The 62541-nt window shown below is 48.1% G+C and overlaps 1 protein-coding gene and 1 long non-coding RNA gene across 3 annotated transcripts; one reads left to right on the forward strand and one right to left on the reverse strand.

Annotated features, from left to right (window-relative positions):
• Nucleotides 1-1268: 1268 nt before the first annotated feature.
• LOC135425773 (uncharacterized) lies at nucleotides 1269-44108 on the reverse strand. The gene is made up of 3 exons (XR_010435753.1): nucleotides 43998-44108; nucleotides 2792-2986; nucleotides 1269-1486 (listed from the first exon to the last, which is right to left on the reverse strand). It is a non-coding gene; the product is annotated as an uncharacterized LOC135425773 (long non-coding RNA).
• TTC34 (tetratricopeptide repeat domain 34) lies at nucleotides 43876-55991 on the forward strand. Of its 2 annotated transcripts, XM_064678377.1 has the most exons (8): nucleotides 43876-44080; nucleotides 44764-46340; nucleotides 46442-46667; nucleotides 48362-48554; nucleotides 49977-50143; nucleotides 50571-50838; nucleotides 51090-51304; nucleotides 55403-55991. In XM_064678377.1, exons 2-8 carry the CDS (start codon nucleotides 44812-44814, stop codon nucleotides 55919-55921), a joined length of 3117 nt encoding a protein of 1038 aa, XP_064534447.1. In that variant the 5' UTR covers nucleotides 43876-44080; nucleotides 44764-44811; the 3' UTR covers nucleotides 55922-55991. The 2 variants fall into 2 exon arrangements, with proteins under 2 accessions (XP_064534447.1, XP_064534449.1); XM_064678379.1 differs by lacking the exon at nucleotides 43876-44080 and having other exon boundaries at nucleotides 44431-46340.
• The last annotated feature ends 6550 nt before the right edge of the window (nucleotides 55992-62541 follow it).

Raw genomic sequence — 62541 nt, forward strand, 5'->3', positions numbered from 1 at the left:
CCAGACTGAGAAAATGAGTCCCCCGGGCTGTAATAATTGTAACTGTCAGGGAAAAAAAGTCAAGGTCTTAGATAGCAGTGGTCTGCTCTGACTTCTGACCATGGAGAAATATATATGAAAACTATTGCCTGGGGCACTCGGGGAAGAAACCAAGAGGTTTTAACTCGTGGTGGCTTGTGTTTATGAATTGGAAAACTCGTTTTGCACCTTGGTGGTTTGTATCTTTATGATTATTTTCATTTGCAGTATAAATGAAGCTCGAGGTGCTCCTTTTTCTTATGCCCGAATTTGTGGTGCAGTGAACACCCACTGCCAGGCTGGCTTTATCACAGCACGAGGTTTATCACTGATCTTTTAGCAGTGGTTATTCACAAGGAAAGGCAAAATCTCGTTATCTCTTGCAGTGCACTCACCATTTATCCGAGGGGTCCAGAGCTGCCTGCGATGGATTAATACAGAATTACACACAGGAAACTTCACTGGCTGCAACAAAAATGTTCCAGGTATAAAAGCAGTGCAAGTGAGATGTTGAAGAATTTAAAAGATTAAACCTTGCAAAGTGGAGGGGGAGGAGGGAAGAGCCCACAAACCTTGTTTCTTCTTATTATTTTTTTATTATACAGCCAAGGACTAGTGGCTGACTGGATGATCTTTGTGAATCATCAATTTGCCCCTTTATTTAGGGCAGATTGGAAGCTCTACTGACAATTTGCTAAAAACCTGAGCCCAAAGAGTAACACTTGGCTGTCTGCTGCACAATATCAGGGGCTGTTCCCTACTTCAGCTGGGAGGGAGGGAAGAATTCAGCCCAGACACTTCTCCTGGCAGGGTCATCTGAGCACAAAAGCAGCTGCAAAGCAATCCTGTGACACAGCACTGCAAGGTTTGGGGACCTTGGACTTGTTTGTATTTGCAGGGGGTGAAAACAAAATCATCTGAGCAGTGACAAAATTCACTTGTGTCTGGTCACCTGTTCCCCAAGTGTGTCCCTTTGTCTTTGGCTGAAGAAAACACTCTGGTGCCCAGAAGCTTCCTCATCAAACCCCATGTCCTTCTGCAAAATGTTCTGGCTTCGATTAAACGTTATTTTTATCATTCTTTGTTCAAACATCCCAGCTGCTCTGAGAGCTTTCTAATATTAATTAATTAGTAAATGTAATTCCTTTGAAAAGAATTAATAAGGGGAATTGGAAATAATATTTATATACCTGGTGAGACCCAAATAAACTACACAAACATCAAGCAGCAATCAATCCCAGTTTGAGGGTGACAACAGCAGGTAAGGTTTTGCTGGTAAACAAGGATAATTGTTGCTGGAATGTGATTTACTTGCTGAAAGTCACTGCAACAGTGAACTGGATAACTTTTATGGGCCCCAGCTGTACTTTACTCACCTTCCTTATGGTCTGCCTGGGTCTTGTGAAGACAGTAGAGCACATGCAATGGAGAAAGAGAGGGCAGTGACAGCAGCAGTGAGGGACAAGTGCTGTGGAGCAAAGAGGCACATGTGAGAAAAAACACCACTGGTACTTGTGTTCCATCCTCACACAGAGAGCTCCCCTGCTTTGTCTCCCAGTAGTCCCAAACTGCAGTAATTCACATTTCAGTGCTCATTTCTCTTTGTAGAGGGGCAGCAGAAACAAGAGACAGAACTTGTGACACTGCTTTGGGACCCTCTCTGAGGCTGCTCTGCCTCTGGAGCCAGGCAGTGCTGAGAAGAGCAGAGACTCAAAACCCAAAGAGAAACACCAGCTCCTCTGGGCTGAGGAGAACAGCAGAGCCCAGGCACTTCCCCTCTCACCCTGCACTAAACCTGGCCAGTTCTGCTGGGAAAAGGATGTGGCATCCAGTCTCACTCCAGAGATTGCAGGCACAGAAAACCTGCCCTTTCTATTTGTTAGTTGTTCCAGCAGCTGAGGATGTCCAGTGAGAACAATTTGAATTTGAACAATTTGAATTTGCCTTCTCACCCATGATGTTTCTGTTCTGCTCATGTCAGGACTTCTGCAGGGCTTTGTCTTCTCCACCTGTGAAGGTACTGACCCATGGTATCAGTATTGCCCCCAGACCATTGTTTTAGCATTAAATATTGGTTCACATGGGCCCATCCCAAAGTCCTGGAATGAGGAATGTGGTCACTGGGCAAGCAAACCTAAACCTTCCTGCTCTGACAACAGGGTAGGAAGCCAGGGTGGAGATCTCAGCTCTAAGGGACTTCCATGATTTTGAATCTCTCTGAGCCTTCATTTACCAGCGAGCTCAGCCTGGAGCCAGGCCCAGGAACCCACAGGGCTCCTCTCCTCTCCTCCCAGCTTTTCTGGAATGCCACCTGGCTGCAGGAAGGAGGCAGAGGTGTAGCTGTCCCTGCCCAGCACAGGGGTCACAGCAGTTACCTGGGGCTCACTAATGCAGCCTCTGCAGCAAACAGCCCTGCCCCAAATTTGCTGTTTTAAGGTGAAGGTGGAACAGGCAAAGATCTCAATGTCACTCCAGAGCTGGGAGGGAGGGCTGCGAGGAGGAGGAAGGCAGAAACCTTCACAACTAATGTCAATTTTCTGCATCAAATATTTTGATAATTAAACAAAGCTGATCAAGAGAGGAAAACAGCAGGTCTCCAGAGCTCCGGAAGCAGAGGCCCATTAAATAGAAGAGTCAGAAAGTGCCAGAGGCGGCAGCCTCAGATTAATGGCACTCCAGTAATAGATTTTCCCAGGCACAGTCACACAGGAGACAACTACTGTGCAGCCAGAGCAGCGATGAGGCCGTTAAAGCAACAGTAACATTAAATCACCTGGTTCCAGGGGGCGAGGGGATGGATGTGGGAGAGCATCGGCTGCGGCAGCGCCGAGGGCAGAGCTGGGTCTGCTCCCGGGCACGGGGGCTGCATCCCGGCACTCACCCACGGCAGGGCAGGTGGCAGCTTGGGTGGAGGGGGAATGTAAAAACAGACAAGCAGCAGTTCCAGAAGGAGCACAGTTATCCCTCCCTGAAATGGAGAAATGGGCATTAAACATCTCAGAGTTTGCATTTGCCGGGACCGACCGCAATTATCGAGTACAGATTTTGTCTCTAGTGTTTGTCCCCTGACTTTCAGGGTGTTAAAACACCATTTTGCATTTGTTCAGATGCAGCTAAAGTCGAGGAAGGGAATGGGAGGGATGGCAGCAGGGTGGGAAAGCAGCCCTGTGATCTTATTCAAGCCAGTTTTATCTCAGCAGTGCTTGAACTGATCTTCCTTGAAATGTCCATCCTGTCTAAAGCATTTCTATCCATTCTATAATACAATAATAACAGAAACAAGGGTTTCTTCCAAGCCAGGCTGGCATGGATTAGAGTCCACCACGAGAGTACCTCGCTCCCAGCTGGGATGGATGGAAACCAGATGAAGTGGCTGAAAATCGGAAACAACTTTGAGACGTACTTGAATCCTGATACCATCACATCACAGGGATGGGTTAAATTTATGATCTTATCTAGGATTTTTGTTTGTAATCAATCCCAGACCTACTGGCTATCACTCACTATAAGCTTATGATTTCCTGGTGCTAACAAGGAAAAGTTGGGACATCAAACCATGAGGGAGTGAAGCCAAGCTATGATACAGCAGATAGGATCAGAACTGGAATGCAGCAACAACAAAAAAACCCCAGAAAACAAAACCCACACTACAAAAGTGCCAGCCTCCTGCAGCCTCTGCATTTCAGCCTTTGTCTCTTTTGGCCTGTGCTCCACACAGAAAGTGTGGTGTGTGTGCAGAAACCTCGGGTTCCAGGCAGAAAGGTTTGGGGATAAATGCTACCAGAACAGGAATTAAAAAGGGATACCCTGAGACCAAAGCACAGCTTCAGTGTGAAGTACAGTTGCCATCCTTAACTGTGTATATGCAGAGGGAAATGCAGCAAAATGCACTGATTTCCTAAGTCTTCTCTGATTGAATATGCATTAGGAAATTACAGGTATTTGTGCATATTTCTTTGCATCTTCTTCCATTTCAATTCAAACAGAGGCCTGTTTGGACAAAATAGTGGGTCCAGTCTAAGTCAGGGAGGAGAACTGCTCTTCCCTGATTTCTGCCTGTTTTCCAGGTTGATCAGTGTTGAACAAGGTACTACAAAGGATTGGGCCTCTTGCATATTTACCCACAGCACAGCAAACTTTGGGGGCTTCAGCTGTGACAAAGACACTGGAACTTGGACATTTCAGTCTAATTCTGTCACCAGACCTGGCTGGAATAGGAGCACTCAGCTGGTGCCATGGCAGGGCACAGGGAGCACAGTCCCAGGTGCATGTGCAGTGTTCAACTGCTTGGTTCCCTTTCTCAGACTTCCAGATCCATCCACAGCCCTTTCCATGCCTTTTCCTGGGGATCCTGCCATCAGTGGCCCACTGTGGAACTCCATTTATCTGTGCTGGGTTGAACAGGGACAGATTTAAATGTACAACAGTTGTCTTCTATGAGATGCAGCAGATCTCCCTCACAAGTGACTTCCAGGTGCAAATCAGCATCTTGGAGTTTGGGAGGCATTGGGAACAGCCCTGCTCTGCATCCTGAACAGCCCTTCACCCAGTGAAGGAGCTCCCAAATCCACACTGAGTTGCTTTCTTCCCAACTTTGCATGGATTAGCTGAGACTAAGAGTGTGACAAATCTGTTAATGTTCCAACAGGCCAGCCCTAATTTCGTACATACCCTTCAGTCATTTTCCAGATGGAAACAGAAACTTCTTTTTTTTTCCCCCCACAAACAGGCTGTTAATATTTTCAATATAGGCATGAAAAGATTGTTCAAAGTGAATAAGTTTCAACGGGAGGCATTCAGAGGGTTTCAAAAACCAAAATTCCTGAGCAGCACCTATGGGTTTTGTAGGAAAACAAGGTACCTGTGGTGTAAGTGGAATAGATAAGCTTAGAGGAGAGGTTTAGCAGCTTGCCCAGGATCACTGCAGCTGGAATTCAACCTCTGAATCCCAAGCTCCAAACCCAATCCAAAGGGTCTTTCCCATAACTAGTAAAGCATATTCAGACCTGCATTTGGTTCAGGAGCTCATAGTCAGCCCTATCCAAGCTGCAGGACAATTAATCCCCCAAAGCAAACAGAATTGGACCAGGGAAATAGGCAGGGCCAGGGGCTTTACTCAGCTCTGTAAATCAGGAGGGACTCAGCTGAAGTCACTGCTGTTGGTCTCCTCTGGAAGGAATGGATCAGAACCCGGTCCCAGCATTTTCACACAGTTCTGAGAATCAACATCTGTAACTGTATCAGTAGCCTGGAATTTCCCCTAATTGGCACCAAATGTTCACCAGCTCATTACCTGGGCAAGGCCAACAACAGGGGAGAGGTGGCAGAGGCTGAATGGAAAGCACAAGGAGAAACATGAAGAGCAAACGAGTTCCACACACAGATAGGAACTGGGCTGTAACAGGCATTAAATAATAGCCATAAACTTTTCTTCAAGTACATGAATTACAGTATTATTTCTTCCCAACTGATGCCCACAGTAAAGGTGTGTGATGTTTTTCACTCTTGGTGATGTAAAAACGGCTCCTAAAATTAGCACGTAGCAGCATTTGTGTTGTGTGAATATCCTGCAAATTTGGGCTGGTGTGTGTTGGTGACACAGATTTATGTGCCCTTAGAATCTCTTGAACCTACTTGACTGCAGGGGCTTAAAGACCTGCTGGAGGAATATTGTGTAACCCCTGAGCTTGGGGACTCCCAGTACAGGGACACACTTTGGGACTGATGCCCCTTGTGCCACCTAAAAGAGATGTAGGTTGGGGTCTCTGAAGGGAGAAAGACACCCATCACATGCTGAAACCACAGTGTCAGGAAACCAGACTCCTTGTTAATCTTCAGAGAAGAAAGTGCTTGAGGATTCTGAGGTTTATTCAAGCAAACAAACTTAATAAATCCTGTTAAAGTGTTACTAAGAGTTTTGCTGCTCTACTTGAGATTCGTACCCTCAAGTTCTAATGCAGACTGAGGGAAGGAAGTGCCATTAACTAATGCAGAAAATAAATCCTGCTTTATTCCCAACAAATGCAGCTTCTTGACACTCCCAGCAACAACAAACCATAAGTTTGAATGATGCCACAACAACAGGGCCAACACAGAGACATTGGATTTGATGATTCTCAAGAATCCAGCTCGGGATATTCAGGATATTCCACATCACCTTCTACTCACAAAATGCTTTGGATTGGGCTCATTATTAAAAGCAGCAATTAAATGGTAATAACTGCCTGTACACATCCTCCTTTTGGAATTAACCCAGGGGCTTTGGAAAAGCACATCCTGAGATTAATTACACGTGTCATTAATGTGCAACTGGCACAGGTTGCCCAGAGGAGCTGTGGCTGCCCCAGCCCTGGGAGTGTCCCAGGCCAGGCTGGACGGGGCTTGGAGCAACCTGGGCTAGTGGAAGGTGTCCCTGCCCATGGCAGGGGGTGGCACTGGATGAGCTTTAAGGTCTCTTCCACCCCAAACCAATCTGTGATCCTGTGATCCAGACATTAGTGCCTCTATCCCTTTTGGGAATTTGACCCCAGGTGGGCTCATGCCACCTTTGTGCCATGGCCACTGCTCAGCTTTGTCCACAGGGTCTGGATGTGCCCCACAGCTCCTCTGGGCAACCTGTGCCAGGTCCTCACCACCCTCACAGGGAAGAATTTCTTCCTTATACCCAAATGTCCCCTCTTTCAGTTTGGACCCATCACTCTCTGTCCTGTCACTCCAGTTCCTGATGAGCAGCCCCTCTCTGGCTTCTTTCAGATCCTGGCAGGTGCTGGGATTTCTCCACACAACCTTCCCTTCCCCACAAAACAAAAAAAGCTGTTCAGGCACAGGGTGTCACCTGGATTACATCTTTCCCCAGTTTCAGCAGCGAGTCAGGAACTCATTTCTTGAGGAAATTCTTAGTCCACAACACACCCTGAGCCTGCAAAGCTGCTGTGCTGAAGGATGGAGGTTCTCACCCCCTCGGGGAGCAGGGCACAGCCTGGGCACAGCCTGGGCACAGCTGGCCCCCTCCCTCCCCTCCTCTGTGCCCTGGCAGGAATTTGAGCTGCCACACAAAACCACAGGCTGTCCCTTCCCCTCTCCTGCCTCTCTGAGCCTCTGTTTCCACACGGGTGGGAGGGACCTGCCATCCCCTCCCAGGGCAGCAGCTCCCACACCTGAGTGACCCCATGGAGTCACCTCCCTGCTCTCAGGAAGGGAGCTGCTGGAGCTCCAGCTGCTGTGCTTATCCCTCAGGATCTGATGGCTGGAGCTGTGCCAGGGCAGGGTCAGGTTGGATCTCAGCAAAAGGTTCTTCCCCAGAGGGTGGTTGGGCACTGCCCAGGCTCCCCAGGGCAGTGGGCACAGCCCCAAGGCTGCCAGAGCTCCAGGAGGGTTTGGACAATGCTCTGAGGGACAGGGTGGGATTGTTGGGGTGTCTGTGCAGGGCCAGGGTTGGGACTGGATGATCCTTGGGGGTCCCTTCCAGCTCAGGATATTCCATGATCCCATATACCCAGGCAGGAGCTGTGCCCATGTAGAACCACTCCTTGAAGGGAGGGAAATCCTCCAAGTGCATTTTGCCTTTGGAGATGGGCAGCTCTGCTTCGAGGGGAAAACTACTGTGTGAATTGGCCCTAAAATTTAATTTTCTCTTTAAAACAAATCCCTGCTTTGGCATTTGCAGCAATGATTTACAACACGGAGTGACATTTCCAAAAAAAAGATAATGTGGGTAATGAATTATTTGCTGATCCAAAGGAACAATTGGACATACCTACTTTTGGTGGATTTAATCCCTGCCGAGGTGTTGGCTGGCAGGCATGAAATAGCCCTTTGCAGGGCATTGTGGTGCATTTGTGCCGGGTACAGTTACAGGAGGCAGCTCTGGGACACATCCACGAGGCCCAGGGTGCTGCAGTGTAACACAGCCACAGTAATACGAGCTTTTAAATGCAACATGATGGCAAAAATCCATCTCAGATCCGACCTTCGCTTCGGTTCAGATGCCAACTGTCATAATTCACAGGGAGCCAAGTCCTTCTGCCCTTGCTACCAGAGCCAGTGGGATGTTCCCTCATCAGGGAGGAAGCATCGCTCAAACAGGGGGGGAAACAACTGAATCAGCTGCATTTTTGAACACATCCTTTAAACTGGACCCAAAGGGCTGGAGATGCAGTGCAGTTCACCCAGGGTTCCACACTGCCCATTCCAAGGGCACAGCACTCCTGACATCCATTTTCCTGGCCGGCAGTTTGCTCCTCTGCCGTGTTTTGCCTGCCCAGAGGAGGCAGTTGGGATGCTCTGACCTTCCCTGATCCAGTGCTGCTCAACAAGCTCATCAGGGAGGATTTTATCCCCCCCTGATAACGAGCAGCACACGATAACACATTTCTGTGCCCTGGGTTTGGGTGGGAATGGTCAGAGCCAGCCCAGGCTGGGCTGGGGGAGCTGAGCTGCTCCCTTCTCCTGTCTCCCTGCGTTTGTTGTTCCTCGGGGAGGGCTTTGAGCTCTGCACTCCTGCACCACCCTGCCAGGGTCGGACAGTAGACACAAAAGTGTCCGTTTCAATTTTGATTCTGATCCTGGGATATTTCTAACTCTCTCCATATCCTTGATAGATAATGGTTTAATAAGCGATCTGTTTTTTATTTAAGGGGTCGGTAGTAAAACCCAGATCACGTTTCTCACTTGGTGGGTTAAAAAACCGCTTACGCTCATTTCTGCAATGTAAAACGACACTATATCAAATCAAACATTTCCAGATGTGGCCAGCTTGGGGATGGGAGGGCGAGGGGAGCGACGGCTCACGGCCGAGCTTTCCCAGGTCTGTTTAACAGGATTGGAACCCCACCTGCTGGCAAAGAGTGTTATAGTGATGGCGAGACAAGAACCCGGACAGTTTTGCTTGACTGAAATCTGCGTGCCCCCAGCGATGTCCTAAATATTTAGTCTGATTTCCATGCAGGCTGAGCATCACTGAAGTTAATAAGGGCGCCTCAGTGCTTGAAACTTATAAAAATCATATGGTTAAGGGTGCCCTAAATGTCAGTCGCACTGGCAGACACGAGGAAAAGCACAAATGTCACTTAAGAGCTGATTTGTGTTTCCAGCACTTATGGGACTTCAGAAAAATTCAGCTTTAGTCAAGTAATCTCGGTCTTAATTTGGATAATCTAGGTCAAATCAGCCTTAGACAGATCTAGTCTAGTTAATGATCCCAAAAGTCTGAAGTTTTATGTTCTGGTAAGGCAGAAGGATGAAATCAGTGATATCCTTCTCTGTTATCCCTCTTATGGCAGATCAAAAATTAAGACAGAAAATAGAAGGATGGAAAGATCTCATTCTGAATGCCCATGCCTGAATTAGACAACTTTGAAAGGAAAACTTTATATATTTCACTCAGAATTCACTAAACACCAGCCCATCACTTCCTGAATTACAGCTTTCCATAAAAACAAAAATGAAGAAATCCATCTTGGAGACCATTTATGCCACCTTAGGTCTTGTTAAAATAGCCCAATTAGCAGCATAAAAATTTGCATTTTTAACACATTTCAAAGCCAGGTAAGTTTAAAAAACACAAGAAATTCACAGAAAGCAATTTTCTAGCACGAGAGATCAATGTTTCAGCATTCCCAAATGAGATACTTTCCACTTGCAGCCAGAACAGAGCCCATTCCAAAGCCAGAAAACCTGCACCTCGTGTTGCTCCATCACTGCTTGTTTATGAGCACCAGCCCTGAATGTCCCAGGTCTGATTTCAGCACAGAACAAAGTGTTGCAACGTGTTTTCTCAGGAGACCACGAGCATAGGCTGAGGAGAGAGCAAGAAGAGGGTGATACAGAAAAAAAAATCACCCATTTCCAAAGGGACTCACAGAAAAAACCACTCTGGCTCAGCAGCCACTGGGCACCATCAGACTATTCCACTTTTTTTGGGGGTGCAGCACAGTAAAAAGGTTCTAAGAGCTATCCTTGGAATGGGCTTAAGTCTCTAAAGAAGGAGTTCCTGTAATGTTTGCCCCTAAATCCCCACTGCAAACACGAGAAGGTGTCCAGCTCTGGACAGGCCACGAAGTGGGAGCAGCTCCCTGAGGGTTTGTTCTGTTAATCTTTCCCCTCATGGTGAAGGGAATCCAGGTCAAAAACTGCCCCTGGAACAACCCAAAAAAAAAACCCTAATGAAGAAGAGAGGTTGGGCTGTTTGTGGCATCCTGGCATGAGCACCAGGCATGGCCAAATGTGAGGAAAAGGACAAAGCACTGAGATAGAAGAGAGGCTTCCAAAATGCCAATCAGACAGTCCTGGAAGGATTTTCCTGGATGAACTAATGACAGAGGGACAAGTTAAAGCACCAGGTGAGTTGTTTGGATAAGGCTGAGGTAGAGACACACTCCCCCTCCATGGGTAAGGAAACAAGGTGAGCAAGCTCAGAGGGAAGGTGTCAGCTCTGGAGAGTTTCTGCTGCATGGGGGGGAAATAACTCTTTTAAAAATTGCATTTCCAGCACACTTGGACACTGGCATGAAACGGAAAACAGGGAATAGGTTGTACCTGGCCAGAAAGAAGACTCAGCAGGTACCATCTGCCATGGGGGTGCTGTACCAGCCCTCCCTGCCCCTCCTGGCAGCCCAAACAGCTGGACTGGGCTCACACAGAGGGGGTTCTGAATAAAAAAGGAGTTTGCACCAGCACTGGGCCTGCTTGTCCTGCTATCTGCTGTGATCAAAGCATGGCAACAGCTGCACGTCTCAGCTCACTGGCAATGACCCCTGCAGTGGATCTGCTGGGTCCTCACCCCACAGCTCCAGGGAAAGTGGATTTAAAGAGGAAAAAGGCAGCGAACACCCAAGCTGTGTTTAGCCACACTCTGCATCCTCCTAACCTGCAATCTCTTAAGTGCCACTTACTCAATTAATCCGAGCTCTTCTACTTTAAAAGCAAAGCTGTAACATATTTAAACAGCTCAGAAACCCTCCCCACCAAGCCCTGCTCACTATCTGATCCACCAGCAGTGACTGTGCATTAACTAAGAGAGCCTATGGTTTGATTAACACTTCCACTGCCACTTTGCTGCTGCTGCTGCTCATTTCTGCTGAAATTCTGCTAGAGCTGAAGTTTCTCAGCTTTTTTTAGTAGGGTGGATCTCATCTCAGTGGGGACTGTCTTTTGGAGCAGCTCCTAGAACATCCTTGCAGCAGCTATAGTAACTATTTTTATAGGCAAGTTTTATTAGGAAAGTATTTTAAATGGCCTTTGAATGCAATTTAGCAGCTGGAAATAAGGCAGTGTGCCAGCATCATGTGAGCAGACAATCTGTGGAGCACCAACAAGTGCTACCAGAGATCCTCAGTGCTCTCCAGGCTGTGCATGAAAACCCAGGACAGAACCCACTGTGCAACGAGCCAGAAGGTGCCCTGAAACCACAAATGCCTGGAAGGTTGAGCTGTGCTCTTCCTGGGTCTCTCCTTAGAAAAGACCCTACTTTCAGAGACCTAAAGGACATATTTAGAGCTAAAATAGGTCTGGAAAGGGTGGTTTTATTACTCAGTGGATGTCAACTCACCATAAATACGTGTAAGGACGTGAGCAGCTCCCCTGGCACTGCTGGGGCCACTGGTGAGAGGGGAAAGGAGTGAGAGTTCAATACTGAAGGGCTTGGTCCTAAACAAATGATCCAGGGTATAAAACTAAGTGGCCCAAACACACGGGGCCTGACACATTCATCTGCTGCCCCAGGAAGCAGGAAAAGCTCTGGATTTGGGAGCAGACACGAGGCCCTGTGGCTCAGCCAGGCTCTCGGGCCAGGAACCAGATTGGCATCACTGGGAGCCATCAGATGACTGAGGAAGTGAAAACAAAGCTGGAAATAGCTGAAGACCCGGTTCTAATCTCAAGCCATGCTGGCACAGTCATGTGTGGAGTTACTGTGGTTTCAGCTCATGCAAATAAGAGTGGAAACTGGCCTCCAGTACGAGAACACACTGAGGGAAAAGGCAGCTTTGCTTTTAGACATGACTCCAGTTGTTCAGTCTGAGAGTCAATTAAGTTTTGCTTTCTCGACATCTCCTTCCCAATAAAGGCTCAGTTTGTGTGCTAGGCATTTTTTTTTTAAATAAAATAAAACAAAATCATACATTTGGCAGGACCTGGACATTCCTGCTACTAAATTGTTCTGTACTTTATGCAAAATTTCAGGGTATTAAAGAGAAGGGGAGTAGCCCCTTTGACCAGTGTCCAACTGTTTAGAACTGTCAAAGGGGAGGGTTTGCCCATGTGTACATGTGGGATGGAACACAGCCATCCTACCACAAAATGTTCCCAAAGCAAACATCCAAAACCTGGCTGCTGGCAAGGGACACCAGCAGCCTCTGCTGAAACCAGTCATTCACACAATGCCAAACCAACAGATCCCCACTGGTGACAAGCAGGTTATTTTCTTCCCTCCTGAGAGAGGGCCATTGCAAGGGACAGGAAACAGGGACTGGTGAAGCAGATGTGGGCTCAGGGGCTTCATCTGCAGGGAGGAGGAAGGTGGGTTACTGCAGATGTGCAGAAAAGGGACCATGAGCATAGTAAAGGTCACACCTGGAGGGACCACCTGAACCAGAGGGTACAGACCCTGCTAAGTCAAGACTGGCTAAGCAAGAGAATCATTGGTTTGGGTTGGAAGGGACCTTAAAGCTCATCCAGTGGCTTCTAGAGAATCCACTTTGTTTCAGGCAGTGCTGAGAGACCAAAACTTTCTCCAGCCCTGCGTCAGCCCCCATGCAGTGCCAGCTCTGCCCTGTTTCACAAAACAAGGTTGTGGCCATGTCCTTCCCCTGGAAGCCACAGTCCCACTCCAGCCTCGTTCCCCTCTTGCCCTGCTGCTCTCCCACCCCAGGGCTGTGCCACTGCCAACCAACCAACCAATAACCCATTTCACCACCATGTTCTCCTTCCTCCCTCGTGTTAACACCTCCCCACCAGCTGAGTGATCCCTGCACGGCCCAGACTCCTGTTATTGTTCTGCCTCTGCTTTGACACCTTGTTGGAGGAGCTGTGTTGATGGGTTGCAGGTGCCCCTGGCTATGGAACCGGCCAACAACCCACTCACAAATTTGCTCCACTTGTTAATATTAAAATCATATGGCCAATGCCTCCCTAAATTGGTTCAGGCTTGAGGTACTGCTGCTTCACAGTAGGAAGGGTGTTACAACAAGGCTTTCTGCAGGCCCTGCTATTTATGGTAAACACTCCACACTGTTGAAATAACATAAAATTTTGAGATAAACCCATTCTAGCAAAGGAAATGTTAAAGTGCCACCGACTCTGCTTTACAGCTCCACACCAAATTGTGCTGCAGCTGCCTCAGAGGGTCCCTGATTTAACACAGGGCTGAGCTCCACACATGCTGTGCTTGTGGGTACAGAGAACACAAGGAGATTCCTTTATTTTCTACCTTTGTCTGGTCACAAAGTTGTCCAGACAATGTCAGGGAGGGCTCTGTCCCTGATGTTTGTGGCACTGGGAGCTCTGTGGGTCTGAGACTGCAAAGAGTGGTGGACATTTTACAAGGTAAAGATCACATTAGGTTCTGAAGATTCTCTGCTTACCAAGCCTGAGAGGGCAGATGAGAATATCTGCTGGTGCTCCTTCATTTATTAAGCAGAAGAGAGAGGAAAAACTCTATTTAAACTCTAAGCTTGGGCTGATTTTTTATGTGGATTGTCTAAAGAAAGGGTGAAGCTGGTTTTCACCTTCCCACACAACTTATTTCATTCAGAATTTGATTACAGGTGCTAATATGATCCCTCGGGAGTTCATCCACCATCAGAATAAAATCAAAGACAACATATTATCCCAAATATTCCTGATGTGCATGTACTCCTTACACACTTCGTTGTCTGCAAAATATTTTAGCAGGTGGACTGGTGGTGATGTCTGCAGCAATTGGAACCCAGAACTTTACAGGTATTTCAAGAGATAAGCACCAAGCTGGGCTTTGTTCCCCTGCAGTGACACAGAGGGCTGGAGTTGTTGTAGAGACTCACTTGCCAGAGACCCAGGCAGGAAACATGGTCCCTGCACGAGCCAGAGCATCCAGCCAGACCTGAGGAATTTGCCTGTTTTCTGCCAACTCCTCCCATGGAACAGAAACACAAAGTAGCCTGAAACATGTCCTCGGTGCTGGCACAGCCCTAGCAAGGAGCCCTTGCCAGCCAAAGCTGTTTCCTTCCTTTAAAAAGTGACCACCCTGGTTTTTTATCATTAAAATATTTACCTTTGCCATACAGACCGATCTGCAGGTTCTTGGCCATCCCAGTTGTGCTCATATGGTGGGTGAAGCAAATAAAAACGGTGCAATTACCCCTGTTTTCAGACACCAGCAATCCCAAGGAGCCAGGTCCAGGCAAATAACCTGTGCAGAAGTGCTCAGCTGGCCAGAGAACACCATTTCTGACCTGCCATGACTCCTGGAAATCCAACTAGAGTCATTTTATGGTTGTGAGTGCCAGTGAAAGATATCAAAGTCTACAAGTTTCCTGGAAATCCTATTTATGTCTCAAAATCAAGAAAAGCTAGGAAGCAGTGTGTGATTCTGTGACCAACAGTTACTTTAAGAAGAGAAGTTTACATGCCACCTTTATATGTTTATTACATTAATTCCAAGGAATGAGTGACACTGCCTGTTCCAGGATATCCTGTTAATCCTTCACAGGAAAACCTGTGGCTTCTCTCCACGGGTACAGTCTGCAAAGACTGAGATTCCTTCTTTTATCCATTCAGTTTGGGAGCACATGCATTCCAGAGTTCTGAATTTACTCTTTGCTATAACCAGAGCTGGGGGTCTCATTTAGGATGAATTCAGACCTGGATTCAGACAGTTATTTGAACTTCAGATGCCAGACAGAAGAGCAAAGGGAGAGTTTGAGGAGCTGTGCAGACACAGAATCATTATCAGAACAAATCAGTCCAATGCTGAGAGCTGCTACCAACGTCCTAAAACAATTGTGTGCATCTTCCAGGGGGCTTTTCCCAGAATTATTGCATGCTCTGGCCTCCAGAAGGCCACCCCAGAGGTTGCTGGTTTACGGTAGTTGAAGTGGGATTAGCCTTCATGAAAGACTCAGGAATACTTTTTCTCAGTGAAAGTTTACAATAATATTTTAAAGACTCTCAACCAACACCCACACTTAAGCTTTGAAAACAGATAATGCATTTTTAATGGGGTTGCACATCTGACAAGGAATTTGACTAATTCCTCTGATAGCAGACAGCTTCCTCCCCATAATTCATCTCAAAAGGATCAAGAATCAAAACACTCCCTGCCATCTTTGGAATGGCCCCTCCGCCCAGGCCGCCTGCAAAGGCTCAGCTCAGCTCCAGCACTCAGTGGCAGGAGAACAGAGCACAGATACCTGACCCCCCCGGGCTGTCCCACCAAAACAGGGGCTGCAGTCGGGGAGGGAAGCAGGGAAAAGCCTCCAGGACAGGGGCTGCTGACACTGAGCCCATTGTTTCCCCACCAGTGGTTCAGCTCTCCCAGTGTCAGTGGAGCCACCAAGACCCTCAAAGGTGCTCGAATCACATCATGTCTTTGTTCTGCTGAACTAACAACTGGCAGTTGCCTGAATTTGAGGGGGTTTAAAAGGGAAAGCAGGAGAGCATTCTTTAGCTTTCTTATTATTTGCCCTAATGAGGATTTCCCCCTCATAACTGGGGGTTCTGCCATACACTAAAGCCCTTCTCCAGAGGAGGAGACAGGTCAGTGCTGCCCACAATCACATGGCTGTGCCTTCTGCACCACTCACAGCATAATCCCTTGTAGATGCTCCACAGCACAAAACCCAGCAAGGTCTGTCAAGGCATTTTTAGCATTTGTTCTGTTAAAAAACAAGAAAAAAACCCTGAGGTATTAGGGTGCACTAATCTTTAGAAAGGTTAATTTATTCATAGGGATTTTGACAGAGATGTATGGCTAGGCTGGAGTCCCAGGCACTTCTTCCCAAGGGGAACTGCTAGTGCAGAGCCTGCTTTCCTGACACGAGGAGAGAGAGGCTTCAAAACAGACCCAAACTGCATTAAGTGGGACTCCCAAGCATTCAGGGCACTTGCACTTGCTCCAAACTCAGGTGCCTGTTGATGCAGCAGAGAGGAGCAAACAGAGCTCACTGCAAGCCCAGCTCAGAGTGGTATGAGCTGGTGTCAGCATGGGATGGACAGCACACGGTGCTGCCTTGGTGAAAAGCAGATCTTCTCTCACCCATGTCCCTCTGGGCTGTTCACACCCTGCCTGGTTCTCCACAATAATGGTTTGGATTTCCAGACAACACCTTGGGTACTTGTTCCCAGGCTGGTGTTTAGCAAAACCAAATGGAATCTATTTTTCTGGGTATTTTGGAATCCCTTTTTCAAAATGCCAGAAAATAAATCCACGGCTGCTTCAATGGGAGGAATCTGCTAAAATAAACTGTATCCTTGAAATAAACACATTAGAAAGGAAGGGGGGCATGATTTTAAGATATCTGATCATGTCCTGTTTTTTCCACTGGGAACAGAGTCTACTCCATAACTGCACAACGATTAGAATCTCTTTACCCTTCTAAACTCAGGCAGAGAGGATGTGGCCTCTGGGACCTGTCAGGACACTGCAGGAACCCAGCCTAGTAACTGATTTGGTTGCTTCTTTTTAATTTGCTTGGGTTCTGTGCAATTAAAACTAAACTTTCCACGGGCTGTGGAAGGACAGAGCTAATTTGTGACTGCCCTCCCCTTCCTGCAGCAATTCTTCACTGTCAGGAACACCTGAGCTGTTCCTTTCAAGCTCTTGACCCACAAAGCAACTTAATCCTGCTGGTGGGTGGGTGACCCACATCCCAGGGTGTGCAGTAAGGATGCACCAGCACGGCCAGGAAAATGAGCCTTTCCCTCTATTCCCTCAGCAGGTTGGAACAGAGGATCTCCAGAGATCCATTCCAACCAGTGCTCTGTAATTCCACGATTTCTTTTAGGGGGGTCTCTGGACACACAAAATGCCTCCCCACACAGAGCCAAGCACAGCTGGGAGTTCTCCATATTTTTCTTGTGCTGCAGCAAAGCAACCACTTTTTCCCACAAAAAAAAGAGGGTTTTGCCTGAGCTGCACAAGGATCCCAAACTACCAGAGCCCAAACCACACCGGAATGAGGAGCTCACCCCAGAGAACCACCTCCCTCCTCTCACAGCCATCCCCACACAGCCTTGCTTTTCCAGCAGTATCTTAATTCCACTCCAAACATTTCCCAGCGTCTCCCCCAGTGCTAAAATCAGAAATGGCTCCTCTGCAGCTCCCCTGGGTTGCTCTCCTTGTTTCCACCTGCACTGTGAGAGAGCAGCTCAGCCCACCCCAGCCAAAAGCAATAAGGCTCTGCTGACCAGAGCTAGTTAACTGCTAGTTTAGATTATTAACCTCTTGCACTTAATGAGAGTCCTGAGGCTGCTTAAGCCACAAGACTAAATTTCTCCTAACCACAAACATGGAATCCTCATTAATATGAATCTGAAACACTTTCCCAGGAAGAAATAATTTGTAGAATGTAGAATCTACCCAGAAGCAAATGATGCTGGATTTAGAGGTATGTTTGAAACTTCTGCAGTTCAGTTTAATTTTTCCCCAAGGAGAGGGAGGAAGGTCTGGATGAAGAAATGGATTTTTATTTTTAATTGCCAGGTGTCACCAGACCTTAACAAGAAAGTTTTCTGACGTTTTCCCCAACACCCCCAAATACTTGTAATTATTTTCTGGGGAATTTTACCTGAAAAATGATCTATTTCTAACTGAATTTAAGCCTGTGTTATGCAAACAGTAAACCAGCTTGTTTGAAAGTAATCCCTACCCAAGGGCCAGCGGAGGAATAAAAATAAATAAAGTATGAGAGGTTTTACAAAACCACAGACACCACCGGGGTTCCCAGGTCTGAGGGAAGAAAACCTGGCCATGCAGGCTCCCGTTCACATCCTGGCCAGGGGAACGTTTTGGGATGTGGAATGTTTTGGGATGTGGAATGTTTTGGGATGTGGAATGGTTTGGGATGTGGAATGGTTTGGGATGCCTTACAGGTTGCCGTGGGTCGGGTTTCACAGCCATCGGCACCTGCTCCCTGTGAGGGGAACGTGGCCGTGTCCAGCAGCACAGCCAAACCAGGGAGCACAGCCAGCTGGATCCATGGCATGGGTTTGGAACTGCAGCAGGGCAGGGCCTGGCAGCACAGGAGCACTGGCTCTGAGCCCAGCCCTTGGTGCTGAGCCCCGGGACTCCCTCGGTGGCCACCAGTGATCAGAGCTGCTCTGTTCACCCAGGTCCCCAGAGAGACCCACCCTGCACCCAGCTCTGGGTGTGCTCCCTCAGCTGAGAACTGTAGAATCATAGAATCACAGAATCAGGTGGGTTGGAAATGAGCTCCCAGATCATCAATCCAACCCTTGATCCAACCCCGCTGTGGTTCCCAGCCCATGGCACTGATGCCACATCCAGTCTCAGCTTAAAAACCTCCAGGGATGGAGAATCCACCCCTTCCCTGGGCAGCCCATTCCAATGGCTGAGCACCCTCTCTGCAAAGAAATTCTTCCTGATCTCCAACCTAACCCTCCCCTGGCACAGCTGAAGACCCAGCCCTCTTGTCCTACTGATAGTTGTCTGGGAGAAGAGACCAACCCCCACCTGGCTCCCCCCTCCTGTCAGGGAGTTGCAGAGAGTGAGGAGGTCTCCCCTGAGCCTCCTCTTCTCCAGGCTGAGCCCCCCCAGCTCCCTCAGCCTCTCCTCACAGCACTTGTGCTCCAGTCCCTTCCCCAGCCTCGTTGCTCTTCTCTGGACCTGCTCCAGCCCCTCCATGTCCTTCCTGAGCTGAGGGCCCAGAACTGGACCCAGCACTCCAGGGGTGGCCTCCTCAGTGCCCCTCCACTGGTCCCCTCTGCAGTGGTGCTGCCCCGGGGGTGGCACAGCCCTGCCGGGCGCTTTCATCTCCGCGGGTGTCCCAACGGGCACCAGCTTTGAAGTGAGGAGTGAGCCTTCCTGGGGGTGGGATCAGGTGCTAACAGGAACAGGGGGTCTCTTTCCCAATTGTTCAGCCCCTTGTCTGAAACCCAAGCCCCCTCCACGCTCAGAGGTGCTGGTGAAACCTGAGGAAGGGCGGGAAGGTGCAGGCATCCCTCTGAACCTCGGAGTGCCAGGGGAACACCCTGTGGGAAACTGTGCTTCAGAAGCACAGTTTCCTTGGGTGGAAACAGCCCCCAACTGCCAGGGAATGCACGTCCTGGAAAGCATCAGTGTGTAATGCATTATCCCCTGGTGTCTGAGCTACTGTGCTGGCAAAAGCTTTTCCTAATGACAATCACATCCCACCGCCCCCCTCACGCACACTGGTTTGCATTACAGAAAACATGGAACAACACAAAGCCAATTTCTCTGGGCTGCAACTGGGTTTGGATTTGTTCCAAGCAGTCACTATCTAACAATCTCCTTCCAGGAGTTCCCACTCGTTTCTGCTGCATCAATCGATTTTTATGTTGGTATCTTGTTTTAATCTTTTCTGTCACATGGGTGCAAGTGCAGCAGCAAGAGCAGATGGGGCTCATTTATGTGTATCACAAAGCTTGGTCTTAATGCATTTAAAGAGTTTTCTCAGGTATGTTTGGCCTCTCTGACATATACACAGTGTTTTTCATTAGATCTATTCCTGGAAGGTTTTGTTGAAATTTGAAGGATCAGTGGGGCAATTTTGCCTCTCTCTGATTTAACAAGCTTTTTTTTTGGCAGATTTAGTAGCAAAGAGATACCAATCAGATATCCAGATATTTTTGCCCAAAACAGGCATTTTAATTTTGATTTGCAAAGTGATTGTTTTACTATCACTTTGTTGGAATTCCTAAAAATATATAGGAACACTAAATTTCTTCCAGCTCTGCCCACAGGGTGTGCTCTCCTGGATAGAGCAGAGATGACCCTGCCAGGTCAGAGCTGAGCCAAGGAAGGCCCAGAGGCAGCATTTTACTGCCATCCCCACTGTACAGCCTGTTCTGTGCATATAAATACATATTATTCCATAGTCTGTTGATAAGGATCATTCCACTCACATGAAGTTCATGTCAAACCACACATTGTGCAGCACTGAACTCAAACAAGAACCCACAACACAATAATGGACTCTGCAGGTTTCATTCCTGATGGTCATCACTAGCTCAAGTGACAAATAAATTCCTTAGGCTCCCACCTCTTCCTGAAATCCAAGAGCTCTCAGGGATCAGCGAGGATCAAGACAAGCCAGGGAGTGCTGCCCAGGCATCCCAGCAATGGGAGCTGCTCAGCTTTCCCTCCCTGCTGGGGACCAGGGAGTGTTGTCACCCTGACAGCCAGTTCCCTCCTGCACACTGCTGCTGGGCTTCCACGTGTCCCTTTGGTGTGAGTCAGCCTCTCAGAGTGGAGTTATGCCAGACTTCCCCTCATTTACTGGATGGCAAAAACTTCATAGCATCATTTAAAATAAGCAGTTTTCACCAGCAAGGTGTAAAACCCCCTTAGTGCTGTTCAGAGTCCAGGAGTGGCCTCCTATGCAAATAATCACAATAATCACAAACCCTTCTCTGACTGTTCTGTTAACACTGAGCCCAAAACCTGATTTTTACAGAATTTTTCCTTCCTTTTAACCTTTTTCTGCTGATGCATCTGGTCAGTTCCACCAGGAAAAAACTGTCTTTATTGCCTCATAAACAATTCCCTTTTATGAGCATGAAACAACCATTTCCTCCACAGGTTCCTCTACCTGTGCACAGCACTCACAGAATCAGAGAACATCCTGAGTTGGAAGGGGCCCACAAGGATCACCAAAGTCCAGCTCCTGGCCCTGCACAGGACACCCCAAGAACCCCACCCTGTGCCTGAGAGCATTGTCCAAACACTTCTTGACCAGCCACAACCCCAAGCACTGAATAAATTCCCCTGAGTAAATTCCCCTGAACACACCATTGCCTCATGCCCAGGGCCTTGGGCTCTCACACCACAGCTCTGAAACCTCCTTCTGATCTTGTTTCTTCTCTGAATGCTGCAGACAACGATGCTGGAAGCTCATTTTGCCACGTGTGTCTGAACACAACTCTGATACCTCTATGATTTTTGCTAGCTTTTCTTTCTTTTTTTTCTTTTTTCTTTTTTTTTGACATTTTACACAGGACAGATGTTGTCACCGTGGCTGCTCTTGTAAACAAGATATGGAGATGGTCTGGATTGGGTTACCTTGCTAAAATAGCTTAAAATAAATAAAAGGATGGTTGGTCTCTCTCGGATGAATTAGCTTGATTGGAACTGTCAGATTAAAAAGGCCTAAATAAACAGAGTTGGGCATCTACCCCTAATGGAGCCAAGGGCCCAGGACAAGCAGTAAAGATACTCCAAATGAAAGGCTGGATCACAGAATTATCCCTGCACAGACACAGCTGAGACCTACGGAAGCATCTCCTAAACCCCGGGCTAAAGAGGGCCTTGGATTTCCAGAGCCCATGGATTTGGCTAAAAGCTGTGCTGGTTCTCCCCCCCTGCTGATAAATAACTTCACAGAAACATAAAGCCAAGGGCTCCTAGAGATGCCAGAGACCATCACTGCCTCTGTCCCTTCAGAGCTGCTGGGCCAGGGGAAGATGGGACGTTCCTCCACAAACCAGGCTTTGAACCGGTTAAGTCCTTAAAAATCAAATTTATTACACTAATGTCTCCTTCCACAGGATTACCCATGGTTTTGGCTGTTTACAGTCTTCTTGTTGGGGCTCTCCCTTCCACTTCTACGCCATAAAAAAATTCTCCACTGCCTGCTCTGAACTGCTGAGCCATTTTTGATATCAGATGGCAAACAATCCACTGTCCTCCAGCTCCTATTAGTCCATTTAAAAGCCCCATATAACCACGCTCCTGTGGTGCAACAGCAAAACACTGATAATTAAAGACTCTGACTCTTTTTACAGCAGTGCCCTTTTACATTTAACACCTTGACCTGTTCAGGCTGAAATTTTCAAAGTCTGTCTCAGACCAAGTTTCTTCGCCCCCCCAAAAAAAAATAAATCAAAAATAGCTCATCTGTGGGCTGGTTGGTTTGTACACAAATAAAGCTAAAGAAAAGCATTTTGTTTTGCCATGCTAACTGTCTTCTGTGAGTGGCATGGCCTGAGACATCGAGTTGTTAGAAATTCCTGGATCCTGTGACTCCCCCCCGGTCAAACAGCTCTGAATCCAGCCCAGAAACCCAGCTCACCTACACAAAGAATTTGGCCCACAGCAGACACACATTATTGTAGAGCCGCCCAGAAAATAGATGCCGCTCAGACCAGAAATCACCTTAAATGACTGTCGGGTTGACTGGGTTACAATATTTTTAAGGATCATAAAAATAAATACAGGCAGGCAGAGAGCGGGGGCAGCGGGCTGCCAAGGCAAACAGGCCGTGTGGAGGGTGCTCACCCCGGGCAGCACCGGGCTGCTGCAGCCTCCAAAGGCCGGGCTGAAGGAGCCTTTGTTGGGGCTGTGTGTGTTTAAGGCCCGGCGAGCGCCCCGCGTATCAATCACCGCTGTCACCCCGCACAAGTGCAGATCTGTTACACTCAAAGGCCTGTCAAACCAGACATGATTTAATTTGTCATTTCTCTCTCCCTCTCTCCCCGGCGCGGGGTGCACGTGCTCTTCATTACTCTTCATCATCAGCAAAATGAATACATTTTTTGTATGATTTTTTTTTTCTTCCCCCCCCTCTCTCCGAGAGGGTGGGGGGACGGTTGTTTACCAGTGACCCAGCACTTGTGAAGAGATCATAAGCAGCTGTTCCCTACATGCCCTCACGATCCGAGAATTTCGCTGGAGCCGTGGGAGGAGTGGGAGAGCAGAAGGGGCTGTTTGGGCCATTTTTTCAATAGACAAAGGCCCAAGTCCCACACAGAGTCCCCGGAGCTTGTCCTGCCTTCTATTTCTTCACTAAATTGTCCTCTTCAAGCTCCTCTAATGGGTTGAGTCCTTAATAATCAAATTTCTTACACTAATGTCTCCTTCCACAGGATTACCCATGGTTTTGGCTGTTCACAGTCCTCTTGTTGAGGCTCTCCCTTCCACTTCTGTGCCATAAAAAATTCTCCACTGCCTGCTCTGAACTGCTGAGCCATTTTTGATATCAGATGGCAAACAATCTGTTATCCTCCAGCTCCTATTAGCCCATTTAAAAGCCCCATATAACATGGTATCTTCACATTATGTTTTTTGGGAGCACAACTATCAGGGAGTTTTGTTCACTTCAGGACTGCCAGATTTAATTTAAAAACTGTCTGATTTCTATAACTCCGTGAGTGTGGTGGATTTCATTCTTGAGAGAAGCTTTACCTGCTGTCGTAATAAGTAAAGCAGATACAAGAAATAGCAGCATGTTGTGAGAAAAGATTAACTCCTTTCTTTCACAGTTTGTGTGGGATTCTCTCTCTTTAAGATAGAAAGAATGAATGATAAAGGAGAAAAGAAACAATCTAAGCAGAAGTATATTAAGGTAGGAGAAAGAAATATTATCTATTGATAAGTATACTTTTGAAATTGGTGGGAAACATGAAGCTAGATGCCCCAAAAACCTGTAAGTGCAGTTACTCTTTTCCTTCAAAAACAAGTCTAAACTAATAAAAAAAGCTCTTAACTCTGGGCAAAATGCCAAATAATCCTTCAGCCAGATAAATCCCCGCTGCTCTCAGTGGGAAACGATGTCCCAGAATTGTCCAAGGATGCCACAGTTTGGAATAACATTATTTTGGCATAATATTAATACTTTCATGGTATAAAGCTTTATTTTATCCGAAGTTGAGACCCTTCTAAAGAGCACTCAGCAGAGCCAAGGCTGTGGAGTTTGTCTCCAGCACTTCATAGAGAGGGGTGTTTCCTCTGTTTACAGATGGGAAAACTAGAACATCTCTAGAAGGAGTGAATGTTTAGTCTTTAATGTGGACTAAAGCTCTGGAACAACACTGCCAGAGAAATGAATCTGCTCCAAAGGGGACTAGAAGCCCCTGATCCTGGGTCACAGTCACTGTGTGTGCTGGCACTGCAGGAGTTCAGGTGCCTCCTTCCACCAACATTTCATTCTCTGCAGGAAGTCGGATAAGAAAGTCTGAAAACCAGGTCTTCCCACTTTTAATGACATCTCTCTCTGCCACAAACAAGCTGCCTGCCCTCTGCAAACCCACCTCCCGTGCAGGAAACCCAGGCACAGCTGCCCCCTGCACGCCCCCAAAGAGCAGGGAGTTCACCTGGTGACAGTCACCAGGGAAGTGTCACCAACCCACGGGGGAGGACAAGAACCAAACACAAGGGCCAGTCCCTCAGCTGCAGCCCTGGCTCTGGCCTGGAGCCCCTTTCCAAGCATCCCATCTGCAGGAGAGCAGATCCACAGCTCCACCAACCAACAACCTCATCAAGCACCCCAGGATTGATGTTCCTGGGGCAGCCAACAGCAGCCATGGGGAGCCCCAAGGACAGGGAGCCTCCTGCACATGCTCCACGGGTTTTCTGAACCCAGTCCCAAATCCTGCTTTACCTATTAATGTGAATGGCCCTATTGAATTCACTTGGACTGCTTATGGGAGTATGGACAGAAAACTTTGGCTCTGCTTTGGTAAACTAAACTTCAGGAAGTCTGGGTGTACCATAACAAAGCCCCTAAAGCCAGCAAGCATCATGAAAGGAGCTTATTTCATTACTAAATCAATTTATGAGTATAAACACGGAGTTATCTGACTAAAATATGGATATTGCCCATTTGAAATACTGCACCTCAACCCCACTAAATGTCACCAACAGGCATCCCTGAAGGAAGCAGGCAGCATGCTGCCTTTGGATGCCCCAACTATAAATCAAGAGATTTCCTGAAGTCTGCCTGGAATAGTGGAGAGTAGCCAAAATTACATGAAGTGCTATTTGTGTGCTATTAGTTGTGGGGTGGGAGCAGGGAGGGGTGTGGGAAGGAAAAAAGGGGAAGAAGGAAAACCACTTTCTTAATAGTTCCTACAACGTTTGGAAAACATTCATTCACAGCATCCATTTATCAGCCTTCCATGTAATAACTCCAGGCCAAAAAGGAAAAAAAAAAAAGGCTGAAGGGAGGTAGGTGGGGAGAGGAAAACAGGGATACCAGGTTTTAACAGGGAAAAACTGGAATGTTGTCAATGTTTCCATGTAAAAGACATCTTGCAGCCACAAAGCACTGCTTGTGTCCAGGTGCCATTCGAGGGTAGCAGATGATGTCAGTTGGTTCTGCTCACTGCTTTTATTTATAGCTGAACAATAGCCCAGTCTTAGAAACTCTTAGATTTTGCATTCAGGCAACTGCACCTCTCGCACCGCAGGTAGGTTCAAATCCACCCAAAAAGCATCCACAGTGTCATTTGGATAGCTGGAAAAACCTGGCAGACACAAAGGCCAGGTCCTGGCACGGCCGAGCACGGGACCCTCAGAGACCCCCTGAGCCACAGCTGGAGTGTTCCAGGTTCTCTGCTAGGGAAGGGATGCCAAGACACGTTGAGGTGATGTAAAAATGTAAATGGATGTTAAAAAAGGGCTATTTAGGAAAGCAAACAGTCCCCACTGCACACACAGGGCTCCACACCGAGTGCCACCCCTGCAGCTTGTCCTGCATCCCGTGGCCAGGTGGGATCCTGCAGGGCAGGGTTTGCCTTTCCCAACATGGAAATGAAAAGGTGCTGAGCAATCAGGCCCTGGTGTCTCATTGCATCCCCAACCCGAAAAATGCAGCAGGATCCAAGGCATGGAAACCAAAAAACATGCATGTGTGGGGCTGAAGACAAGGGATGGGAGCAAAGGGTGATGTTGGGAGGGCCCTCCCTGCCGAGCCTGAGATCAGCTGGAACCCAAAAATCAACCGTCTGTCTGGGAGAAAGACAGATCTGGGCAGCCAGAGCTCACATTCTTTTCCTCATATTTTAGCTGAACACACTCAGGGTTGTCTTTTGATGTTTCTAGCCGAGAGAACATTTTCATAAAGCACAACAAAACACAAACCCTCTCTGGGAATCCCTGTCGGGGCGATGTTTCTGATTAGTGCTAATGTTTTTCTGGCCGGCTGTGAAAATGCATTTAACTCTAATTGACTAGGCATTGTAATTCCAAAGCTTTCTGCAGCAAAAATCCTCAGAGTGACAATCTGATACAGAAATCTGGCAAAAGATGATGTCTCCTGCCCCTCAGAGACGAGTTTAATGGAATAAAAATATTGATCTAATATAGAAAGATTGGATATACATTTTCCTATAACTCTCAGTATTGTCAAGGGGGCAGGGGAGAAAATTCTTAACATGGAAACCTTTTCATATTTGGAATAGTTTCCTCTTAAAGGAAATGGTGTAATTGTAATTTCAGCACTAGGAACCAGACAAAGCACTGAGGGCTGTACCAGAGACAGGAGCTCTGCACTAGCTGACGACACCAGCCCATCTTCCCCACTCCCAGTTTCTGTTATTCCATTATTTCCTTTTCCACTGAAACTGGAAGTAACGAGGAGAGAGGCAGGAGGAGAAAAAAACCCCAGAATTTCCTCCCTAGGATCCCAATTACACCAGTGCTGGATCCAGCCTGGCAGAGACGGACTAAAACACCGTTTCCCATTTCCTGAAGAGCTCCTTTCTGCGGGAGCCATAAGGAAACCATCTGTTTGCTGTACTCAACCTCAGAACTGGAAAACACAAGCCTGGGTGATTCCCATACTGTACATTTCAGAGAGGACTTTTCAATAACGCCCTAAATTGGATCTTCTTGCGGGAAAAACAGATCTGTCAAGAGCACAGGCTTTTTAATTTGTGAAACCAGGCTCTCAGCTGTGCAGCAGCAACAATGACACCACCAATTTGGTTCTAAGAGCTGATACTAAACCGGAGGGGGATCAGGGAGATGGAACACAGCACTGCCTGGATGGCACCAGGCAACTGCCCTCTGCTTCACTTCTAGGAATGGGGCACCCACAACTTCTCTTTATTTTAACCACATTTCATTTTAAAAACAGGAAAAGTCGGGGGGTGGTTTTGAAAGAGAAAGGAAAAAAAAAAAAAGACACAAAAAAAAGAACAACCCACGAGAAGACCACGGATAAAGAAAAGAATCGCAGCATCGAATCAATTAATGCGAGCTCTTCCGAACTTCCATGCAAGCTTTGCCTTCAATTAGCATGATCTCACTGAACCCTCTTGTGCAGGCCTGGAGCAAAAGCAATGGAAACTTTCTCCCTTCTTGTTTTAATCTTTCACCAAGTCCTGACTTTCGCCTCCAGCCCGTCTAATTGAAACTAATCTTCGCGGGCGAGGCCTGTCTCTTTGCCTTAATCCCTCTCTAAGGAAGCTCACATGGTCCCAATTACAGCCACACCGGCCCCTTTTATTCCCCTCCTCGGCTCCTTCTGCCAGTTTCATTTTTTGAAAGTTTGCATTATTAACTCCATGCTTGCGAGTTCCTGTCTGTCACGGGGGCCTCGAGATGTTATCGCCGGTCCCCGCAGTCTAAGGTTACCATGAAAGCATTTTCTGGATTACATTTTGCGAGGAGGCGATAGAGGGCACGATAGCCAGCACAGAGCTGGGCTGCTCCCTGCAATAAGTGAGGGGCCAGGGCACTGTTTGTCTTGGAGCTCGGGGTGTACCTGCCCAGGGATCCGCAGGCACGGGCAGGGACCGCTCAGAGGGCAGCGCTGGCCGTCCCTGCCAGGGGATCCCGGGGGTGTTTGGGAGATGGGCTCCTGCCCAGGGAGGAAGGCACGAGGACACACGGCCCAGGAGCCCTGCTGGAGAATGTGTTTAACATTATGGAGTTAATGAGGTTATGTGGAGGCAGAGACAGTGCTCCCTGGTTCCCAAGCTGGCTCCTGATCCCAGGGCAAAGCCAGGCTGATACTGGTGCTGAAACCATGTATTAAAAATAGACAATTTCCCTTCTCTTCCTTGTTTTGTTTTTGTTTTGTTTGTTTGTTTGTTTTAATACTTCCTTCTCATGACTTGCAGGGTCCCAGGCAATGGCTTCTGTGTTCCCCCAGAACAGTGATTTATTCCTTGCTTGGGTCAAAGCTGGGGGCATAAATGAGTTGTGGCATTGCTCCCCTGCACACATTCATTGGAACTCCTCTGTAAGCCCTGAGAACAACTGCCCAGCACCACCACAGTGACCTCCCTCCTTTTCATCCCCAAAGGTCACTCTGGATTTCTTGGAGCACCGGCACAACCCCCCCAAGAATGAGCCTCCCATCCTCCCTTTCCTTTCTAAACAGAACAGAAGAGAGTTTTCCCCCCTAGCAGAGCAGATCCATCAGCACTGAGCTACCTGATGAGGGGAAGTCAGGGGAGATCACACTGCCTCCTTAATCACCAGCAGTTCTACAATTTGGGCTACAAGCACCAAAACCACCAAGCACTGCAGTAACCAGAAGCTGGAACAGATTTTCACATCACCAAAACAAACACAGCTCAACTCTGGAACCACAAACCTGCCCCTTTCTCATTCTAGGTGGATGGCAATGGAAGTCTCACCTTTCTCTAGCCAAAGAATGCAGCACCACAACCAGCAAGGATGTTTAGAACTGAAAACTCACCACACAACACACACACTTTGTGCACAGCCAGAACAGGTCATTCTTTTCCTTTGCCTGTGATATTTATGAGGACTTGGAGAATGATTAACTGAGAGGGTTGGTGGAAATGAATCCTTCTGAACAGGGAAGCTTTGGATTCTCCAACCAAAGGAATGGCTTTTGTTCCAGATTTATGATCTTCTCACAGCCTGGCTGGGATGAGTAATAACCTATCTTCATACTACTAAAGAATTTATTAGGACTATTTATCACCAAAGTAATGTGACAAGGTTTGAAGAGGTTCAGAAGGATGGGAGGAGAGCAGCCAACATCGTTCACTTGCCCAAATACTGACAGTGGGGGTGGCAAAGGGCACCTGCTCAGAGGGGAAAGGGTTATGGGAGAGTGGCTGGGTGGGACAAAGTCCAGAGGTGTGCGGGTTAACAAGGGAATTCCCAATGGAGAATGAACTCCTGTAACAGCTGTGTAACTCAGACCCTGCAGATGCCCCATCCCTGGAAGTGTCCAAGGGGCTTGGAGCAACCTGGACTGGTGGGAGGTGTCCCTGCCCATGGCAGGGGATGAAAAAAGATGAGCTTTAAGGTCCCTTCCAACCCAAACCATTCCATGGTTCCATTTGCCCACAGCAGGAAGAACTCTTAGAAAACAAACAGTGACACCAAGTGACCAGCGAGGCCCCTGGATTTGAGGGATGCTCCTCGAGGGTGTCCTGGGAGCCTCACAATATTCCACATACCACTGACTTGGATTTCTCCAGTTACCAGTTGTGAAACTATCAGAATTACAGCTGCCTTTGAGACTTCTCAGGTTGGTAACTCAGTGTGACCCCATCACAAGGAGACTAAAAAAGGAGGTGCTCTGAGCTGAGCACTGACACCCCCAGTGCTCCGTGTCGGCTCCCACAAAGTCTCCTAGAGGGGCTTCAAAATTCACTCCATCACACGAGCTGAAACCATCACTCCTGAAAGAAACACCCCCATCTCCTTACGAGAGACCACAGCCCCTCCTCTTGGAGGAGCTTTCCTCCTTGCAGAGGTCACGTTCTGGTGGCAGCTCTGCCCATGGAATCGGGAGCAATCATGGATTGGCTCCAGAGCCCCCGCGCGTAACCGAGACCAGCCCGTTCCACTTTGGCAGCAGGCTGTCAGTAAATGTCGTGTTTTATTTTGCTTCTGAAAGGCAAATATGGCAACACACACTCTGCTAGCAGGCCAAAAGAATTATAACTGCATTTTGCTGAAAGCAATGTTGATTTGGATTTAGCCTAACACTGCCTGTAAAACTGAATTACACTGAATTGGTTCTAAACAGCTGCGACATTAAGATCTTTACACACACACTCTCTTTCTGCTGGCTGTAGTAAAACTGCAATTGATGCTCAGGGGAAAGGCAGCTCCTCTCAAAAGCACAGGAAGCCTCTATCCACCTTATCCAGGCCTCAGGAGCCAGTGAAGTAAGTGAGAAGAAAAGAAAATCCTTGGAGAGTCTGGCTTTTAGACAGTCATCCAATACCAGGTCAGGCACAGAGACAGGGAACAGAACCTACATGGATACCTGGAATCTCAGTCAGTCTCCAACCAACACACCCCAGAATCAAAATTTCACATGGAGTTTTGTAACACTTCCACTGCCCTGGCACAAGAACTCCCCAGACAAACCATGGGCAATGAGCCTGTCAGAGGGTGCAAAGCCCAAAGGCAGTGGGCACCTCTGCAGCACTGCAGTAGTTGGAATTTAAAGAGCAAATCAGCAGGGTTGGGTTGAACTCACACCTCTGACACAGACCCTGCAGAAGATTCCAGTGGCTCAAGGCTTCCATGTTTTCCCAGGGAATTGGGGCTGGGCAGAACTCCAGGAGGCCAAGGCAAGAGGAGCAAGGCCACCAACTCCACCTGACCTGTCCTGCTGTGCCCAGGCCTTCCAACACTCTGCAGGGACCTGGCACCTTGTGGGAGAGGAATGGGAGGATCCCCTGAGCAGAGGGAATCCTCATGGAATTCCTTCCTCATGGGCAGGACAGGATGAGGAATGACCCCTGTGCTCCCTAGATCTCCAGGTTGTGGTGCACTGCCTCCCTCCACAGGGAGCTCTGCCACAGAGACAGGGGTGGGTTGTGATTTTAGAGCTCAGTTCAAAGGCTGCTGATAGCTCAAGACATTCTGCTGGAGTTTAAGTCAGGTCTAACATCTCTGAGGCAGTGGCTCCTCTCTTTCCACATAAAGTATTTTTGTTCCATAATCCAGAGACTTCCAGGAAATTTCACGGGGTCATGCCCGAGTTTGAGCCAGAGTCTACTTCCAGAACAGGATCCCAACCCTGCCAGCTGTGGGCTCCCTCACTTGTGGTGTCTCACTAAACTGCTGTGTTGACCTCTGATACCTTTTCCCTCAGGAAGAACTAGTTACCAGTTACTGGGCAGAGTCTACTTGTGCCAGCTAGTTCTAGTTTGACCATGAGGGTGGACGAGAGGGGTCACTAATAAAACAGTGACGGTTTCTGTGTTCCCAGAACACAATCTCAAACCCAATGCACCAATGCCAGGCTCCAAGTTCCCAAACCCCATCTGCAGCAATCATTAAATAAACCCTGAACTGTGTCTTCTGTAGCTTTTAATAGACTGGAGTACTTACACTGTCAGTTTTTACTGGGCAAGATGTAATTTTCCAATAAACACGACCTCTTCCAAAAAGCAGCACTTTCTGAACTTTTTCCAGAATCCAAAGGTTTTGGCTGCAGCTGCAGCAATGGGAATCAAATTAGAAAAACAAAATCCCTCCTTTCACTCCACGCTTTCAAATGTTTTTCCAGGGCTGAAACAAGAGGCGAACTCACTATTTGTTTCTGCTTCTGTTGGCTTTTAAAAGCACGAGAGGGTGAAGGAGCTGGATGGCTGGAACTTTCACAGCTTGCTTGTGTACACAGAGCCATAACCTTTGTGTCTCACTGAGAGCAGCTGCTCTGCAATTGTATTCCTGTGCCTGACTGTAAACTGTGTGCTAATATGTGCAGCACATTGTGAGTGATGGTGACTAATTGGAGAACATCTTGCAGGACACTCTAAACGTGTGTAAAATGTCATCCAGCTGGAAGCTCTGTCACCATCAGGGCTTCAGGGCTCACCAGCAACTTTACAGATGACTGGCATAAGAGGCATCTCTTGTTTCAACCTCCTCCACCTGCAGTAACTGATAATTAATCAGTGAAATTTAGATATCAAGGTCTAATTTCCTACTAGTTCTTTTAGAGCATCCTGGCTAGAGGAGCCTCTGTCAGTGGGAAACCTGTGTAAGTCAACAGCCCTTTCAAAAAACTTTCAACCAAACCACATAGAACTTCAACACCAAAAAAAAAAAAAAATCCTAAAACCACCTCCATCATAATTCTAAAACCTCTTCCCTGGTTCTGGAGCTCTCACAGAGGGACTGACCTCTCCTAGCAAACTTTTGTAGTCCTGGCTTGGCATTACTGCCAATTCCACAGGTGCAGGGTGAGAGCACCTGTCCAAAAATCCAGCACATCCTACATCCCAAAGGGAGGAGCTGCCCATTGGAAGGGGGGAGTTACCTGCCTGTTAAAGGAACCAAGACTTGCACTGAATGGAATATTAGGTTTGCTGTATTTGAGATATTCCCTTGCAGCTCACACGGTGGGGAAGGTGTTCCCCACCTCAGAAAGCAGCTCAGTATTTGTATGTCAAAGCCTTTCTCTGCAGGTGATAAACCAAATAAATTCTGCAGGGGATTTCAAGTGAAATCTCTCAAATTTCTTTAAAATTACAAACATCCTGCATGAAAGACCGAAGGTTCTATGGTAGTAAATGTATTTCTTAATGGACACAAGCTGGATCAGCTCTTCTCTTAGATACCATCACACAACATACTTCAGAAGCAAAGATCTTACACACAAGTAAGAGATTAATGAGACTGGACCAGAACAATGCCAGTTCTAATAAGAAATATTATATATTTTATATATTATATATAGTGCTAATACTGTTTGCCTGTGGAATATGCCAACACCAACTGCCATGAAAGACACCCAAGACTGGAGTCCACAGCAGGTGAAATAGATCATTATCATTAAAACACTACAGCTTTTGCCTCGAGAAGCCCCAGGAGCTGAGATCATGTAGGATTCCGTGGGAAATGGGAAGTCCTCATCAAAACAGAGTGATTTGTGTGTACAGGAGCCTCCTCAGAGCTGTGCAGTAACATCACCAGAGTGACTCTGCAGATGCCCAGGGCCTTCTCAGCACAACACACATTTCAAAACCTCCAGCAGCAGATCCCAACAATGTGTCCCGTTGTTCCCCTGAGCTCCCACTGGCCCAGAACAATGGGCTGGTTGTAGTCCCAAGGAGCTGGAAGGTATCTGCTCTCTGCTCTGCAGGGAACAGGGAGGGGAGCTCGGCTGAAAACCCTCCTGTCCTCCTTGGTGCTGAAAAGCCTTTCACTGGCACTGATATCCAGGGCCCTAATTTAAACAGGACCCAGCTCCAAGCACATCTCCCTGGCAGGGCAGGGGGGAATTTCAGCTGGATGCTCTGACCTGTCCTTTCTGCACCAAGACACTGTTGGGACGGCACTGACAAACCCCACCCTGAGCAGGGCTGCCCAGGGCCAGGAGCAGCTCCTCCTGGGGATTTTGGGGCTGACCCCCAGTCAGCAGTGGGGTTGTTTCCCAGTGCAGCCCGTGGGCAGCCTCTGGAGGAGCCCCCGGAGCCGTGACCGGGCGCTCACCCCGCGCTCCCACAGAGCCGCTCTGTGTCGGGGGTGGAGGGTGGCCAAGCACCCCCTGCCCAGCCAGGGCAGGAAGAGCCTTTGGAGCAAATGCTTGCAGAAATAAATGTGAATTTACTTAACTTACCATGTCTCCTGCTTTTCCCCTCACCCCCCTTTTCCTTCCTACTGCTGTTCCTCAATAGCATCCCTCTCCTTTCCAAGTCATCCTTCACACTCACTGCTGTGTCCCTCCCTCCCTTTTGCCACCCACTGCCTGCTGCTTTATTTTCTTTTTCTAATTTCTTTCCCCTCCCTCCGTCTCAGCACAGACTCCTTTCCAGGTGAGAATGTTTCACCTAGTGATTCTATTAAAAGCACATTGTGAAAGAACTGACTCTTAACCATTTTTAGCTCCTCAGGACACACTCAAACAAGCCAGTCAGGCACCCACAGCACCAAACCTGCCTGGAAATATTTGTTTCCTGTGTTCTTTCCTCTAAGTGGTACCGAGGTTTTATGGATTTCTCAGCTACACAGATTTTGTCCTGAGTTTCAGCACTTTATCAAGCCAGAGCTTTTGCCTGTCTGTGTTCACAGATTGAGTTTTCCCTTGCAGCCAGTTGCTCCCTCTTTATGTTCTGGGACCACAGCTTGAATATTAGAAATGTAAACCTTCAAAACCCAAAATTTAAAACAATAACTTTCAACAGTAATCTCATGGTTTTAAGCCAATTAAGCAAATAAAAAAAGAGCCAAGCTGCTCTTTGAGGCAGCAACTCCACCTTTGCTATTCCCCAAGGGCCTGGGAAGAGTTAAATCCTCTCCTGCTCAGAGCTCTTTTGCAGTGCAGGTATGTTCAGAATAATGTGCAGGTTGCCATTAAGTATTGTTATATTAATACTTGATATTAAGTTTTAACGTAGTGATTGTAGGGGAGAAAAATTATCCTTCAGATTATGAAAGTATTAAGGAGTTTGGAAAAAAAAAATAAAAACCTTTCTTTTGAAAGAAGCATTTATCAGGTGGTTCCCAGGACACTGGTTATTCCTCACAGCACTTCAACAGGATGTGCAAAAGTGGGGGGAGCCTCTACATTAATAAGAGCAGGAGAGTCAGCAGCATCAGTTCATCTCAACAAAGTGGACTGGAAGTGTCTCCAAACCTAAAACCAGACCTAAATCCAAGGGCCTGGTGATCTCCTCCTCCCAGTTTTAACCAGCAGTAAAGCACAGTGAGTCCATTGAGTGGGAATTCTCTCTACCCAACCCCATCCTTTCAGATACTGATGAAAAATAAACAAAAAGACTCCCTTCTTTTGGTAAGTTCTTTGCAAATCAAGCTCAAGGCAGAGTTCAGTGGGATCCCAGGCTCAGAGCTCACTTGCCTCCGTGGGGATTTTCCTGGTGTCCAGTTCTCCAGACTACCTGGAAGGCTTCACATTTTCCAAAGGGGGGAAATGCTTGTGCTGGGACAGCACTGGAACCATTGATCCCAGAGGCCCAGATTCTCCAGCAGCAGGAGGAAACAAAGAAGGTAGTGTTTTCTGGGAATGAGATGGAAGAAAAATAATTTTGGCTGAACCAGCACTTTGCAGTGAAAACCCTTTTTGTCAGAAAATTCCTAACTAAATCTGCTGATGGGAAAAATATAAATATCTTGTCCCATTGCTCTGAATCATCCTGAGTGACTGCCCTGTCCTGATCCAAGACAGCTGATCGAGGAGCATCACGGGGAAGTTCTTTCCCCAGAACATCTCATGGCATCAGCAGCAGAACAGTTTCTAGGGAAAAGCTCCTCCCAAAAAAGCTAGTTACAAACACAATATCTTAGAAATATTTCAGTGGAACAAGGAGACTCCAATTTTCTTCTGAAATTACTTCTTTGGTTTAGTATTGTACAATGTGAAGAAATAAAGACGAAACCAGAATGAAACAGATTTTTTGGTGTCACAGGATCACATTTATAGGTAGAGAAAACATCTATAGACACAAATCAAAACACTTTTTGTTTCACAGAGAGTTTTCACTGCCTTTTTCTTTATCCTATTTTCAAACAGAAAAGACTGAGCATTTCCCAAAGTGACAATTCCAAGCCCTGCCCTGTCTTCCTTATATACACAGGCATTTATAAGAGGCAGAGAATAATGTTCAGTGCTAATTGCCAATAGCTGCCTTAACTCCCTGTTTCCTTCAGGTGCACCTTGAAGACACATCAAACACACACAGGGAGCCAGCAGAGAGCCCCAATAAGTTTAGTGTCTCTGGACTTTCATTAGCAGAAAAGCCACAGTTAATTTCCTACAGGAAAAAAGAGGAAATGGAAGGGTTGGTTTTCATCTTGTCCCAGGCTGAGTGAATCCAAGGGCTGGAGCAAATGGGATCCCCGTAAATCTAACGGCAGCCCCAGTGAAACATTATCCCGGGCCTTTTTTAGGAAGTACTTAGTGTAAGAAGTAGCAGAAATGGTTAGTGGAAACAGACCCTTTCCTCAGCACTGCAGCCCTGCCTTGATGCTGTGACCCTTCCAGATGTGGCAGCACCAGGGCCAGGGAAGGACCCTGGCCATGGAATTAATCAGTTCCCATTTTCTTAACCCCTCCCGTGCCTGTGCCGGGGCACTGGGCACTGCCTGGGGGTTCCTGGGGCCCCTCAGGGCTGAGACAGACCCGGGCAAACCTTCCCTGCTCGTGGCAGCCCCAGCAGCAGAACAGGGACCCAACCAAGATGGGAGGTTCTGGCAGGTCCGAGGTGCCCCTGGAGCCCAGCCCAAAGGTGCAGCCACGAGCCTGGAACCAAAGGAATTCCTAACTAGGAAAGCAAACCCCACTGCCCTGGCCTGGGCTTTTCACCTGAGCACTGTGTTTGCCAAGCCCTGGCTGCAGTTCAGAGCCCCAGGTGAGACTTCACACCCTGTCTCCGGTCCCTGTCCTCAGACTTCCCCTCCCACACCAGGAATAATTCCTGCGGCAGCTCTGCTCCAACACCCAAGCTGACTTTCCTACCTGGCTTCTCTCAAACTCACATTTAGTGATGTTTTTCTGGGCTTGGGCAACACTGTCCTGGGCTGGGTTAGTGCTCCAGCCAGTCCTGCACTCAGCCTGCTCCCATCCCTCTGTCCTGCTGATCCTGGGGATCCCAGTGCCTGAACTGGTCAGGAATCACTGGGCTGAGCACTGACACCTGACTGCTGCCATCCATGGGGGGGAAATCTAACCCTGCAAGAAGGGTCCAGCCTAACGTGGTGGATGATCCAACTGGAAAACAAAGGGATGTCCTGGAAGTGAAAGGAAAACATGGGAAGAGCCCTGAGAGGGAAGAAATGCACCTTTTGGATGTTTCAGGAAGCACCAGTATCCGAATTAACAACCATCAGGAGAACTCCTGTGCTGCCTCTGCCCACCTGTGCCTGAGCAACGTTATTTTGAGCTTCCTCGTGTGGTGTTTTTTATTTAATTTTCCAGCGAACACACTCTTTTATCATCCAGAACCGTGAAAGTAAATTAAGAAGAAATGGTTTTCTTTCAATTAGACTCACAGTTGCTTTGAGTAACTGCCTATAATTCTATTTAATGAAAAAATAAAATCATTATTCCAGCTCTCCCCGCGCCCTGACAAGCACACAGACGGGCCCCATTAGCAAGCACTGTAGATTTACTTAATTAGAAAAATATTTTGTTTTCTCCGATTTTTAAAAAAGGAGAGAGAGAAGGAAAAAAAAAAAAAGAAGCAAAAAGAAACCTCCAGGCACAATATTAATCTAACCTGTTACCTGGTGCTTAATAACTTATAAACCAAAGGCATCTATCAATCTATAATTTAGTTTTCCCTTTGATCTCTTGCAGCCCTTGGATCACAGTCTGGCAGCTGTTGCTGTCTTATCCTTCCTGCTTCGCTTCCAAGCACGAGGTCTCACACCCTGCCCAAGCATTACTGGTGTTTTTTGGAGACAGGACCCAGGGGTTGGTGGGTGTAGAAGAGCAGAACTTACACCTTGAGCTTGAGGGAAGTACAGAGCGACAGGAGGGAGCCAAGTGCCCAGCCTGGACCTCCTGCCCCCCCTCCTGCCCTGACCTCCAGAGGATGCTGCCCTGGCCCACTCGTGGCCAACGACTGGGAGACTGTAAGGACATGATCTGCAGCTGTCAGTGGCTGCCTTGACAGTTTCCAGGATCCAGATCTAACACTCTGAGCACAAATATCCTGCCCTTCAGTTCTTTTGTTGCTCTCTACAGCACCTCCAAGGCAGAAGAGCCAAATATCAAAGGGACAGTGAAATGCCACGCCCGTGCCAGGGGCCCTGCTGTGCCCAGCACTGTGTGCCCCTCACACAGCAACAGTGCAAACAGGGACATTCTCTGACCAAAAAAAAAAGACACTAAACACCACTTTTCTGACATGGATTTCCTTATGGAGCTGGTACTGGACTGTCTGTAAAAGTCAGCAGAAAGTCCCCTGGGGATCCTTCAGCTTGGCACGAGGTGTCAGAGCTCTCCTGGCCCTTATGGGTTACTTGAAACAATGCCCTTTCATTTTATCTGCCTCTCTCTTTTCCACCATGGCTGTAACCCCTCTGTGGTGGAAGGAATGCCTCCAAGACGAGGAAGTTTCAATTAGGGCGCCGAAACCCAAAGCTGCAGTTTTATGGCTTTAAATTAACATATAGAGATTCGCTCCAGGTACCGTAACCAAACCAACATCCAGCCCTGCTCTCTGATTACAGGCCTGATAAAGGATTTATGGAACATAGCACAGGAAGCTCTCCCTTTGCTGGCTGCCTTTCCATGGGGCAGTGGCAGAGCAGATAAAGTGCACAGGGCTGATCCTCAGCTGGTGTAAATCAGCCACTGCTGGGCTCTGGAGCTGGAGCACTCCAGGCTTGCCACCCTTGGCTCCTGCAACAATTCATTCCCCTTTCAGCATTTCCCATGTTTTCTTTGGTACAATTACACGTTAACCTACAAGGACTGTGGATTCTGAGCTGTGCCTTCTTCACTTGCCAGCACAGCAACTCTCAACCCGCCTGAGCTGGGAGTGCTCAGGTTTTCACCCATCCTTACCAGCTATCTTGAATTAACAAGGGCCAGTGATACACCAGCAGAGGAAGTCAAATGTCAAAAAAATCAAAATATTTCTGTCTGGGGGGAAAACCAAACAAACAAACAAAAAAAAACAAACACAAAAAACAGGAAAAGTAAACACATCTGACTCCCACACACACACCCCATTAACTCTTTCACTGTGGCTGTGAAAGTCAGAATTCTGCAGGTTCTGTGTGCTGAAGCCTCACAAGGTATCAGCGTCCTGCTTTTGTGTTAGCCCCGCTTAATCACACCAAATGAAAATAAATAAATAATAATAGTAATGATAATAAAAAGTTCCCCGAAGTGCCCATTTTCGGCCCTCCCGGGCAGTGCACTGGCCCCCCCTGCTGCCGAGGACTGTTCATGGCAAACCAGCCCGTGCAGATGTTCAGCTGATCCATTCCCAAAATCTCTGGTGACAGACATTCCACAACCTCCCTGGACAACGTGTTCTCACGCCGTGACAAAATTCCTATTGCTGCTCATCAAACGATTGACCCTGGACCAAATGAGAAGTGCTCTTGGCAGGCTGGTGTGGGATAATTCCCAGAGTGACACTTCATCTGCTCTAAGAGAACAGGGTGAGCCTCATTGACATATTTTACCCATCCAGGATGTCAGAACAGGCACAGAAATCCAAATCCACCACCTCAGACACGCTGGGCAACACCCCCTATAACCTCCAGTTTACATTCCTCCCTCCTACGAGGATTTACCTTCCTTTAATTATTATACCCTTTGTAGGAATAAGACCCAATTCCACCTCTCCCCTTAACACCCGAATGTAATTAAAAAGTCTTGAAAAGAAGCAAAAACAATCTTAAAAATGCATGTGAGCTACCTATTATTTATACTGTAATTGGGGAATGGAAGTATAACCACCTGTACAAAAAAAAAAAAAAAAAAACAAAAACAAACAAAACCAACAAAATAGTCAAGTTATACCTAAATTTCTCACAAAACCATCAGAAAATTTCTGGTGAAAAGGAAACAAAATGGAAAAAAAAAAAAGGAAATTATTTTTTTCTTACAAACTCCTTAAGCAGACAGTAACCAGGCAGAGTGTCCTGCAGAGCCCTGAGCCCGGGTGGGCTCGTGGGTGTGCAAGGACATTTCCGTGGCCCCACGTTGTCCCAGAACAAGCCCAGCACTGAACACGCTCCCCTGACTTCATTAATCCAACCCTTGCTCGTGTATCAAAGTGCAGCACGTTTTCTTGTAAAAATGATTAAGCTGCTAATTAAGCTGTTTATAACTTGTTTCCCTGGTTGCTAATGATAATTAACATGCAAATTAGCCGAGGGAAGAGAGGCACAGGGGTCCTCAGTTCATTACCAAGTTAATTACTGTTTGCATACTTAAACATAACAGTTATAAATGGTGGCATTTAATGTAATGGCCGAGATGATAATTATACCAACGACATTTTGAAAAGTCATTTCAGTGTGTGCTATTTTTCTGGGTGATTAATGTTTCCATGGCTGGTTGATAAACTTGATCCAAACCCACGAGTTGGAAACAGCATAACCAGGCAAGTTATCCCTTAACAACATTTTCTTAGCCCTGTCTGTTTGTAAGGGAGGGAAGGAATGAGAGGAAAGAAGAGCAGTCAAGCCTCGATATTAACAGAGGAGGAACAGAAGTGGGCTGGTTAACACTGTCTAATTTGAGTTGGCCACGTATCTGTGAGATGTTGGAACAGTTTCCCTTTTTTTATACCTCACAATCAGTTATTCCATGTCACAGCAGTGCTGGGAATGCCTTCTGACACTCAGCCCATCACACTCATCACACCAGGCACCACCCTTGGCCTCCAGTGCTTATATCCTAAATAAACATGGGATACACAACAGAAAAGTGCCACTGGCCACTGGCACTGGGAAGAATGGGAGCAGAGGGCACTCATTTTGAGGGGACTTTGTTCAAGTGAACCTGTTCCAAACACCCTCACAGGACACAGATGTGCTGAGCTGGTTGGAAAATCAGCCTGGCTGGGCCGATTATTTGGGGGAGAGAGATGTGAAATCTGGGAAGTGGAAGAGTTTGGCTCTCCAGAGGTTAGTCCTGCTCCCTGATTACATGAGGCCCAACTGCTCTCAGTCTCAGCAGTTTCCATCTAGAAAATCTTGTACTTGCAAGTCTGGGCTGGGAAATGGCAGTGGAATAACTCAGAGCAGGAAATGACAGGATTACAGGGGGTATATTTTGTAATACCCAGATCCAGACTCACGGGGTCAGACTATAAAATAACCAAGCTAAGAACTTCTCTGGCCTCTGCCACCTTCCACCCACAGGTTTCAGAGCTCTTTACAAGCACCAAATTAATGTCTGGCTGTGGCACTAAAGACTGGACGTGGCACTTAGTGCCATGACCTGGTTGACAAGGTGGTGACCAGTCAAAGGTTGGACTCGATCTTGGAGGTCTTTCCCAACCTGGTTGTGATTTCAGACAGGAATTTCTACCCTCCAGCCTTTGTACAGGGGATGTGGCATCAGAGGGGAGGCAGGTGCAAGAACATCGTAAGGAAACACCATAAACCTTATAGGGGAACCTCCTTCACTCACCCCACTCATTTCTGTTCAAAGTCAAGCACACCCACCTGGCTGGGGAATAAGCAGATCCACTTCCCTGCCTCTCATGGAGCCACTGCAGGACTCCCAGCACAGGGAGAACACATTAAATTATGCAGCTGCACAGCTGAGTCCCACAGTTCCAGCACAGACAACTCAGGCAGCAGAGTCTGTGTGTGTGGTGACCTCTGGGTGCTTTGTGCTGCTGCTGCTTTAATCTCCAGAATATAAACAAAGGGATTATTTCTTTCTCTAATGGAACAACCACGCTTTTCTCGTAATCTCACTCAAGTGCATCTTAATCCTGCTCCTTCTCAGGGAGCCCTGCAGTCCTTTGCATCATCATTCCTACTGGGTGAGCCCAGATCCAGACAGTCCAGTGCATAAAGAGATGGTTTGGGCTTTCTGTGCCCACACACCTTCACCTTTGTGCACCCAGAGAGCACCAGGGTGCTTCATGTGTCAACACATTGATGTTTGAGCCTGGAAAGCCAAGTGAAAAGCCAAGACTGGCACTCACTCCTCAAGGCCTTGCTGAGAAGCTTGAGCAAAGGGGTAAATTTGGTAATAACCAACCAGATCCAGAGTGCTCTGGTCTAGTTGAAAAGGTGAAGGTTGGACTCCATGATCTTGGAGGTCTTTTCCAAGGCCTAAATGATTCTGTGACAAAGAACAACACATAAAAGGCTGGCTGGGAATGTACTGAACAGGAATGTCCCACGTCCCCTTTCCCAGCAGATCTGCCAAAGCAAAGCTTTGTGAGATCTGCTGTTCCAACCCAAAGGAAGGCAGAGCTGGGGGGGACCACGGTGCCAGGGGTGCAAATTTCCTTCAGAAGAGAAGAATATCCTGGTTCTGTTTGACCCCGGAGCCACAGGCAGCCCAACCCTCGGGGCAAACCATGGGCATGGAACCAAATGTGCCCGGGGGTGAAATTTCACCCCATGGTTTCACACATCACCAGAGCTCTCCCCTCCAGCGCCAGGGGCACTGTCTCATTCAGTACAAACCACCTTCATTCCCCAGCCTGAAGGAGGGCAGGATCTGGTGTCTGCTCTCCAACCCAGGCACAGCTCAGAGCGAAGAATGGTACTCAGATAAATCAGATTTTCTTTTTTTTTTTTACACTGCTATTGCCCCACACCGTTACACCCCCTTCTGTCAAAGAAAGTTCATTCTCTTCCTATTTTAAGACAAATTTTCAACACCAAATTACTGGTTTCTCCCCTGCAGCCCCAGCAACACCTGATACTTAAAAGCCCGAGGGATTTGTTACACACACTGGAGGCACCAAGAGCCTTTAAAAGAAAAAAGTGCAAGATTTCTCAGCCCTGTGTCTTTGACACAGGTTGCTGCAGACACGTGTCAGTGCAGCTTCTGCTCTGCAAAGCAGGAAAAAGCAAAATTTGCAAACTTGTGCTGTGTTTACTCCCCCCTCACACACACCTCCCTTTAAAAATTTATCTGTAATCAGAGACACCACGGGGAGCTATTGTAGCATACTTACTATTTAATGAGTGTGCAGCATACTCAATATTTAATGTTTGCATAAACATCTCCCCACTTTTCCCCCTCTCTTTGCTTCTATGATCCTGGAAAAGGAGCTTGTCACACCTACCCCACAGGACAACAAACAGCAAATTGTCTGGTGGCTTGAGAAGAACCTGTGGAGTCTTTAAGCTACAGCCCTGGTTCCACCAGTTACAACAACAGGTTTTCACACTGGCCTCTGCTCACACACCTCAGCAAAATACTATTTTTCCCTCTGCATCAAGCTCCTTAGATGCTGTTCCTCTTACTCCTTCAAGGACCAAAGTTAGGAACCTAAATTAATTTCAGCTGAAGTTTGATGCACAACATACAGTTGTTTGTATTCATACCACCTGCTATAAAACCCTAAGACAACAGAACAATGCCTCCCCACAGGTTGTAACACCATCCCCTAAACTATCTGTGTGTAGCAGGGAGCACAGGGGACTCTCAAACCCAACCAGGACTCTTTCTGCTGGAAATGATGGATGGAGGACACTGCCATCCTCACGTTCCTTGGATCTACAAGGCAAAACGTGGCTGGAAGCAACTTCCAGAACACTCAGTCATGCAGCAAAGTCAAATTATGGGTAATGATTTTTGCAGCCTGGACCACGATCCATTGGAGGCTCCAGTCTCGGTTTTATTCCCACAAGCTCAATTCCTGAACCCCAGCAGGGAGGGGCAGAGGTGTTTGATCAGCCCAGCTCCCTTTAATGTGATTTTTATTTCAGAACTGGCTCTTTTGATGCCCTCGAGTCTTTTTTGGCAATATCACCTGTGGCCCGATGTGACAGCAATGCTAAATTATATCTTGACGGCTAATTAGGGTAATTAAAGTGAAAGTAATCAAATCAACGTAATGAGCAAACTCTTAATAAAATGTCAAAAAAATCTCCATCCATCATAGAGGGTTTTTTTCCTCTTTTGAATGTCAAGGAACATGGAAAAGGAAAGAGTTGGGCTTCAGAGTGGCCCTGGCTTAAAGGGACATTGCCAGGCTGGATACTCCTAAAAACATAGTTAATTTACTGCCAAAAACCACTGTTGTTATTCAAACATAAGGGTTATTATTTAAAAATATGGTTTCTCATTAAAAAATAAAGTTAAATGTGTAGGCTACACCACAGTTCACCAGTTTGTGTAATTCCCTACATCTTGTCTTGCTGAGGGTCACAACCTGGGTTACCTGCCCTGAGGTGAGGAGCTCCTTGTCCCTAAGACAGGGGAGTCCTTTCCCTCGGGCTCCTTTCCCGGCGCACCCCGGTGTCCCGGGAGGAGGCAGGAGAAGCGCGGGCACCGTCCCCGAGCCCATCCCCGCACGGCCCGGGATTGTTTGCGGTCTCCAGGCAACAGAGCGCCCGCTCCTGCCCTCCCTCCCTCCCTCCCTGCCCGCCTCGGCTCAGCTCAAGCCACCCCAGCTCCGCTCTCCAGGACCCACCACACCCCCAGGCTCGTCCCCCGAGGGCCCCTCACCTGCGCAGGTGAGGGCTGAGCCGCAGGAGCCTCGTCCTTCCCGCTGCAGGTTCGCTTCTCCTTTGCCGAGGCGAGGGGAAAAGGTAAGCGAGGGGTGAAGGAGCGGTCCCGTCTCTCCCGTGCCGATGGTTAAAGGTTCATCGCAGGGGGGTCTCAGCCAGGGAGGGCACAGCCCGGTGAGAGCCCCGACTCATCCTGAATGTTCCATGGGCAGGGAGCACTGCCCAGGCTGTGTGGCTGCTTCCCAGCCGACCTCACCTGGCTGGAGACTAAGAACCTCTGTGCTGGTTCTCCCCAAGAAACCTCCCAGTGCCCAACCCCTGGCTTTTCACAGCACCTGGAGGGACATGATTGCTCATGTCCCGCAGCTGGGAGGAGGTGAAGTAGAAGCACCTGTGCTCTGCAGCCCCTCACCCTGAACTCTCTACAACTCCCTGACAGGAGGGGGGAGCCGGGGGGGGTTGGTCTCTTTTCCCAGGCAACTATCAGCAAGGCAAGAGGACATGGTCTCAAGTTGTGCCAGGGGAGGTTTAGGTTGGATATCAGAAAGAATTTCTTTCCAGAGAGGGTGATCAGCCACTGGAATGGGCTGCCCAGGGAAGTGGGGGATTCTCCATCCCTGGAGGTTTTTAAGATGAGACTGGATGTGGCATCAGTGCCATGGGCTGGGAACCACAGCGGGGTTGGATCAAGGGTTGGACTTGATGATCTAGGAGGTCATTTCCAACCCAGCTGATTCTCTGATTCTCTGATTTCTGTGGTACAGGCTCCAGCCCTGTCACACGTGTGATGCTGCCCGGTGAGGGTGCAGAGCATGTCCCCCGAGGAGCTCGCTGCCCTGCTCTGCGGGGAAGGGGACCAGCACCTCGCCCAGCAGGACCTGCCCACAGCCACTGCCTTCTACCTGGCTGCCTTCAGCTGCTGTGCCCCCACAGCAGAGCAGAGGGTGACCCGCATGGACAGCAGGCTCCGGGAGCAGGTCATAGCCACTCTGGAGAGCTGGTGCCAAGGCAAGGGGCAGATTCCCAGGATCCAGAGCAGGAACCTGGCTGTCGTGTCCCTCAGTGTGGGAATAGCTGCCATCTTCCTCTCCACCCTGAGCCCCAACAACGTGGTGTCCTCTCTGTACGAGCTGGAGGCCCTGCTGCGGCGAGGGCGCCCGGAGGAGGTGGTGAGGAGATGCAATGTCCTGCTCCAGGCTGGCTCGGGGTGCCCCATGGAGCTGCTGCTGCTCAGGGCCTTGGCGTGGGTGCTGTCGGGGACAGGGCTCAGGGAGGGGGTGGCAGGGTACGTCCAAGCCTTCGTGCTGCACGGGGCCGAGGCGGCGGCCCATGTGTGCAGCAGGCAAGGGGAGCACCTGCCACGGGTCATCCAGGCCTTCTCCAGCTACCTCTCAGCATGCCAGAAGGAAAGCCCAGACTGCAGTTCCTTGGAGCAGTGGCTGGGCAACTGCTATGGCTTCCTGGCTGCGGTGGCACCGGGGGATGTCTGGGTGTGCAGGCTGCAGGCAGCTCACCTCCTAAAACAGGGCAAATTCCAGGAGTGTGTAGCCCTTTGTACCAAGGCCCTCGAGGGCTTCTCAGCTGGTCAGCTCAGAGATGAGGGAGTTTTGGGTCTGCTCTTGGAACGGGCTGCTGCCTATTTCTCCCTGGGTGAAGGGATGGAGGAAATGATGCAGGATTTAGCAGAAGCCTTTGCTGCAAACCCTGCCCAGGCCAGGAGACACTTTGAAGAGCTTTTCTCGCAGCGTGACACCGAGAAGATTGAAGAGCAGGCTAGAACCATCCTGGAGGGGAAGTTTGCAGCGTACAGGGAGGCTGTGCGTGCTCGCACCGAGCTCAGGGGCAATCATGGAGCTGAACTGCTCCCTCCTGTCATCCAGACGATCCAGCTCCTCCTGCAGCTCTGCCCGGGGTCCCAGAGGGAGCTCAGTGTCCGGCTGGCAGAGTGCCAGCTCCTGCAGGGCCACCCCGGGGCTGCCCTGGGCATCTGTGACCAGCTCCTGGCAGCGGAGCAGAGAACTTACCACAACACCCTGCTGGCACTGCGAGGGTTCTGCTCCCTCCATGCCCAGGACCACCAGCAGGCCCTGCAGGACTTTCAGAAGGTCATTGAGCACGATTCCCCACATCCCAACAGCTGCATTAAAGCCTTGTGTGGCCGTGGGCTCATCCGCATTGCTGGTGGCAGCTCTTACCTGACAGCCCTGGATTACATCACAGCCTGCCAGTTAAAGCTGGAAGAAACCATCTTCACCATCAAGTCCTACGTGCCGTGGAACCAAAGGGGACTGCTGCTGAAAGTTCTCCAAGAGGAAGGACAGAGGATGCTCCAGAAGAAGAGGTACCCAGGGGGCAGTTCAGTTCATTTTCAGAAAAACAAACAGTGCTGGGCAGATTCCTCACCTTGAAGGTGGCTTGTTGTGTCGTTTTTTTCCCCTCCAGAGATGCCCCTGGGGTTTTCCAGCTGGCCTGTCTCTTGGTGGAGCTGGACACTGCTGATGAGGCCTCCAGGATCCTCTGTGCTGATGCCCTGTACCAGATGGGCCGTGGAGAAGAAGCCCACAGGCTGCTCTTGCTGGCCCTCTCCAGAAACCCCCAAAGGGCTCCTGTCCTGGCCAGGCTGGCACTGCTGCAGCTGAAGAAAGGGTTTGTGTGTGATGGAAACCAGGTAAGGAGTGTGTGGAAAAGCTTCCCCTTCAGGGTCATTCCCTTCTGAACATTTGTCTGGCTTGGCACTGCCTGTCCCAGACCTCAGCGAAATTACAAATTAATCCTCATGCTCAGTGCTTTGTGTGCATTGTCCTTTTATAACTGAACTTTTTGCTGTTAGAAGCTCCAGGAACAGCAACAGGGAGAGCTGTTGACACAGTGGAATTTGGAGCCCACGTGAGGTTTAGGTGATTCAACCTCTAGCAAAACTTTTAAGATCTAAATACAGGCCTGAGATGCATCAGAATCACAGGACTTTCTGTCTGTAGCACAGGACACACAAGGACTCAGCTAAATCCAGCTCATTCCTCTCATGGCTCTTTCCAGCAGAGACTTTAAGCAGGCAGAGCATGACTGAGCATCCTGCCCCGGGGACAATATTGTGGGATTGGTGATTTTCCCCCAGAGAAAAGGAGGCAGCAGTGCCACCTCACTGATTATCCCAACGAAACCCTGCAGAGCAGGGCGGGGAAGGACACAAACCCTCCAATATCAGTCTGCAGTTTTCTCCCTTTAATGCTCGTGCTTGAAACCCTGGAAGAGGTTCCAGCACGTTTCATCCTCCTGCCGGGGATTGCAAAACTGAATTCCCGGGTTCTGCCATCAGAGGGAACTATTGCATTTTTTAAAGTGCCACATAAATGCTAACCCTGAAGAGAAAGGTTTTGCTGTTACCACTTCTCTACTCCCTATGAAAAGTAAAAGTTTGGTGTGATTTGCTGCCTTTGGGAAGGCTATTAATGAGTGACATGGCTTTATTGGAGTCCGTGTGCTGCCCCTGGAAGTTGGATTCCTATCTGCAGCTTCTGCTGCAAGTTCTGCATGGGGACACACGTCACCAGAAATTTCTCTTCAAAATGTTTTCATCCCACCTGCCTGTCAGAAGCCAAACACTTTTATCTATTAATAAAATAGAGAAAGTAATAACTTCAATGGATGTGTCTGGTGCATCAGGATAACTTTGTTCTTGTCCTGACTTCCCTGGCTCAGATTTGAATATCCAGTACCTGCTGGTTGCTGTAGAAAACACCTTTTGATTCATTTCCATAGGAAATGCAGTAAAACCTTGCTTATGAATCTCACTGGAGTAAATGGAGGCAAAGATACCACAAGTCAGGCAAGATCCTTTTCCAGGAGGAAAACACTTTGTGGATTTCAATCCATACTTTTCCCAGATTCCCAATAACAATTCTAAAAAAAAGGCTCAGCACTTCCCTGACTTTCCCTTAACTCACTAGTTTTGATTGTACAGTCAAAAGGGGTCACTGGAATCCTTCTGTGTCACAGAAAGGTTCTATTTTTGGGGCAACCCTCCCATGGTTCACCTGCATTTACACAAACACTTCCCTGCCAGTCTGGAGCAAAATAAACCAGACAGCACCAGGCATTTCCCCACAGTTGTTTCCACAGCTGGAGTGGTGGAGAGAAAAGACAGGAACTGCTGTTTTCTCCAACATGCATTTACCCCAGAGCCTGCTGAGGAGTTAGAGATGAGATTCCTGTCCTTGGCTGGGCCGTGGCTGGGAGAAGCCACCAGGGGAAGGTGGGCAAGTGCTGGGTGGGAGCAAACTGATCTGACCAGGTGGTTTAACACAGCTTCACACCTCCTCATGCAAGTCTTCCTCTGCTGCCTTTCTCTCTTCCATTGTTAAGCTGCTACAGAGAGTGATCAGGACTGGAGATACCTCCTGCCTCCTGCCCATCATGGACATTTTCCAGGCTGAGGACAGGAAGCTGATGCAAACCCACTGCCATTTCCAAGCACTGGCCATCCTGGAGAGCCAACAGGAGGATGTTCACATCAAAGAGGCCATTGCCTACCTGTCCTGTGCAATTATTGCTGCAGGTAGGGCATCAAGGTACCAATGGAGATGGACTTCTAGGGGAAATTAGATCAGTGGGTGGGACAGAATGTCCAGCCAGTTCTCATCTGCCACCTCCCCAAAGAGAAGACTGGAACAGCAGGGTCAGCTGCACCATGAAAAGGTGCAATAAAACAATAAATAACAAGTGAACAATCTGTGAATTCCTTGAAATGGGTTGCAAGTGTTCAGTTCAGTTCTGCAGGGACGTCAGCCCCTCTTCTTCACCTGCCAGAAAGCTCAAAGAGTGAGTGCAGCCACTTACATGGGATCCCTGTCCCAGCTTTTCCTGAGGAGAGAGCTCAGGCTGAGGCAGGAATGCTTCTGGCGTGTTCCAAGTGAAACCATGTTTGTATAGAAATCTGCCTTTCACTCTGAGCAAATGTTATGACAGCAGCACTGAGGGGAAGAGAGACTGGCTCATGAAAATGGAAAAAACTCTGTTAATTGCTTGGAGATGGTTCCATTTCACAGCCCCTGTGTTCCAGCTTATCAGCTCCCCACCTGCTGGAACAGATGCTTGTTGAGAAATAGAGATTGTCTTCATAGGAGCCAACTGGTCGAGCTCCAGAGTGATAATAACCTTTGGTACAGGAGTTTTGGAGCATATCAGGAGAGAGAAAAAGGCTCATTACTGTAACAGAATTGCTTGGAGCCTGTCTGCTGGCTCATCTCTGCAGGCAGCTGCGTTTGCTGACCTTCCTATGAAAACATATTTCCAGTGGCACTGATGATTTATCATCCAGTATTGGGATGCCACAGTTATGGATTGCAACCCTGGGCATGTTAAGATCCTTATCAAAATTGCCTTGAAAGGAAGGGGCATGTGGATGGCAGGAAGATAAATGCTCTGCAGCCAGGGAGTGGATGGACCAGGATTTTCACTGTCAGCTCTATGTGTTTATTTGGGCAGCACTTATATGAAAGCAGAGAAAAAAAAAAAAGAAAAAAAAAAAGCTTAGTATCCCAAATCCCAGTGCATATTAATTCTGGCAGGGAATTAGTTGGTTCCATCTGGATTACTCATTTATCCCAAACAAAGTGTACCTTCCCTGCCCATGGCAGGGGGTTGGACTCTTTAAGGTCCCTTCCAACCCAAACTATTCTGTGATTCTGACTCCACTTTATTAAAGCAGCCAAATGGCTTTGTGCCTCCACTCTCCCATCCCCACAGATCTCCTCCTTAGAGATTTTTCTCTCATTTGTGCAGCTCCTATTCCAACCCCACACGGATTATTTTTCCCTTTCAACTCAGAAGTGATAATATGAGATAAGAATTCCACCTGCAACAAAAATAAAGGAAACTTCCACTTAAGCCCTGTCGTTGCACTTCCTCAAGTATCCTCAGGCAAAGTGGAATTTTTCTCTGGCTTCCTGAGTGACTGTGGCTGCATCCCTGTCCCTAGGTGGTGGTGCTGGGGATTGTCTCCTCAGCAGGGCTCGGTGCTACGGGCGCCTGGGGCAGATGAAAACTGCTATTTTTGACTTCAACGCCGTCCTGAAGGAGGATCCCAGGAACGTGCAGGCTCTGAGCGGCCGAGGGTTCGTTTTCCTCGCTCTGAGGCAGCAGAAGGTACTTCCACTGGGCTGATTTCCTGGGGGTTATTCTGAGGGGGTTAAACAGCATCAGTGCAAGGCATCCCAGAGTTTGTCATGAATTCAAGTTTCTCATGGACTTTGGGCAGCGAAAGGCTTGGGCTGGGTGTATAAGCAGCCCACCTGACATCACTAATCTGTTTTCCCAAGCAGAGGGAGGAAAGCTAAACCTTAGTCATGATTTTCAGTGATAACCCAGGGAGTCCCAAACACTTTGCAAACAGCCATCCAAACCTGCTTCTCTGCCCTTCTACCAGCTTTGCAAATGGAAAAGATGCAGGACAAGGACAGGGCAGAGCAAAGAGTTTCTGTGGGACAGCAGAGAACTGAAAGCACCTGAGAGAACAAATTATCAATATTTAGTTATTGCTTCTGTTCCATTTCTTGGTGTTGTCTTTCCATAGGAGGCAGTGCAAGATCTGATCTCGGCACTGAAGGTGGAGGCAGGAGCAGTGATCCCAGCAATCCTGTCCCTGAAGGGTGAAGCCCAAGAGCTGCTCACTGGGTGGCTCCTCCAGCACGGCAGGGCTGCGCTGACCCAGCTCGGGGCCACCAGAGACACCTCAAAGGGAGAAACCCTCAGGGACCTCCTGGTGATTGCAAGAGCACTGATCAGAATCTGCAAGGCTGCACAATATCACATCTTCTACACAGATGTTCTGATTGCAAGTGGTGAGTTCCAACCCTTTGGCAGAGCTGAGTTAGCAGTGAGTTGAAAGGAAGTGAATGTTCAATGGCCAAGTGTGTTCTGGGCAGCACTTCTCGAGAGAAGCCTGGAAATGTTCTGGGAAGGAGTTGGAAGTAATTAACACCTTTAGGTGTGGGCTGTGGACAGGCTTCCTAAATCCTGCTTTGGGGAATTTCCTTGGTGTCTCTCCCCCCAAGGAATGGGTTATGCAGCTTGTGCTGGTGTCACCCCACAGGGAGGTGTGAGGAGGCCCTGACCCACCTCCAGGCAGCGTTTGGCCACCGCCCCACTGAGGACTCTGCCAGGGCACGACTGGCTGTGCTGCAGCTGAAGAGGAGCAACGTGGCAGGAGCAGCTCACTCGCTCAGTGCCCTGGCCCAGAGAGATGAAAGGGAGCTGGAATTTCTCCTGAGCTTTGTGGACACCAAGCAGCAGCAGCAGCTCGCTCAGGTACAACCCTCTTCTTGATCCACGCCTGTGGGGAAAGAAATGGGAGGCAAAATCAGGCTGTAAAGATTTTTCCCTGCCTTGTCGTGAGCAGAAGTGTGGGGGAAGACCTTTATATTCACATTTGTATAACAGTACTGGCCTTTGAGGTTGGTTTCCTTAGCTAAAACTATTGGGCACAGCAATGATATTGCTCCAGCCCACCCATATTGCTCCAGCCCACCCAAATATGTATTATCAGGCATTTTTTTTCAAATTTCTCCCCCAAAGTTCACCCAGCTCCGAGAAAGAATCTCCAGTAATAAGACAGGAGAAGTTGAGATTGATGGTGAGGAGTTTTAACACTCAGTCAAGCATCTGCAATTCTGATTACCCAGAAGCTCTGTGCTCTGAGAAGCAGTTTGCTTCCTTTGATTCAATTTGGGGCTGGTGTGCGCCCTGGTGAGAACTTATATTGTTATGCTCTCTCCCAGGTTATAAAACAAACAACATGCTGACACACTTAATGCATCGAGGGGAGTACTTGGGATGTATTTTAACAAAACAGTAGGAGGATATAAGTAAACAAGTATTAATTTAGCAGTCCCCAGACGTGCCCCATTACAGAGAAAAGAGCCCCTCTCTCCTGAATAATGTAAAAAGTTCAGTCTTATGGGGGAGAGTTGGAAGGTTTCAGAGCCAATTTGCAATCTTCCACTTTGGAAAGCTGATAAAGGTGCAGCTGAGACTGTGACTGTGGAGGCCCTGAGGAGGTGTCTGTAAATGAAGATGCATTTTACAGCTGAATTTCCCTTGCTGCCACATCACTCCTTCTGTGGGGAAGTCTCTCAGCTAAATCCACCCGTGCTGCTTTGTGAAACAACACAGGAGGGATATTCTTGTGCTGTCAATAAGAGAAGAAGAAAGAGAAGGGGAAAAAAAAAAAAAAACCAACCTCCAAACTGCTTTTTCTATAGCTTAAAGTGCACTGCTGTGTCAGAACCCACTGGTGCCACGGGTGAGTGAAGCCTTTAAAATGGGAGAGGCTCTTTGTTTCTGTCTTGAAATAGAGAAATGAAAGATTTCTCTGGAAACTTGAGAGAAAAGGGGTGACAGGACTTATTTCAAAACTGGAACCCGATACCAGTGTTAGAAGTCTGAAAAGAAAACATTAGTCTCTTTTATATTCTGCTTTTGCTCAACTGAGTAAACATTTGAGCTCGAGCACCTGGGTCTTTTTCTATGCATTTTGTGACAATAAGTGTTTACTTTCTGGGGTGGGGAAGGAATTGGTTCATTCACCTGCCTGGTGTCTCAAAGCCCTTCCCAGCAGCACTTCCTTTTGCCTGCGAGGTTATTCCAGTTTGGGAGCGAAAGGAAGATCTCAGTAAAAGAAAAAATACATTTACAGGCAGAATTAGTGCGAAAACGATGGCCTTGCTTTGCTATGCCTCCCAGACATACCCTGGGAGAGGCTGCTCTTTCTGTCACCCCCATCTCACAGGTGAGGAGGCTGCAGCAAAGCAGAGTGGAGTGGTTTAACACCCAGCCCTCAGTCTCAGCACTCCAGCACAGCAGCATTTCTGCCACATTGTTTTAGAGTGTTTGGAGGTTCTAGAAACGTGTCATCATTACCCTGGAGTCTGGTCTGAAGGGCTAAAAATAATCCCCCATAAGCTGAATAGGAAAGGGTGGAGGAAGGAGAGAGCTCCTTGATGTACTCAGTTTTTTCCATGAAAAACAAAGCAAGAAAATTCTCCCATTTATTTATAGTCTAAGGGGTCCCACGCTAAGAAATTTGTAAACAACTGGGAGATCCCCATGGGAATAGGAATCTGAAAGATTTATTAAGCTGCAAAAGGTCACAGGAAGGGAGTTTGCTGCTGCTGGTGCAGCTTCAACTCTTTGGTTTCCTAAGTCAGAGGTTCCTAACTCCTCACTGGATCCTTAGATCTGTGGACATGCCAGAGGATACCCAGACCCCCCCAAAAATGGTTTCTAAAACTGTATGGTCTGTGATGGAATTAGGCCCTTAGCCCAAGGTGAAACATTTGCTGACAATTTGGAATAATTTTTTCCCCCAAGTCCGGCAAGAAATGCAGAATCCCGTGGCTTGCTCACTTTGGGGACTCCCAGGGAAATGTGAAGAAATGGAAGCAGTAGCTCAGTTAATAAATGCGATATTGTATGGGTGCAGGAACCCAAAACGCTGCTGAAACCTTCAGCATTAGGTTAGTCACCCAGCAGAACAACAAAAATTGTATTTTCTTCTGCCTTTGAGACAACAAATGCACTTTAAACACTGAAAATGACAATTTAACTACACAAACACAAGGTGTTTTGAGGAATTGCACTGTGTTCTCTGGAACAATGTGATCTAGAACTCTGGAATTTCTAGGGAAAAAAAACATCTTCCGTGTCCAGCTGCAATTCCACTTTGACCCCTTGCTAAAACCCTGCCACTGAGGAAACACTTGCATTGACTGGTTGTCTTAAATACATTTCAAAGCACAAACTAAACTTGCTGCTCTTTAAATGTATGTACAGATATCTGAGGCGGGTTTGGACAGGCTGCCTCACAATTTACAGCCAGAATTGTTAAAGCCAGGGATTGCCCCTGACTGAGGAGAGGTCCCACTGCTATTTCCACGTGTGGAAGCTGAGAGATTCTCTAATAAATATGACTATATAAAGGATTTTACATTTATATAGCAAAATAGCAAAATCTACGTATATTATTATATATATTCTGTGCATTATAACAAAATAACTGGGGTGCAATTCCTCACAAACCATTAAGAGTGGCTAAAGTATTCTTGCCACTGCTCTCACACGAGGTGCTCAGACCTGCCCTGCAACACTGACCCCTCTCATCCAGAACTGTTTGCCTCAGTCCTGTTCAACAACAATCAATTCTAATCGAAGTCAACCAAGATAAAAAGGCACATAAAGAGACTGGGAGGCCTGACCTGGCTGTCCACTGGGGCTCCTGAGACAGTGGCTGGGCTAACTGGGTTCTGGGGGGCCACAAGCATCCAAAAGGGAGTGTTATCCCACAAAACGAGAGAGATGAAAATATTTATCCTTTGCTGCTTGGCTCATCCTTTTGTAAGACCCCACTGCTGGTGGCAGCCTTGTTTATAACTTAAATATTCACTCTGCTGCAGCACCTTAAAAGCTTTATTTATTACCAATAAAGGGAAATAATGAGAAATCCATTTGAGGCAAATAATTCTAATGGAGTTTTCTTTATTGACCTCCCTGAACCTAAAAATTACGTGGCTCTTTCTGCCTTCTCTATTTTCCTGTTGTTGTTTTTCCCTTCAGACAGGGGCAGAGAATTCACTTGAACTCGAGATTAACGATTAGCACAGATATCAGATGGCCTTTTTATCCTCCAGCTTGGGTAAACTTTGGTAGAGACCAAAACCTTTGTTATTAGCACATGAGGATATTTGTGGGGAGGTTGGTCCCTTCAGCTTTTTGTTCCTCATTCCTGAGGAACGTCAATGAATTCAGAGGAAATTCTGACAAACCTTTAGGCAAACATGCAGGAACAAAGAATCACAGAATCACAGAATCAGAGAATCACAGGATCAGCTGGGTTGGAAGGGACCTCCCAGATCATCAAGTCCAACCCTTGATCCAACCCCGCTGTGGTTCCCAGCCCATGGCACTGATGCCACATCCAGTCTCACCTTAAAAACCTCCAGGGACAGAGAATCCCCCACTTCCCTGGGCAGCCCATTCTGATGTCTGATTACCCTCTCTGGAAAGAAATTCTTCCCAATATCCAACCTAAACCTCCCCTGGCACAGCTGAAGACCGAACCCTCTTGTCTTACTGATCTCTGCCTGGGAGAAGAGCCCGACCCCCACCTGGCTACACCCTCCTGTCAGGATGGGGGTGTTCAGAAACTCCTGAGATAACAGCAAGTGATCCAAGAGTTTTACACCTGCAGGCAAAACCAGAGAATGGGGTTAATCCTCCAACTCGGTGCAACCACAACTTTGAAAAACACCTAAGCTTTTTTGGTGTCTGTGCGTGTGACCCGTCCAGCCCGGATGTTCTCCTGTTTTTTTTCCACTTGGTACCTAACCTGAAGTCTTTTTGTCCCCGCAGGTGGCAGCCCAGCAGGGCCAGGTGCTGCTGGAAGGGCAGCAGTACGAGAAGGCCCTGGGGTTCCTGTCCCTGGCCGTGGTGGCCGGCGGGGCCTGCCCGCGCTCCCTGCGCCGCAGGGCCCAGTGCCTCGGGCTGCTGGGGCAGCACCAGCGGGCCCTGGCAGACATGGACACCGTCATCCAGGGGCACGGCGGGCACAGCCCGAGGACACGGGCGCGGGATCTGTGCTCCAGGGGGCTGCTGCTGCTGGCCATGGGGCGGGAGGAGGCGGCGGTCCAGCAGTACGTGCAGGCCCTGCGGCTGGACCGGCCCGCGGCCCTGGGCAGCATCGCGGAGCGCCCCGGCAGCCAGGCCTTGGCCAGGGCCTTCCACAGAACGGCCCAGCACAGCCTCCGAACGCGGCGCTACCGACAGGCCTGGGAGCTCACGGACTACGGGCTGCAGATCGATAAAAACCCCGAGCTGCAGAGGCTGAGGATGAGGCTGAAGAGGGAGGCGTCGGGCTGCAGCATCCACTGAACTCCCTGCCTGGGGATTTTCCGCTCTCTGGTTGCTGCGTAGTTTGTTTGTGAGGCTGCAAGAGCGAGGGGAAGATCACAGAATCATAGAATCATAGAATCGATTGGGTTGGAAAAGACCTCCAAGATCATCGAGTCCAACCCTTTGTCCAAATCCAGCCCATTTACTAGATCATGGCACTCAGTGCCACGTCCAATCTGCGTCTGAAAACCTCCAGGGATGGTGAATCCACCACCTCTCTGGGCAGCCCATTCCAATGCCTGATCACTCTCTCTGTAAAGAATTTTCTCCTGATATCCAACTTAAATTTCCCCTGGCGGAGTTTAAGCCCGTGCCCCCTTGTCCTCTTGCTGAGTGCCTGAGAGAAGAGACCAACCCCCACCTGGCTAGAACTTCCCTTCAGGTAGTTATAGACGGTGATGAGGTCACCTCTGAGCCTCCTCTTCTCCAGGCTAAACAACCCCAGCTCCCTCAGCCTCTCCCCATAGGACTTGTGCTCCAGTCCCTTCACCAGCCTTGTTGCTCTTCTCTGGCCCCGCTCCAGCACCTCAATATCCTTTCTGAACTGAGGGGCCCAGAACTGAACACAATACTCAAGGTGTGGCCTCACCAACGCAGATGAGGAGCTTGTGATAAATATGCAACAGATGTGACGCCGAGCAGGGTTAGAGAAGTAGAAAGTTTCAGGTGGTGAAGCAAAACTGACCAAGAGAGCCATGGGGGGGGAAAGGGAGTTGCAGTATTCACAGTTCTTTAAAATTATTTAAAAATTATTGTGGGTTATGTAAGCTCCCCCTTGGGAAGAAAGCTTTCTTCTGGCTAAACTGAACTAACTCTAACACAGGTGTTCCAGTCCTAGTGAAGGAAATCATTCAAATGGCTTGCAGTTTATGAATAATAATCACGTATTTCCATGACATTTGATTAGCTTTAACACATACTATTCAATTAAGTGGCCTTACTTTTATGGGCCAGTCAAAAATAACTTTTGTTATTGATGTAACACCATGTGTGTAACACCCCTCTCCTGACCTCCTCCTTCCTGGATGGAAGGCTCTGCCCTTGTCAAAGTGCAGTGGATTTGCACTGATCAGCACCAATACTGCGTAGTGGAGCAGCACAGATGCCAAGTAAACTGTTTTACTGGCCCAGGGAACAGTAAAACAATAGATAATATGAAGGATGAGACTCAACAGAGATGAGATACCCAGTCCTGGGAGTCCTGCCCTGTTATCTGGGACACACAGGCAGCCGGACTCCAGACTTCACCTGGGGCTGCCAGACCTGTGTCTCTGTTTGCCAGAGCAGATAATGGGAATAATCTCTCTGTAGGGGTGTTTGCCAGAGGAGCTAAACACCATCCTTCACACTCCTGGATATTCAAGCACCAAAGCTGGAGCATGAACTCACCAAGACTGGCCCATGTGCAGCAGGAGCTGGGGCTGGAGGCAGCAGCCAAGGTGCTGCTGCTGGGACTGCTCTCAGTGCTGCAGCACTCCCTCATCCCTCCTCATCCACGGGGAACAGCACAGGAATCAGCCTCTGGAATGCTCAGAAGGGGTTTGCCTGTTGTCATGTGTCTGGTTTTGTCACAGGTGGACTTGGGGACACCCCAAATTTAGTGCTGGTACATCCAGGGGGTTCACCTGTGCAAGGGGGACCCTCAGCTCAGGAGGGTTCTCACAGAGGAAACAAGGTGGGACCCAAAACAACCACCTCCTCTGTTTGTTTTGGCTTCTCCAAGTGACTTCCCCTGATGTTTTTGGAGTGTGATAATACAACCACGGAGAAAAACAGAAACTACTATTGAAAACAAAGATCAAAGCACTGCTGAGAACTGCTCTCCTGCTTTGATTGGGATGAAAGGGAGAGGGAGCCTTTTCTTTTTTGTTATATTGTTGTCTCAAAGGCAACAATCCAGAGTGAAACTTCATTCAGCAGCCGTGCAATCAACCCCAGAGCACTGGCATCATCTGTAACCTTCCATTTCCCATCTCATTTTCCCTCTCTGCATGTTCCTTTTCTGCCCTAAGAGCACAGCTGAGACTGGGCTTCTTTCCCTTCAAATTCAAGAAGAGTTACTTTGATTTTAATCCCAGTGACACTGATGAGTACTTTCCCCCCTGTTTGACATCAAGATGCTATTGTTTCCACTTCTTTCGGGTTGAAGAATCTGGCTAAAAAAACCTGCAGTGACCATTTCTGTAGGTTTCTTTAATGTTAAGCTGCAATTCATGGAGATTGTGGAGCTGCTTCCAACTGCTTTGAGACCCATCCCTCACTTTGTGCATGTTTGAATACTTAAAAAAGGGACTCTATACAGAGAGTCTTTAGTGCTTTAGGACATACCCTTATGCCTTGGTGCTGTAAATGCTACAAAACTGTGAAGAATTCAAATATATTTATGTGAATCAAGACTAATGTAATCAGGAAGAGACTGCAGCCTAACAAATACTGAAACTGGATACCTGTTTGTAATCCAGTTTGAAGCTACAGCCATCCCAAGGAAAGGTTAAATACCTGTAGTTTATTCAACTCAGACCTCTATACAGACACTGACAAATAATTCTTTGCTCTCCACGAATTTTGTTCCTTTCAAGTATCCTGCAACCTTAAAACACCGAGGACTTTGTTGTGCATCATCACCAGGTAATGAATAACGAAAGAAACCTGAAATCGTGGCTCAGAATGCTCCTACACAAACAGCTACCTGCCAGTTTTGCCTCTCTGAAGTATCCAACATTCCTTCTAAGCACAGAAAAGGAAAATCAGGTGTGAGAATATTTGCATCACACGGTCAGACAAGTAAAGTTTCCTGACCTCATGCTCTGCAGTCCAGCAGGCAAAGAACAGCTCAGAAATTATGGCAAAGTGTTTGGAATCAACTGTTCGACTGGAAGCTGTTCCTCGAGTTCAGACAGAGCTAAACTTTGAGCTTTTGTGACCTCAAAAGGTTTCATTTCCTCTAAAATCCTGTCGCTCCCGTTTATTTTCCCCATTTCACTTGGTTATGTTCTCCCGGGTCCCGAGAGACTGAACAATCAGCCAACTTCTGCAACTGCTTTGGAAGCTGACACATCTCCTGGGAATTCGTCTTCCTGACTTTCAGCCTGAGCCCTTGTGCTGCCCAGCCCTGGAGCCTGTGGAAGTGTGGCCCTGGCTCGGGGCCATGCAAACCCAGGCACGTTAATGAGCTTCCCTGTGCCCGGGTGAGGACACTGCACTCCACTTGCAGAGGCAGATGTTTCACTTTAATGACAGCTAATCCAAAAGCCATTTCTTTTACTATCATTTCCCTGCAGAAGATGAACTGTGTTATCATGGCCCTGCTGCTGCACTGAGCCATTTCCAATTTGCCAGAGCTCCGAGGAGCCGCTGCCGCCATCAATTTGCTGTGTGACATGGAATTATCACTGCCAGGGTGCTCTGCCTTTGCAGCCTCGGCTATTTCAGCTGTGTTTCAGATAAACTGGTCTGTGCTGGAATCTGCTGGTTCAGTTGGCCATTTCTCAGTGGCACCTGAAGAAAAATGACTCATTATTTAGCAGGCCCAGCATCCCAAAGCTGTGGGATTCAGAAGGCTCTTTCTCCTCCTGCTCCTGCTCTGTGTTCCAGGAGTGACTTTTTCTGCAGGATGCCAAGGAATGCTGCAGAGCTCACCTGTGTGCAACTCTGACACCCCAAGCACAGGAGCATTGGTTTATTTGCTCCCAAAAGTGCTTGGAAGGTGGAAGGCAGATAGCTGATATTGGTGTCTGTGGCACTCAGAAGGTGGGGACGTATGAGGGCAGGGGAGGAAGGAATTGCCACTCAAATAGCAAGGTTAGAGAACATGAGCCAGTCACAAAGTATGGCAGCAGAGAGTGGAAACCAGCCATGATTAGTGATGTTATTTTTGGTTTCTCACTGAGAGGGTGAAAAAGGCCAGTCCTGGCCCTCCCTGATGTCACAGCCTGGTGCCACCGACCCCATGGGTGCCACACCTCAGTACAAGTGTGGAACCTACACACCTGAGACACTTGTAACCATTTCATTTTCAGTTCTCTTCCCTTCCAGAGTTTATCTTGGGCACGTGATGCGTGGCCAAAACCTCCCTGAGGCTCTGGCAAGCCCACCCTGTGTTCCCAACAGCCCCCGAGGACCTGTCCTGTGTGCAGAGCATACCCTGCCACATCAGCTGTGGCTTTGGGACTGAATCACCACCCAACCCAATCATTTTTGTGTCTGTATGTTCCCTGCACAATCCCAAAAAGCCAGGAGCTGCAGAGAATAAACGAGCACAGGAATTTCCCCGGGGACTGTAAAGGAAATTAGGAGCAGTGTCTGATAATCAGTTTGTGGGGCTCGTTCTGAGCTGTGTCACAGTCAATGAGAAAATGTAGCTGCAAAGCCAGAGGGGGGTTGTAGGAGGGAGCAGGAAGCACAGGAGGATGTTAATGATCCCATTCCAGTCCTTGGTTTCCATTTTGTTGTGCCCCTCAGTTGTGCTTCCCTCTCCAGGTCAGTGCTGCAGATGCCCAGCACCAGCCAGCAACCACAGCTCACCCAGTGTGAGGGACAGGGACCTCCAGCCACGAGGGAGCCCCGGGTTTGGATCCAGATCAGTAGTGGATGAAATGAAAAACTGACAGGGATTAGTATTTTCCCACTTTAAAATGACCATCTCACCGAGCATCTTGATTGCTTAGAAAGCTCAGATGTCCCATTATGAGACATTCCAACCCTGGTAATACACTCACTGTGTTCTCTAGAACTCCCATGAAAATCTGAAATGATTAGGAACACCTCAGAGTGCCTGTCACGGTGTAGGGTTTGTTCTTTCACTGCAGAGTTTAACAATAGAGACAATTATACCCTGCCATTTTCTTTTTTTTTGCAGCCTTGCCAACAGTATTCTTGCAATGTTGTTTCTTTTCTTCTCATGCATCATTTGTCCATTCTTGGGCAATAAAACCTGCTTACTGAAGTAAACAGGTAATTAGCCATCTACATAAATTGCCCTGTGTCTGCACCATTAATGTGTTTGGATGTTTTAATTGATTGCATTCTCAACTGGTTTGGATGGCTTAAATGCCAGCTAATGCAATCCAATTAAGTCCACTAATAAACCTGACTGATGAACTGCAATATAATCACACATCAAGCAGAGATGTAGAGGAAAATGCCACGGAACTGACAGTTTAGAACAGACTGTGTCATTTTGAAAGACCCAAATCACTTCCCAACAGGGAAACTGGGAAAATCAACTCTAACTGGTGCTGGAGTTGGTCTCCAAGACCTGATCCAACGCACTCTTTAAGCCAATTTCTCTCCACAAAACATTTTTCATGGAATCACAGAACAGCCCAGGTTGGAAGGGACCTCAAAAGATCATGTGAGCCAACCTCTCATGGGAAAGGGAGCCCAGATGAGATTACCCAGAGCCCTGCCCAGGTAAATCCTGTAAACCTCCAGGGCTGGGGACTCTGCCACTGCTCCAGTGATTGATTATTCTCACTGAGTCAAAAAAACCAATTCTTTTTCATATCAAGATGAAAACTCTCCCAGTGCAACTTGCACCTTTTGCCCCTTGTCTTCCCCGTGCAGCTGGAGAAGCATCAGCTTGATAATTGTCTCTGGGGAGCAGAAATGCAAAGGAAATTTTGGGTGGTGTGTGTGGGCCTCTTGATAATATTATTCAAACAAAACTAAATGAGGCAGCAGGAAGTTAAATAAACTCATACTGGGATATGATGTGAACTTCCACTAGTGCCCCACAAGCAACTTGCTTGAGGATGGTGCAGTGTCTTTGTGTCAGCTCTGGGGGTCTCTTTCTAAGCCCAAAACAGAGGTTGGGGATTTAATGGAGCAATCTGTGTGAAATTCTCTGCTCTGTTCTGCCAGATGCCAGACAAGACATAATAGCTCCTCTGGCATCAATGCCTATTAATCTAATCTTGACTTTGATTCTCTGTGTGACTCCCTTTCATCTGTAAAATGGGGATAATGCTCTCTTTCAGACGCTTGTCAGCCCCTCTTAGCTCTGGGTACAGAGTGCTTTGAAGTTGACATTATTTGTACATTTTACAGGATTGTGACAGAGCTGCAGATTGTCCCCAGCCCCTGGCTCAGTGGGGGCTGCTGGTGAAGGTCACCCCCTGCCCTGTGCCCTCACCCACTCGTGTGTCTGTGCAGCTCCCCTGGCACAGACCCTGGGCAGGGGCCAGGGAACATCCCACACACCCACTGCCTGCTCAGCTCTGCTCTGGTGGCAGTGGCAAGGGAATAATAAAGACATTCAGACACCTTGGACAGGCAGGGCCCTGCCTGTCTGAGCCCCAGAGCCTCTGCTGGACAAGGAACACACACGTCCTTGAGCTCCCTGGGCTGCACAGAGGGAACCACACACCCCCCAACCAGTCCCTGATGGGAAACTCCAACCACAGAGGGGCACCTGGAACCCAAATCCCTCCCTGGTGGGCAGCCAGGTCCCTCTCTGCATCTCCAGACCCAGCACCCACTCCTAATCCCAATTTCCAGGAGAGATGGCCACGAACTAAAACACAACAATATCTTTCCTTGGAAACAGGAATTCTTTCTGTCATTTTAAAGGACCCAAACAGTGCATTTAATGGAACAGC

This window comes from Pseudopipra pipra, chromosome 22 (assembly GCF_036250125.1).
Source record: "Pseudopipra pipra isolate bDixPip1 chromosome 22, bDixPip1.hap1, whole genome shotgun sequence".
Taxonomy (NCBI): domain Eukaryota; kingdom Metazoa; phylum Chordata; class Aves; order Passeriformes; family Pipridae; genus Pseudopipra; species Pseudopipra pipra.

Coding starts and splice junctions, on each gene's coding strand:
- TTC34 (XM_064678377.1), top strand. CDS start 44,812: ATGTCCCCCGAGGAGCTCGCTGCCCTGCTCTGCGGGGAAGGGGACCAG. Junction 46,341..46,441: donor AGGATGCTCCAGAAGAAGAG/GTACCCAGGGGG, acceptor TTTCCCCTCCAG/AGATGCCCCTGGGGTTTTCC. Junction 50,839..51,089: donor AGATGTTCTGATTGCAAGTG/GTGAGTTCCAAC, acceptor GTCACCCCACAG/GGAGGTGTGAGGAGGCCCTG.